This window comes from Tauraco erythrolophus, chromosome Z (assembly GCF_009769465.1).
Source record: "Tauraco erythrolophus isolate bTauEry1 chromosome Z, bTauEry1.pri, whole genome shotgun sequence".
NCBI classification, from domain to species: domain Eukaryota; kingdom Metazoa; phylum Chordata; class Aves; order Musophagiformes; family Musophagidae; genus Tauraco; species Tauraco erythrolophus.
This window is the reverse complement of record NC_141496.1, coordinates 50,252,214-50,315,678: the sequence shown is the minus strand read 5'-3', so window position 1 is coordinate 50,315,678 and position 63,465 is coordinate 50,252,214. Positions and strand designations below refer to the sequence as shown.

At 50.9% G+C, this 63,465-nt stretch overlaps 3 protein-coding genes across 4 annotated transcripts; 1 reads left to right on the top strand and 2 right to left on the bottom strand.

Annotated features, from left to right (window-relative positions):
- Positions 1–28,904: 28,904 nt before the first annotated feature.
- Positions 28,905–29,783, top strand: FOXE1 (forkhead box E1). The gene has a single exon (XM_086629811.1). It carries the CDS (start codon positions 28,905–28,907, stop codon positions 29,781–29,783), a length of 879 nt encoding a protein of 292 aa, XP_086485937.1.
- Positions 29,784–44,936: 15,153 nt separating this feature from the next.
- HEMGN (hemogen) lies at positions 44,937–50,549 on the bottom strand. Of its 2 annotated transcripts, none has more exons than XM_086629799.1 (4): positions 50,356–50,549; positions 46,976–47,069; positions 46,231–46,505; positions 44,937–45,164 (listed from the first exon to the last, which is right to left on the bottom strand). In XM_086629799.1, the coding sequence occupies exons 1-4, from the start codon at positions 50,450–50,452 to the stop codon at positions 45,055–45,057; spliced, it is 576 nt and encodes a 191-aa protein (XP_086485925.1). In that variant the 5' UTR covers positions 50,453–50,549; the 3' UTR covers positions 44,937–45,054. The 2 variants fall into 2 exon arrangements, with proteins under 2 accessions (XP_086485925.1, XP_086485924.1); XM_086629798.1 differs by having other exon boundaries at positions 46,231–46,508; positions 50,356–50,548.
- Positions 50,550–58,947: 8,398 nt separating this feature from the next.
- Positions 58,948–61,726, bottom strand: SPINK4 (serine peptidase inhibitor Kazal type 4). The gene is made up of 4 exons (XM_009984564.2): positions 61,660–61,726; positions 60,656–60,690; positions 60,232–60,344; positions 58,948–59,002 (listed from the first exon to the last, which is right to left on the bottom strand). Exons 1-4 carry the CDS (start codon positions 61,724–61,726, stop codon positions 58,948–58,950), a joined length of 270 nt encoding a protein of 89 aa, XP_009982866.2.
- Between the last annotated feature and the right edge of the window lie 1,739 nt (positions 61,727–63,465).

The following is a 63,465-nucleotide window of genomic DNA, read 5'->3' as shown; positions in this document are numbered from 1 at the left end:
GGACACAGGCACCAGCTAGGGGCCCTGTGGCCTTGGGGGCTGACCAGGGCCTGGGTGGTCCTTGCAAGCCAGTGGAGGGAAGGGCTTCACCACCACTACATGGAACTCATCAAGTGGCATCCAGAATTAAGTTCAATATTGGGACATCTAGTCTGAGGGAAGTTTTGGGAAAAAAGAGACAAAACTTCTCCACGAGCATGGTGCAGTCCTGAGACAGAGCCCAGAGAGGTGGTGGGATCTCCATCCTTGGAGATAACCTGATTTAGCTTCATGGTGAGCCATGCTTGGGGCAGGGGATTGCACTAGGGACCTCCAGAGGTGCCTTCCAATCTAAATTTTTCTGTGCTCCTTTAATTACATTTCACAGGACTCTTGTAGCAGGACAAAAGTTCAGTTTTTGACTGAACACAGCTTCTTATGCTGTGCTCAGGACCCCTGTGCTGAGATTAGGTGGTGACTTACCAACTGAAGACATATGCACACTTGTGCCTTTCCTCTTTCTGATACTTCAAGAAGCCCAAACTGGGGAGAAATGATGCTGAAGTAAGCAGAGTTCTGAGGCAAATCCATCACCCCATAGTAACCTCTGGATCCTAGAAAGTACACAAGACCTGCTCAAAAGCCAACTTACTATCACTGATGAAGAGGGGCCCAGGAGGCTCGATGAGAACTCTATACCTGATGTCCCTCATCCACTGAATCACCCTAAGTGATCCTGGCCATACTGCTTGGGTATACACCTCTCCGTGCCTGTGAACACATAGGTATGAGGGGGTAGGGGGAATCTGCGAATGAGTAGGAGTAAGTGAAACCAGCTTTGCTTAAAATTAAAGTGGCTTTCCTGCTCCATAAGAGCTGAGGCAGATCAACCTGTTGCAGAGGTGCTGAGAAGACCCACTCCCAAGAAATTACAAAACACTAAGTCCTTGGTAAAGGTGAACAAGGGATTCCTGTGGATGCCTCCACATATTTTCATAATACAAAGATCAACAGGACATCAGCGCTGTAAAACTTAATTTCTAGCACTTCTCCAACATGACAGGAGCGAAACAAAACTGAAATACACACTGCAAATAGGCCTCAAGACACTCAGAAATGGCAGTTCGGGTTTGTCAAATGTCCTTTCTTCCTACCAGGAACACACGGATAATTGCCTGCCTATTTGAATCATGCTCCTACATAGCTACACATTGTTGGGAAAAATGCTGTATCAGAGCCACATCTGAGAAGGAATGGATGGGAAGCATGCATGCCCACCTGCCAGATATTGTTGCAGGCTGAATAATCCCGTTGGGCTGCTGACTTATGTTTAGCTCTTCAATTAAGAGCAAGCCCTACACTTGGTACTCATGTGAGTAAGCCCCAGGGTCACATAAATAATCTTCAGGATTACTCAGAAATTAATTTTTAAGACATGATTAACACATGACTGGCAGCCGCAGGCTTTGCACACAGAATCACAGAAACATACGGGTGAAGAGGCACGCTCCAACCCCACTCTCCAAGCTCAACTGACTTCAAAGTGGGGTCAGGTTGGTCAGAGCCTTGTCCTGCCAAGTTTTGTCCAGCAGTGGAGATCCCACCACGTCTCTTGGCCCTGTCCCATACCTGCACCACTTTCATGGGAAGGAGTTTTTCTCCTTATGTGCAACCAGAATTTCCCATGCTGCAATGTGTCCCTTTTGTCCCTTACGACAAGGGACAAAACAAGACATTCCAAGAAAAGACACCCCTGTGCACTTCTGAGAGGAGGTTGGTAACTGCCTGTGAGGCAGTGGACATCTGCAATTAGGTCTTCCCTGAGACACTTCTTCTCCATGCTGACAAAGCCTGGTTCCCTCCATCTCTCCTAGTACATCAGGCGCTCCAGCCCCACCGATCATCTCCATGGCCTTGCGCTGGTTTCTCTCCAGTCTGCCAACAAGTGACATTTGCCTCCACCTCTGACATATACACAGGAACTGCAGCTGCCCCAAGAAGGCAAATATTCTTCTGATTATACTTCTTCTGATGATAGTAGCCTGATCTAGTTGAGAGGCATCCCTGCCCATAACAGGGAGGTTGGATTAGATGATTTCTAAGGTCCCTTCCAGCCTATGCCATTCTATGATTCAGTGCTCATATGGCTGTACCACTCTGTCATTACTGGCTAGAGTTGCTCCCCATGATGCCTTAGCATGTGTCTTCTCCCGTGTGAGACTGAAAGAGGGAACAGCACGAGCCCACACAGGAAAGAGGTGCTGTTTGCCATGCAAGGCATGAAGTAGCAGGACCATGGGCAGCATGAGACCTTGTGGTCAGCTGGTGATGGCTCTCTGGACTCTGGCTAGGTTAGAGGGTGCTTAGAGGCGGCATTTCTTCCCAGGACTTGGGCAGCAGCTTTGGCTGAGACCCGGGCTCTTTCCATGTCAGTACTGAACACGTGTAAATAAACCATGCTACCTTTCCGTTATGCATTTCCTGCTCCCTCTTTTATTAGTTTGACTTTTTCTCTTTTTCTTTACTTTCTTTTTCCTGAAAAAACAGCCTCGCATATCTTTCTTTAATGAGCATTGACTACTGGAGTTGTGATGCTATGGCTTCGAGTACTGCTCAGCGACACAGGAATCTGTCTGGCTTGGGCAAATGGTTATTTGCTTGCAGTATTACCATGTATCTGGGGCTTTCCAGTATTGGTACACGCTCCAGACAATGACTATTGAGCAATGCTGCAAAATCTGTGGGCCACATCTCTCCAAAGGGCTATTCCAGCCATGCCAGCAGCACAGTCCTCGTATCAGGTATGGATCCGCACTACCATTTGAGCAAAAGTACACAGGGGCTCTCTCTGTGAAGCTCTGAAATACGTTAACACCACTTAGTAGCTGAGGGTTGAAATACACTGAATTGCTAAGAGAAAAAAACATTTAGTTTCAGCCTTTGAAATCTCACTGAAACTGTTGCCTATTCATGAAGCTCTTTATGCTCATCGCGATGCATTCGCTGCTCAGAGGTTCACGAGCTGGGGTACGGATGGTTTTAACCCAGCGCACTGATCTCAGCTCTCGCACTCATATTATAGTTTAAATAAGCTCACCATGCTGCAGCTGCGTGCTCCACCCAGTACGCTGCAAAGTTATTTTCTCCTTCTGAACGCCACATCTCTCAGCCTGTTTGTTATGCTTAGGGGACCGTGAGCAGAGCTCTGCAGAACACCGTGGGGTTCTTGCTCCTTCCCGTGAAGCTCTGACAGGACCGGCCCAGGCTGCAGGGGAAGTGACTGGCACTTCACAACCACCTCTGTGACTTCCAGCTTAACTTGATGGCCTCTCAGAGAGGTGCAAGTGAAGTTTGGGGGCCATAAGACAGGGCAGCCCACAGTCCGGTCTTGGGGCAAAAGAAGTTTTTTGCATATGTCAGCTGTGCTTCATGGAAAAGGACAAGCTTGAAACAGAGTGTAAGAGTAAGGTGAAGTTATGCTTTAAAAAAAAAATACACCAGCACCAGCATTTAAGATACCTCTGTGAGGTGCTGAGGAGCACGCGGGTGTTGCGGGTTAACCTGGAGTTTACAGGAATCTCACAGAAACACGTGTCAGAAATCCGGGGCTAGCATGGCTGAACCCCCTGGAATGCTCCAGCTTTCATTCCTCAGCTCTACTTGTTTAGGCAAACCAGACAAAAAGTACCTGATTTAGTCTGAAGAGGGAAGCTGGAGTCCAAGGTAAACATGTATGGGCAGCGCTTCTGAGCAGCTCGACTTTCAAGTTTCCTGAGAGCAGTCATGCCCACGAAGTCGGTAATGAGAAGGAATTTGTTTGCTGAGGGATCTCCGGGGCTCTGTGCTTCTTTTCCAGGCGGGGGCATTCAGACAATTGATGAATGAAGCATTTTCTGTCTGGGACAGTAAATATTTAACTGAAAAGTTTAGGGAGTTCCGTCCTTCTGAGTTTTCAAGAACTCCTCAAAAGAGGCGTCTCCTGCAGTCACAAAACAAGAAACACAGAACGGAGGACAGACGGAGGCTAGGAAAAACAGGGAAATAGCCAAATCTGTGTCCCTGTCTATTACACTGTGTCCTGCATCGCCTTCTCTTCAGCGCATTGCAGACCCCCAAGAGGGGCATGCTGCAGAGCATTTCTATCTCCCTAATCAGTTTACTTGTGCACCTCAAAATCCCATTTGTCATGTTAGATCTAATCACTGAATATTCAGCGCTTTCCTTTCCTTGGACAATCAAACAATGCAGAATATGACCTGCCTAGAAATCCCAAAGAGATGAGAAAGGGTAGGTTTTTACATGAAAACGTCTTTCTCAGGTTTTTCCACTGTTGTGGCTGGTGGCATTTGGACGTGAGAGTGCCACCAGCAAGTATTTGGAACTTTTTGGCATGCAATCTTTAGTGGCTTAGCAGCCAAGCTACCAGGATGCAGCTTGGTTTGTTACAGCATCTTAGCATGGAGACTCACAAACTTTGGAGGCCTGACCCAGGTGACAGCAGGGATTCCAACGACTTCAGCAGGAACTGGAGTTGCTCTCAAGCATTAAAACCAGCTAAACCCTCCTGTTCTCTAACTAGGTTATATTTTGTTGTTTGTCCTGGAAATGTAGCTCCAGAAAAAACAGTCTTAACAGGTGTTCTGTGACTGACTTTACTGGCTCAGAAGTTGCTGTGTCTCTCACTGTATCCTGAGATGTCTCAAGGCTGCAGTGCGTTTCATAGTCAAGCACAGTGGAAAAAAAGAGGTCCCTGAGGTCTGCACGCTCCGCTGCTGCGACCGACTCAAGGGCCTTCTCCTATCCGGGATGATGCACACGACGTCGCCAGTGAAATGCCTGCCTAGTGTGGCTGTGACAAGGAGGCTTGACACCACACTTAACCACTCAACGGCTCATCCAAGGGGAGACTGGAAAGAGGATCTGCCAGGTACAAAGTGTTCTCAGGGAGGTGGGGCAGGCTGCTGCCCTGAGAGCAGAGCGTCTCTTCAGCACTGGCAAGAGGAGCATGGGAAGGACAGAAATAAAGGAGCAGAGAAGAGATTCAACAAGGAGATCAAATGGGCTTTCTTTTGGGATTAGCATTTCTCTGGAGCACATCTCTGCTGATCTTGATGGCGGGGTGTTGGCTGGTTCTCCGGGCTGCTTCCATAGGGTGATGCACTTTCTTGTTGAAGGTGGTCAGCAGTGGTCCTTTCGGGCTACCAAATCTTGAGCGGCCCGTGGTGAGAGAGACACTAAGGAGAAAGCTAGACAAGGAAGTGGTGGCAAAAATAAGACAATACCTTGATGTAACAGGGTGTATTTACAACTTAGAAAACAGTAGGGAGTGGAAGAAAAAGGTGCTGGGCTTGTTCAGCCTGGAGAAAAGAAGGTCAAGGGGGTTCCTGGCTGCTGTCCTCCACCGGCTAACGAGGTTACACAGGAGAGAGAGAGACAGACTCTTCTCACAGGTCCACAGGGAAAGGGCAAGAGGTGATGGGCACAGGCTGCAGCAGGGAAAATTCTGGTGGGACATATGGAAAAAATTCCTTCCTCACAAGTGGCGCAGGCTTGGGACGGGCACCAGAGACCTCACGAGATCTCTGTCCTTGGAGATTCTCCAGGCTGACAGGACAAGGTCCTGGGTAACCTGACCTAGCTTTGGTGAGTCCTGCTTTGAGCAGGGGGTTGGGCTGAAGACCATTAGATGTAAACCTTTCTGTGATTCTTCAAGAAGCTCCACAGTGATTCTTCTGAGACCTCTCTCAGTCCCATGAGCTTCAACAGCAATACATTGCACAGGTACCTATATGAGGATAGAGCCTGGGCCATGGGGAGATGTAGGACTGTAAGTGTGCTCATGCCTCATACTGAGAAGAAATGTGCCCAACACTGTGTTTTGAAGGAAAGCCCCTCCTTTGCTGTCCTTCCCAGCTACTGCCCCTCCGGAAACTGTTACACAGTCCTCAGAAAGCAAAGCTAAACCTTTCACCAGTTGTGCCTGATGGCCACATGTAAAAAAATTATGTCATGAATGCTAGTGGTGTTTGATTACTGTAGAGCAAAGCCTGTCACGTCATGGCTCAGCTTCAGCTGAGGCACGAAGGACACAAGGAAACCAGGGACAGATAGGGGCTCTGCAAAGTGGGAAAAGCAGCAACGAAGTTGCTGAGTGCAGATTAGCTGGAAGGGTTTACAGATTTGGGAAGGATTTGCTGAGCTTACAATTTGGTGATGTATAAGGGACAAAAAAAATCAGGAAGCCTGATTGGTTTGAAAAGCCTGATTGGAAAATCGGGAAGCCTGGGCAGGTTTTGGCTCTACTGCAGAGAGCACAGGTGGAAGTTGTTGCCCAAGCTAACCGGCTGAATGGAAAACCTTGTGGTAGGCATTGTTTTTCTACCCTTTGAAAAGACCTTGAGGCTACAGAGTGCTTCAGAGCAGAGGCAAGCCCCTCCTGGGCTCATGTGGTGTGAGAGAAGCTGGTAGAGGGGCCAGGCTTGCCCTGCCTCCTATAGAGGGAACTGTGTGAAGTCCTCTTTCCTAGAAGGACTCATGGGGACCAGATGTGGAAGAGATGAGGCTTTAGCAGCAGACAGGCCAGAGGTGCCATCGCCGCATACCTCTGAAAGGAAGGAAGCAAGCAGACAAGTGGAAGCGAGAAACCTCCAAGCATGGCTGGGGTGGCATAGGTAGGCTCTGGAGGTTTATGGAGATGGTCTGGAGGTAAACGAGGCTGTCACTGGCAGCATATTTCTCAATATGTCTCTCTTTTGCACCTGTGAGTCACCAGCTAGCCGGAGGAAAGGCTCACACGAGGTTTCCCCCACACAGAAGTGTGTGCGAGTGGTCCCCATGTGCTGGGGAACACAGCTCCATTGGGATGTCATCTGGTAGTACCTGGGTGCAGCTAGCTCTGCCCACTGGGAAGCAGTTCTCCATGAGTGTGTAAACTCATGTTTGAGCTTCAGGTTTTTCAGTGGAAGATCCTTTCTTTTTTTTTTTTTTTCTTAGTCTTTAAACATTTGGCTTTCAACCATAAATTGTTTCTAACAAATCCTGCACAAAATTTCTTGACTATTTTTCAACAAAAAATACCCAGACCTCCAAAGTTTCCTGCCTTTTAACAAAGGATTTGCCATTTTTGAGAGGAACTTCCCTCTCACCAAAGTGATGGGTTTCTGCCCTTCCCCCGGAACCCTTCCTGTCAGAATGTCTTTTCCTCCCCTTTTCCTAGGGACAGAATCCAGGCAAAGCTGCAGGATGTTAAGCTGAAACATGTTCTGATCTCAGCCCCATGAGACAGAAACTGGAAGTAGTCTGGGGATCATTTTGTGGTTTCCTGGGAGTGGCAGACAAAGGAGATACAATAGCAGTGAAGATGGAGAATGGGACATCTGTAGATCTCACCAGGGAGGCTCTGCACATGTTGTCTTGCAGTAGAGCCTGTCCTGGTAGATGACTCCCTGGAGCACCCAGCAGCCTGCATCTCTGCGCTCGCTCTTGACTCGCAGCAGCGACACCAACAAAGGTCAGATCATAGGACTGTTGATGTACGCTGGCTTCAGTCTCCACTCAGAGGCTCAGCGAAATTAATCTCAAAAGTCTTATGGCATCATGTCCTAGAAGAGCAAAGGAAGTGGACAACAGGGAGACGGGAGACAGCGAGTAATGAGTCCTCTCCTGAAGTTTAATAACTCTAAGTTCTCCTCACCTGTTTCCCTGGACTCCTCGGGGCAGGATGCTGTCGTACCCCAGGGTGCTGCTCTGACTGGTCATCACAGATTTGCTGCCAGTTTCTCTTCTTCAGCTCTCTCAGCGCACACAGAAATCCTTGCTGCTACAAAGTGTGTATAGAAGAGATTGTTTCACTTCTTTTGTGTTTTAAACTTAGGGTTTTTTTGCGCCCAAGGCAAAGGTTAGGGTAGCTGTCCACCTAGAAGCACTTCAGTACATTTAGCTGGCTTTTGTTTTTACATGTTATCACAAGCACGAGCTCCCTTCTGCTTCCCAAAATGTCTCCTCTCATAACAGAAATGCCCCAGGAACGACGATGACAAGCTAAATAAACCGCATGTGTCTGAGGCCTGCCCACCAGCTCCTTTCTCTTCTCTCCAGCACACGTCATCTGAGCTTTTGGCTTTCTTTCCTTTTAAAGCCCAGGGAGCCCTTGCCAACAGTCCTTCTGTAAATGGAAAATTTATGCACATACACCCATGCATGTGCAGTCATCCCTTCTGCTTTGCTCACATACTCTCGCTCTCTCACAAAGGCTGTCAGACATCTCAGTTTTTCCAGTCAAGGCCTCTCTTTCCAGTTCCAAACTTTATCAAACAGAAGACTCGTATATCTGTCTGTTAGATCCAGGTCTGACAAGGCGCAGGTGGAGCTTGGCATCAGTTGTACACTGTTCTCATAAGCTCTGTAAGTCCACTGATTTTAAGAACTGCCTCCCAAACTATATCCTATTGCTGTGCACCCACATTGTACCCTTAGGGTGGTAACCATGCACTGCGACCCCATCTCCTTTTAAACTAAACTGTGTTTTAGCGCGAAAGAAATGAGAAACTAGAATTAAGTCCCAGTACCCCATTTTCCACCTCATCACCCTGTCATATTACCTGACATCTTTGTCAGAGCAGGCTAACTCTGTTAAGAAAATTGTATTTGATATCTCTTATATGGTCATGTGTGACATTTCACTCATGTAGACTGAGCCAAGAAAGTGCTACCTGAGGTTATTCCCATAGCATACTCCTCAGAGGAGTATGGTTTCCCCATCCTTTGAAAAGAAACTGCAGAAACTGCAGATTTCATACTGCAGCCATGGTGGCCAGCAGACCACGTGTGAAGACCTGCAACATCAACCCCAACGATGTATGAGCCGTCCCAAAAATCCTGAAACATCTCAACTGTATAGGAGAGCCAATGTTGAAGGAAGCAGTGCTAAGCTTCCTCCCTTTTCTGCCTGGCTCCTACCTGAAATCTGCAGCAGCCATGCAGGAAACCAGGGAAATGTGACTCATGGTAATTTACACCCATGAGTGATCCTGGATTCTCACCAGTCCTGCCCAAGCTTCAGCTAAAGTCACAGCGTAAACAGGAGGATGGTAATTATAGCAGTCAAACGGCTTTGCCAGCATCTTCCACTTAATCTCATTTTAGGTGCCTAATTAGTATCGCTTCAAGATCTGTGATGTACTTGTCACATGGATTAAAAAGCAAGCAACTGACAAAAAATAACTCTGTGGAAAGTCCTATTTCCTACTATTCCTTACACAGATCCAGCAGGCATCTGCTCTCGGCACATCCCTCCAAAGTAAAGTAGATGAAGGTCTAGGAGAAGGTGCTGTTTCTGGTGAAGTTTACAGCTGATAGAGGCACAAGCAGAGTGGTACCTATACAAACGCACGATGTTGTGCCACGCCTCCCATACATAGAGGATGCATGACTGTCAGCAATTTTCAAGGGATGGGAACTCACTGAAATGCATAAGAAGGACTTAGTGAAACCACCTGAGCAGCCTGTGGGGGAGCAATGGCTGTGAGAGTTAATGGGTCTCAGGTAGCCATGGGAGTGGATGGTCCTCTCTTTGCAGCTCTAATGAAGAGAGGATCATGGTTTGGCTTTTTAGTACAGATAGACCAGCCCCCTTGTAACAACATTACAATGGTCATGGGGTTGTAATTAGAAATGGCATTCCTCCACGCTTTAAAGAAATCAGTGACTAAAGGGTTTTAAAGAACAATTTCTTCAAGACCCTGCCTGACAGGTGGTGTGCCCATCACCCCACTTCTCTTGATCTCCATCCTCCCTGTGAAGAGAAGACTTGTTCACGGCACGCAAACACCCAGGGGGGTCAAGTTTCTGACTGTGCATGGCAGTGGACGAGCCAGAGCATTCCTTCCACTTCATCTGGACCAGAGGAAAACCTCCTTCTTTCTTCTTTTTAGAGGGTTTTCACTCATTAAAAAAAAATAGTTCAAGGTTGTTTTAAACTGAAATCTCATGAAACAGGAAAGAAAAGGAGTTCATTTGGAAAATGTCAAAATGTGTTTTTTCCGTCTGCAGGAATTTTTACTTCCCTCTTTTCAATTAAATTTATTTTTCAGTTTGGATCAAATTCAAGAAATAATTTAGTTTCCCACCAAAGCACAACTTTACTGGCCGAAGTGTATGCCTGGAAACTCCAACTGCCGTGCTGACCCTGCTTGTCTGCCATCATGGTGCTCCTGTGCGCAATGAAGGGGTTTGTGTAGGAGCATCGCTATATGTGAAGCTATATGGACAAGCTTCGACTGCAGTGCAGTACTACCTTTACCAAACTCATCTGCTTCAGCTAGAGCAGATCTTTCAAAAAGAGGCAGTCTGAATCTTAAGGCTGCTTAATTAAATTACTGACTAAAGAGCAACCAAGCCAACCATGGTCTGATTCCTTCTTAACAGACTTCTGTCCCAAAAATGCAAGAAACCCCTAAGTAAATAGTGCAGAGCTGTCATCTGATTTGGAGATGTGCAGCTTTGAAAAGTTACGAGGAATTCTTTCACTTGTGTGCAAAGGCTGTGACAAGTCACTTAAGCCTCCAGTGGAAAAGCCAAATCTGGGTAGCATTTACCAGCAAACCAAAAGTCCCACCAGCACTGACATTGCTGTTTGACACGGTAGCTTCCCTCTGAATTTGCCAGAGTCCTTCACCAGATCCCCCACCTGATCTCACATGACAGGAACGTGAGGACACCAGGAGCACTCACCTGCCCAGTGGTCCTGGACATCTGCACATGAGCCTGGCCAGGTCTCAGGGCTGTCTCCATTCTCTGTGGTGGCTGGTGTTCAGGGCTTGGGCTCTCCTTGGGGGCATGAAATTTAAAATCCCTCTCTTCGGGGTCCTTTGTGTGTCTGTTGAGCTGAGAGCATCTATCCCACCAGCTGGGCCTCCCCTATGTGCATCCGTGCATCCCTTCCCCTGTGGTCTGGGACCTGGAGAGATGCTGTGCTCCAGAGAACACTGTTTAAGAGCAGTACCAGACTCATCACTAGGATTTTTTTCCATCCCCAGAAAACAAACTGGTTGTCCTTTAATGGCAGAATCACAGTCATGTTATGAATGGCAGCTTCTGTCTTACTGATCTGCTTTCCTAATGCTCTCAGTGTTGCCTTCTCAAGAGATAGCTGATTACCAGCACAGACAGAACGTGTTTCATATTTATTCCAGTCTAAATGCAACAAATGGGTTTTGCCTGGAGCCCGTATGGATCCCAGTGGGTGTGCGCAGGGGGGGCCTTCTACCTGCCCTTGGTTTTCTGCAGGCAGAGGTGGCAGTGGCTGACAGGCAGCTGGTGGTAGTTGCAGCAGTAGAGGGGAATCACATCTGTGAGCTGGAGGAGAGAGCAGCCCGCTAAGGACAGGAGGCATGTCAGAGGTAAACCTGGCATCATAGAGGAGGAGTGAATTGCTGGAAAGTGTGAAGAAAACCTGTCATATCTCTTTCCACCGATAGGACAGCATCATCTGCCACTGGGAAAACATCACATTTTGAGTCAAAAGAACACAAATATGCAGACAGAGCATTCACACTGCTGCTTGCTGGTCCTGTTAAGATTTTTTTGTCACCAAATCACAGGAAGATTTAAGTGGGAAGTAAGAACCAGAGGTCTCTGGTCCAACCTTCTGCTCACCTCAAGGCTTGATGGGGTTGCTCAGTGCCTAGCACTTGGAGAGTCTGTTGGTACCCTCAGCGGTGGTAGTGAAAGCCTGTTATGTGAACCTCTGTGCCCTGGCCCCCTTCCCCCTGACGGCGGCAGCACAGGATGCTTGGGCATTGCTTCACTTGGGACTCTGGTTTGGCTGGTGCCATCTTGTGCTCTGGCTGACCCGGTCCTCTGACGGAGGCTCTAAGGCTCCTCAGGGCTCAAAGGAGCTTCCAAAACTGCATTTGTGGTCTTCTTCTGGGTGGGAAGGAGAAGCCCTGAATGGTGTTCATGCTGAGCTTCAAGCATGTCACTCACTGGTGGGCCCTCACAAGGCTGCTTCCAGGGACACCCTGTTTCCCGTGAGTGTTGCTGGAATTATGTGCCTACAAAAACAAACCAGGCGGAAAGGATATGACAGTCAGTAGCTTTTTGAATGAAAACAGGGGAAAGGAACAGCCCTGTTTCCCTGCTGAGGCCTTGTTTCACTTTTATTGGGTGTGTTCAGCTCCCCGTATAGAGATGTTGACAATACTGATGACACTTGTGATTAATTATTAATACAACACTTAAGAGGCTGAGCCGTGAGCTGAAGCGGAGTACAAACACAGAAGAGAGAGGTGGAATGACCACAAGGGACAAGAAGCTGGAGAAAAGTAGACAGCAGCAAGACAGCATTGCTCAGCTGATAAGTTTAAATTATTGTCTGCAGGTTTTCACAGGTACTTCAGAGAGGAAAGCTTTAAAGAAAAATCAGGAGGAGAATGATAACCTGTGAATAAAGCACTGAAAAAGGAGGAGAATGATGTTTAGCCAGTGGAGATGTGGAAAATCTTTGTTTCTTCTTGCCAAGTATGTCTCCTGACAGAGAACCCGATTTCAGCTCAATGTAGTCAGACCCTGCCAGGTTGGCTGGGTTGCTTTTAAGGGCTAGGACTTCAATTTTATACCTTGTGAAAATCACAAAGTTGACTGAAGCCAAAATTCACAGATGGGAGGGAAAATGACAGCACTCTGTTCTTGAGGGAGGATTATTCTGTCACGCAGGACACAATAGAGACCTCTTCTTTTACTACTTTAAGAAGTCTTGCTTCATGCTGGCATTCCTGCTTCAGAAAGGCACTGTCATGGGAAACGGATTCTGCCCAGAGACCAGACATTGTTCAGGATATCCCTTCTACCTCCGTGTGCTATTCAGCATTAACGCAGCTGTAAGCAAAACCCTGAGACTATTGAAATTTCTTTCTTCGTCTCCCCTTTTCTCTTTGACAAATGTGTGACAAGGATTCAATTGTTTGAAAGCCCAGTGATGGAGAAAAACAGAGAGCGAAGCCTTCAGACGTGCCTCAGTGATTTAGAAACCTACCCCCAAAACTTGTGAAAGAGGTCACCAGAGGTCTTCCGTAGGGCTCAGCTTCTCAGCAGGTCTCTAGATACCAATGTAAAGGCACTTAAATGCCTCTAACAGCTGACCCTTTTGCAGATGTTACAACCTAGGATTACCCTGGCTCTCGGCTGAAGAATAGCCCTTAGCCAGCTAACAGATCTCAGGCTCTTCTCTTTGAATATCCGTGGTTCGTGCAGGGTAGCCGCCCATCCAGCCAGCAGGAAGTTGTTTCTTTATTAAAATGACTAAAGCTTTTGAAAGATGAAGATAAGGGTTCCTCTGAGCAATGATGGCAGGGCTGCACTCGGGGAATATTGATTTTTGTAACCCAGAATTTACTCAGCAGCCTGCTGGTAATGGAGCCGGCCCAACACCAGCGAGGATGCTCAAGTGTTGATCTGTGAACACATTCCCCTGCCAGAGTCCAGCCCAGCCCCAAAACTCGGCTTTTTTTCCAGCAGCTGCTAGGTCACCTTGTGCTTGAGGTAAGTGCTGGGCCTTTGGCCCCTCTTGGTGTGAGCAGACATGCGCGGACCAAGTCTCCGCTGTGCCACGGGCAGCACTGGGAGCACATCTGCAGTGGAAAATCACATCCTGCCACACGGACGCCGCGCCCCCCCACCCCCGGTCCCGAGGGCACCTTTGCTGTGCCTCCTGAACACCGAGCATGCTCCTTCCCAAGCCCAGCACTCGCTGAGCTGTGCTCCCCGCGCCGACCCCTCCTCTGCCTGAGGGAGACCCTGAGGGGTCACTCCTCCTCCCTCTGAAGAGCAATTCCTGCTCCTCTGGTATGTGCTGCCTCCTGAGTGGGAGGCCATGGGGAGGAGGTGTCTGAGCCCTTTCCGATGAGGCTGAGCTTCTTAAAGATCAATGGGCCATAAAGAGGGACCAAGGGTCAGCATCATCACTTGTGCTCCTGCTCAGAGGAGTGTTTGTGCATTTTATGCACCGGCTGTTTTGTGTAACAGCACTCCAGAAGCCCCTGGAGCAGGGACAGGCACAATGGACCCCTTCTGGCAGGGGCAACTGTGACTGCCTGGTGACCCTCTCAGAGTCCTGTGTTATTTGGGCTGGAGCCTGGGGCTCCTCCAGCCCCGGAGTGGCACGTAGCACAGCTCATGCTAGGATGGCCTGGCTCTCGCTCCTCTGCCGTGGACACTCGCACTGGTCAGGAAGATGATGCCAGCCGATCCTGGAGACCCACTCCTATACCTGTCCAGCCCCTTAAGGAACTTGGCACCTGCCACCAGTGCCACCGTAGTCAGTGAGAGCCCAGAGCGGTGCTTCCTGTCGTCCCCCACCCCTGCTCAACGCCAAGCACTGAACGTGTTGCTGGGCTCATCCTTGCACACAAGGGTGCATATTTCCCAGTGCTGCTGCCATCTGGTCACCCCCTTGTGCCCTGGGTCTGTTTGGATCCCAGGGTCCACTGGACCTGCCAGCCATCCTATCTACAGCTTACCCGTTGGACCAGGAGCCCTGGGAGCTCCAGTGTGTTCCCGTCCTCATCCCTGCAGGCTCAGGACGAGGAAGGCTGGGGGCTGCTGGTGTCAGGCACCCACAGTGAACTTGCTCTAAGCACTGGGAGCAGAAGGTCTATCCCAGCTTAGCTCCAGTTCTGCAAGCAGCGCTAAATTGCTCTCCATCTGCCCAAGAGCTGCCCTGCACAGAAGCATAAATACATCCAGGAGAAGTGACATGCCTATGAGTTTCAGGTGCCTCCATTGCTAGTCCAAGAGAGGTGTTTAGGCAGCAGACTTAGATCCCAAGTCCTTTCGTAAATCTGTGCACCAAACCTCCTACTGTGACTCAGAATAAAACCAGAAACAAATGTCTGTATTTCTGCTGCCTCTCTCCCTAAGTGAACCCTCCTGAAAGCCCTCTAGGCTTCCAAAACAAACAAACAAACAAAGAAACAAAAATCAAAGAAATGGAATATTACGAAAACCAAAAAAAATTTGAGAAGAACCTCAGGCTCCATTTAGGAAAGGCACAGTGTCTTGCTCCAGCACTGTGCCATCCATGCTCAATGCCTAGAAGGCTGGGAAAGGTTCTGGGAGAAAAGTCCACTGTACGGGAGCATTTTAAGGGCCTGGGTGGTAATGAGTCAGTGCTGAGGTTTGGATTCAGATGTTTCCTACCTAGTACCTGCCAAACATGGCAGACCTTGCTGGGGAAGGACATGGAATACCATTATCCTGGGTTCACAGAGAGGAAACAGGAGCTGATCAGAGGGAATATGTGCTCAGGATAATACCAGGAACAGACTGACGGTCTGGGATGAAAATTATTCGGTCTCAGGCTCCCTGAGGTATAAGATGCAGAAGATGAAAAACAGTTCATTCCGGTCCCATAGCCATTGTTGTTCTGTTGGCTCCCAGGAGAGGGGAGGTAGGGTGAAGAAGGGAAGGTGACACCATGCTTTTGAAGCAGAACTATTTCCTAATGGCATGAGCTTTAATAAGGCCAAGTGCAGAGTCCTTCACTTGGGGTATAAAAACCCCAAGCATCGCTATAGGCTCGGGGAAGAGTGGCTGGAGAGCTGCCTGGCGGAGAAGGACCTGGGGGTCTTGGTTGACTACCGGCTTGATATGAGCCAGCAGTGTGCCCAGGTGGCCAAAAAGGCCAATGGGATACTGGTGTGTATCAAGAATAGTGTAACCAGCAGGAGCAGGGAAGTGATCCTGCCCCTGTACTCGGCACTGGTGAGGCCGCACCTGGGATATTGTGTCCAGTTTTGGGCCCCTCGCTTTAAGAGAGATATTGAGCTCCTGGAGCGAGTCCAGAGAAGGGCGACTAAACTGGTCAAGGGGCTGGAAAATAAAACTTATGAGGAGTGGCTGAGGGAGTTGGGGCTGTTTAGCCTGGAGAAGAGGAGGCTGAGGGGAGACTTGATTACGGCCTACAAATACTTGAGAAAAGATGGTGGGGAGGTAGGGGAAGGGCTCTTTACATTAGTGTTGGGTGATAGAACAAGAGGAAATGGGTATAAGCTTAGTCAGGGGAGATTCAGGTTGGATGTTAGAAAGTATTTCTTCTCTGAAAGGGTTGTCAGCCACTGGAATAGGCTGCCCAGGGAGGTGGTTGAGTCCCCATCCCTGGATGTGTTTAAGAATAGGGTGGATGATCTACTTAGCGATATGGTTTAATGGGGATTAGGGACAGTTGGACTCGATGATCTCTAAGGTCTTTTCCAACCTAGAAATCTATGAATCTATGAATCTAATGGTGTAGGAATGAGGGCAGAGCAAAAAAGCAACACTACCTCTGGAAGATCTGGCTCAGGTCAGTTCATGGACCTGGGGACCATATTGGTCCCTTGCTTCAGCCTTTCTGCGGCCGTGCCCCTAGCCATACCAGGCTTTTTTCTGCACATCAGAGTGAGTCAGCCTCTGTTTCTCTTCAGCAGGGCTTGGCAGGCTTGAAGGCCAGGGCCTTCATGGGGCAGTTCAGTCCAGCCACCCCTGTCACCGGCAGGTCCCAGGGCCAGCCGTGATGCTGGGTACTCCAAATTCAGGCAACAGCTGCTGTCCTGTGTTACAGGAAAGGGAGAAGGACCGTGCTCTGTTCCTCCTATTAACCCACAATGGAAACGGCACTCCCTGGGTCTGCTGCGAGTTTTCTGCGGTGCCTTTGGTGCTTCCTTCCTTCCCTTCGCACCTCCTCTGAACAGCTCTGAAGGCTCACCTTCCCCCAGGCCTATAGGGAACAAAGAGCTGGAGATGGTCACAGTCGGATCATGGGCCAGACGTGAGGCTTTCCATCTGACAGGATCTCCAGACTATTAGCTGGGACTCTGCTTTGGTGTTTAGCTCCTGTCTGGGCAGCTGAGACAGATCTCATCTGGCTCCATCAAGCAGGAGGACAAGTATGCTCCAAGCCTCATGCTCCCAGCATATTTACTACTGGAGTAGCTCCGACGTCTCTGCTTCATGCAGTGGGACAAGGTATCTGCTGGGTTAGCCACATGCGAAGCTGGGTGCTGCCAGGAATGAACCTGCTGAACTGCCCGTAAGGGGAGAGGATCCCCGGTCACGGCATCGGGGTCTGGCTGCCCCTACAAGGAGGTTGAGCAATTATCTGGCAGGAATTTGATTGGGAGCTAAATCTCAGTTACCAAATACGGGTTGCATCGGGCCAGCGTGTGGGCGCAAACCCTTTTCACGCTCCGTTTGCCCTTGTTCTGGCGCTGACCCCACCATGAGCTCATCAGAAACCGGCTTTGTGCACAGCAGCCCTGCGAGATACACTTCCCTCCACACCCAGCCCCAGCCCCAGAGGCTCAAGCGGTGCTGAAGCACCCATCCGTCACTCTGCGGAGAGGCGAGGCAGCACCATCTGACTACCATGACGGCTGCGTGGCGCCTGGGGCTAGGCGAAGCTCTGGGATCAGAAAGCCGGATGTGGTCAATCCTCCAAGTGAGCACCGCAGGGAGAGGCTGGACTCTGATGGAAGGAGTTGGGATGAGCATTAGAAGTCGACTGAGTTTCATTTCTGGCTTGCTAGTTAGCCTTAAAACAGCAAGGTGAGGTAACATTGCTTTCCTGGCCATGGCGATGACACTCTTTGCCCAAGGGGTGTTGTAGGAAAGGGCACGTGGCAGCCCACATCTCTTGATGCCACACTGATAAGGGTGCTGGTGGCTCTGGAGCTAGGTCAGCATCTACACTGACAGCTGTGCCAAGCAGCTGGATGTAACATGGTGTGGGGGGGGAGAGGACCCTCAAGCCACAGGGTGGCGAAATGAAAACCCATTTACTCATAAACAACTGCCCAGCTCGCGCCATAGCAGTGGTGAGCCTTGGTACCACAGACATCGGCAGAACCTACCAGGAGAGAAATCCAACCCTGCTGGCAGTGCCCTCACTCGGGGTCCCTCACCCTTGGGGGATGCTCCTTTCAGCCCAGCCACACAGCATGTGAGGCCACTGCTCCAGTCCAGGTCCCCCAGGGTCTGGGTACCCAGAGAGCATCCCTTGTGACATAGCCTTGACCCAGGACCGAGGGGTCACAGTGCAGCCAGAGCTGCCACGACCCACCCGGTTTTTCAGGCGGTAGCAGATGGCAGGTTTCAGGTTGTGCCAGGAGGACATTCATCCGGCAGCACAGTCCTTTCAGGGCTAATTCCGTGGGGGAATGTGCCGGCATGCTTGGCTGCCCTGCGCTGTGTCAGCCTGGCTGGAGCTGCAGCCACGCTGGCCTCACCTGGCCTGAGCCCCGTGATGGACCCGAGGAGATCCCCAAGCGGGTCCCCACCAAGTCCTGGACAGTCCTACAGCTCCGGCAAGCCTTGTCCTACTTGTTGCTGCCGGAGACTTCTTTGCAGCTCAAATCTGCCCACAGCAAAGTCTAAGGAGTGGCGAGACACCGATTGTTTCTGCAGAAGCCCTGCCACAGGGACTCAGCATTTCACCACCCGCCAGCTGTGAGCACCGAGAGATCTACCAGGTCTCAGCTCATCCATAAAGGACAATTGATTTTCTCCGCTCTTGGCTTGCGGAACAGGACCCGCATGTACTGAAAGGCTGCAGCCCTTCTGCTAATGTTCCGGCCATTTCGGAAGTAACTTCCTTTAAAACTTCTTAAGTGTTTTATGCCTCGTAGCATATGACCTTATTCAAGCGATTGCCTCATCTAAGCACAAATTTTCTGCAAGTGGCACATCTCTATTAATAAATAGTTGTGGGATAGGCTGGGATGGAAAAGTGTCCTCTTCTCTGTGACTGTGATGCTTTTGCTTTTTACTGCTACCACAGCACCAACATCTTTGCCTCACAAGGTGAAATGTTTTAAGTGATAATGGAAGAATGACCTTCTCTAATCCACACTCTAGAGGGGAGGAGCTCTCTTGAGCTACTACTCTGCAACCAGTTGGATGTGTCTGCAAAGACTTCAGGTGAAGAGAGCAAGTTAAAGTAGTCAAAAGACTTGCCAAAGAATGCAGAGAAAAATTATTTCTATGTCTACTATAGCTTCAAGAAATCCAACCTCCCTTTCCCCACCCTAGATATTTAGGCTGGGCTTGTGCTTTCACCCCAACTACCATGTTGTGCTTGCTAGAGAAATCGGGTTGCAAATAACTTTAAACCTTTGTCAAAACTCCAGTGCTCTCTGTTTGGACTTGGCCGCTGTAACCCCTGGTAAAAAATGCAGAAAATATTTCAAAGTCAAACTTTAAAGGGACAGCCATTGTTTTATTTGTGTTTAATTAAAAATAATAATAATAATAATAATTGTTTTCCAGTCCCATGGTAATTAGCAATCCAACCTACAGCTCCCATGGGAAAGAGCCTCTGTTTCTGGAACAAGCGTGCTTGAATATTGACTTGTTCTAGACATTGCCAAGGTTTTGAGTACAGCAATTTGTTGGGAGGGGGTTTCCAACTTTGACTCTGTAGCAGTTAAACTGTCGTGCTCCAAACCACAGAGTTTTACTACGGCCTCCATTTCCCTTTGTTTTACCTGAACCTTCTCATCCCGCTCTGCAAATCCTATGCCAGAATGAGTCATTCCTGCAGGATTAGCTCTTATTTTTCAACTCCTCTGTCAGTGTTGCCCAGACTAGTTCTGAGGAGAAAAAATTGACACTCCCCATTCAATAAAGCTGTGTAACAAGTGACTGAAAGAAATCACCTCCAGTGCCCAGCTATTCACACTGAACCAGCATGGACCACCCTGCCTTACAGGGGCAATGGAGCACTCTGCACAGCACAGCAGCCGCAGGCTGCGCCCAGCCAAGGGCATGTGCCAGTGCCCCCCACCCGTGAGCCATCTCTCCTCGCTGCTGTGGTCCATGCAGGGACATGAGCTTGCTCCTCACCCCAGAGAGGAGCTCCGAGGATCACCGGTGAGGATCTCCAAGAAGGATCAGGGGCACCACGTGCTGCCCGTGGGGTGTAGGACACTAGCTTTTGCTGTCGGAGCACCGGGGGGTTGGGTTGAGCCCATCTCTGGTCCTCTTTTTTATGGGTAAAGGTACCTTCTGGAGGGTCCCTCTCTCTGCCAACTGCCAAAGTCGGTCCTGTGCCTCTTGCGTTCAGCATGTGGCTCAAGCCAGAGAGTCTTCTGCTCTGGGAGGTACGTGCTGGAAGCCTAACCCTGCCCTACAGAACTTTTCTTATGTTCACATCTAAAAAAACACTTGTTACAGGAAAAAATACTTTTTCTTTTTTGTATTTTCACATTTTGTTTTTCACCTCTCCCTTGTTCTTTGTTTTTTTTAGAGTAATAAAGACACTCTCACATAGCAAAATTGCATTGTCTTGTGGTGGAATAAAGAGGAGGGAAACTTGAAGGCCTCAAAAAGATGCCACTCCCCTTCCCTTTCCAAAAGATGATCCTGGGAGTGATTGTTCAAATAACTTCTGGAAGATGTTTTCTGATAATGGTCCAGCATGGTGGCAAATCCATGATTTGCATAGGAAGACCCAAACTGCATAAGCAAAACTATCAGAGCCAGCTGGGAGAAATAAGATCTGAGCACCTGGCATTTGGAGAAGTCATTTTGCTTCTGTCCATGGGTCATTTTCCTATATCACTGACAGGACTTGAGCTGACTTGACAGAACCTCCTGGAAATCATATTTCGCCCACGGTGACAGAAAGAAATGAAGAAACGACAAGGCTTCCGGTCCAGCAAAAGCTCAAAGCGAGGTTATGCCCCAAGTTAGACCAGCTTGCTCAGGGCCACAACCAGCCAAGTTTTAAAAAGCCCGAAGGACAGAAATCTCACCATCCCTTTGGGAAACTTGTCCCATGGCACAGATTTCACACGTGAAATACGGACTGGTCACAGGACAATTAAGACCAGCCTACCCAATGAAGAGAGATTTCTGAAACTTTTTGCTATTCCTGGAAATATACACAGTACAGTGTATATTTTTAATAGCAGCAAGAAACTTAGAAATACTTTTTTCTATCCAGATTGCCATGACCTACACACTTTTGGAAACATGTATGGCCTCAGGTGAATGCTGAGCAGATGCTTATTCAGTGTAAATCTCCACAGGTCTGTAAACTTCAGCAGGACTCCATCTATTCAGAGCCTTTGCAGTCTTGTTAAAGAAAACTTTTGAATTTAATAAATAACCTGTTTCCTCATCTGGGATAGATGTTTTGCTACAGGCTTAAGCAAAACTCCAGCAAATTTCTGCAGATACTTGTAAATAGGGCATTACTTGGTAATTACCATGGTGATTGCTAAAGGGTCAGAGAGTGGTGATGAGAACAAAAAGGCCGAGGGAAAAAACAGGAGGTCTTTGTAAAAGTATTCAGATTTTGTCTGCCAGTGCCAATAAGCTCAAACTATCCCCGCCTTACATTTTGTGTTTTTTTTTTTTTTTTTAATAAAGGCTATTTGCATCCCTCATGCATGGAATTACAGCAGCTAGTAGCACAGGATCTTACCAATCTCTCATCAGTGTCTATCTGACAGCTGAATTCACTGATGGCAGTGGAACTCACAATTCACCCCATAGCCTTTCAGCAGTGCTTTATGCATTGCACAGCCACGCGCACGCACACACACGTACCATTTTAAGCAAAATTTTCCTTGCCTTGGTCACAGCTTGACACACACTCCCTGTCCTGGGCTTCCAGTTGGCTGTGTCAAAGGCCAGGGAAGAGCCCAGTGAGGCTCCTCAGCTTTAACCTGGAGCTACTTTCAAGCTGGGGCTTTTGGCTCTGGCCACAGGACCATGCTGTGGCTGTGCCTGTGCTCCCTCCTTGCAACCCACAATGCAGACCCTGACCTGCTGTCCTGGCTTCCCAGCTCTGCCTCCAACCTGCCTTGTCGCTAAGGTCTTCCCCAGAAAACCTCAAAGCATCAGAAACCTGACCCACAAAAGTGCTGGGTGCCTGGACCTACCTACTGAAACACCTCATTTTTCTTCATCAAGCAGAGTTGTGCAAACTGTGCAGTTTTCAGGGAAGGAAGGGCAACATTTGGTTCATCTAATAAAGCTCAGTAATACAGTTTCATCAGTGATTTTTCTTGATTTAAAGAAAAAAACAAGAAGAACCCAACAGAGCAGCTCACAGTACTAGAAGTTTTTTGTGGTCTGTATAGACCAGTCCTAGAAAGCTGTGACATTACTTTTCATGTTTATTTGCTTGTACCAAAGTGATGCTGTGAGTGAAAGTCTTTGATTCCAGGCCAAGACCTGGAGGAAAAGATGCTTTAGTGGGCACAGCTTTTTTTGTCCCTCCCTTCAAGATCTTCTCCAGAAAATAAAACCTCCCAACCAGTGTTCCAGCAAAGGCTCTTCTTCCTCTTCCAGCTTCAGCCCCAACCCTTCCTCTCCATAGTCCCTGCTCTTCCATGGTGCTTTTCCTCCTCCTCCTCTTTCCCGGGTTTCCTACATTCCCAGTGTCCCTTCACTGCTCCCATCTACTTGCTCCCAACATCTTTGCTTTCCTTTGTTTCCCTCCTTGGCTGATCTACTCTCTATGACCACGGGGAAAGTCCTCTGCAAGGAATATAGTACTGAACACCTTTCGGGACAGGAAATTCGTGATTAAATTATAGGACAACTCCACTGCAATTTGCAATTTTAAATATCCATGTTTGGGTGGAGCAGCATGAAGAACATATTACCAATAAAGAACACCACTAAGAAATTTCTCCCGCCTGTGTTGGGAAATTAATCTCACAACACTACAGTTTGGCCAAAATGAACTGTCCCCTCTCCATCTCACGCCAAAGTGCTGGTTAGAAAAAGCCTATGTCCAGGGCAATGTGCTTCTGTCTGCAACAAAGGAAAACGAAAGCAAACATTTCTTTCCAAATAACTCATTGAAGTAAAGCAGGATATTTGTAAAGATATTTTGTTCACAGTAAGGCAATGAATTAACAAATAATTATTCTGAAATAAAATTCCCAGCTTCTACAGCAAGCAATAAACAATTCTCTCCAAACTGTGCATCCTGTAATTTTCTATCAAGCATCAGGTTTCACCACCAGCTGCAGAGAGGGATGAACTAGTGCTCTGGCAAGCAAAATTTGGCTTCATATGACAAGCCACCCTTCACTTCCACAAGCCTCAGGGTCTTTCCAGCCCCATGGGCACCTCTCAGGAGCTCCCGTCTGACAGCAGTGATGCCGGTTGCGCGCCAGCAGAGCAGACAGGTCTCAGCAGGGCACCCGGGAAGCATAAGAGGAGATGTTCATCCTGCAAGATCTGAGCCACCACTATGTCCTACACACTTGGCCTTCACCTGCCCTACCACAGTTAGTGGCATTTGCAACACTAATGACGGTGGCCCCACACGCAGAAGACATTCTTCCCACTGGCTGGTTTCCCTACACTCTGCCTTCTGCAGCAGCCTTACTGCTGCTAGTACACGGGGACACAAATAGAGGAAACTATAGCCAAAGCTGACACCATGCCATGGATGCAGCTGCCTGCAGTAACCACGGGAGGCTGTGAGAGGCAGGGAAGACTCGGAGGGGAAAGGTGAACCTCGCTATAGGGAGCGTGAATGCCAAAAACCTAGGCCACCCTTAGAGGGGAGTAAACCTCTTGAAACTGTTGAATGACTGGCCAAATAGGGCATTTGATAGGCAAAATAGAAAGAACTTATTTCCATGCCAACAGAGCCTGATGGCTATTCAAAGATACCCATCCGGAGGATTTTCATGAGGTGCTGAAACACACAGGAGCAAGAGCCATGCAAACCTCACAACACCTGCAAAAAAAAAAAAAAAAAAAGCCTAGCAAGTGAATTTTGGCTTACAGAAGAGAGCCTAACTCTGCTTTGCATGTTCCCAGAAAAGGTCAGCTCCTCCTCTTTACAGCACCTGACAGATCTGCTCAACTCCCAGTGACTTCTTGGCAGTGCAAAGGCAAGAACGGGCAGCTTACTGTCTTGCAAACCAGCTCTAAAAACAGCCTCGGCAGGAAGACAAGTGAAGGCGTTGTGGCCCATCCAGCCCAGGCTGGATCCACTCTGCTTCCCCCAGCAAGGTGTCTGCTCCTTGCTGCCTATGTCACACACAGTGTTTCCTACTGCTTCACTTTGTGGCTCCACATCTTGGCTAAACGAGTCTCTTCTTGCCAGTTTGCACAGCAAGGCTGCATGTTTAACCCGCTGTGCAGGCAGCGCAGGCACAGACCTATGCTTGCATGACAAACCATGCTCCTCCTCACGAAACCCAGCACGGACTGTGCCTTTTCGCAGCAAGACTCACTCCTGGCCCACGTTCAGCCTCGTCCACACCGTTCCTCAGCTCCTCTGCATCAGGGCCCCAGCTCTGTCAGTTACCTCCCGGCTGGGATCGATGCACAGGGTTGTCCTACCCCGCTGCACCACCAGCACGTTTCCTTTACTGGGCTTTGAGAGGTTCCTGGAGGTCCAGTACTTCCATTTCTGGCGGTCCTTCTAGGTTGAGGCTCTGCCTCTTCTCCTGTCAGTCACTCTCCTCTAAGTTCAGCACTACCGTTACTCAACAGCACCAACTCCACACATCATCCATGCCATGTGCCAATCCCACTGCACTCACACTGAATCCTCCACGGTGGGTCAAGGATGTCCCAAGGGAGCAGGCAGAGGCGATGCACACAGGGTGGCCTCCCTTGTTGCACTCCAGGCCAGATCAAGTGGAACAATGCTGATGGAGACTGAGGCTCCCCATGCCTCTCGCCCCAGTCAAATTTTCTCTCCCACAGCCCTGAGACGTCATCTGTTTTAAAACCACCATGGGTTGTGTTTTTTTTTTCTACACAAGGATGACCACAACAGCTAACTCAAGCCTTCCTCATGAACCTGGCTACATCCATGTGATGCTCTCAGCAAGCAATTCTTTCTGCCCTGCAGCCCCAAATTCCTGTAGAAAACTCAACCAGGGAATGAGAAGCAGCATTAATTTGAGAAAACAGGACAGATGATAAACAACCAGGCCACTGATGCAGACTGAAACCTCAATCTCACAAGACAAGGCATGTGAACATCTGATGCAAATACGCAATGGACATTGCTTTCCAGCTGCTCTTCTGCTGCATGACTGGACTCCAGGTGGCAGCTGCATCTCCGCCCTCCCTCAGAGGTTTCGCCTTGGTCCCCATGCCACACTTGCTATACAAAGTGTTTCCAAAATCCATGCAATCACCTCCTTGCTTTTGTCTCCCACTAACTCCAGTCAGGTCCAAGATGTCTTAAGCTCAGTGACTTTGGACACTTCTTTGTGGACGCATGATTTGGATGTGAACAAAGGATGTCCCCGTCTCCTGTCTTGTTCCAAGAAACTCAGGCTTGTGGTCCCCCCTCAGATCTTAATCATGAGCTGCAGGCAGGGATCCCTTCTCACAAAGTGTCATGAAGTGTCTGGCTGTGATGCTCTCCACACTTCCAGCAGCACAGTCCTCGCACCAAACATAAAGCCAATGAAACACTCAAACTTGCCATCCCATTGCAGAGGCAGCTGACCCTGGGGTGCAGGCTGTGCCATAGGGTATGTGATCTCACTTTCTTGGTGTTCAGCCAGTCTGATCTGGGATTTTGGCTTTACTGAACCCCTGACTTCAAGCCCAATAAATACAGCTTTGCTGTTCTTGGGACACAGAGGCAAAACAAAACATTTCCTCCCTTCAAAGAGGAGAGGAACTCTGATGGTGGAACCAAAACTATGACAGTGCTTCACCTCAAGAGGCTGTCTGCACAGTTAATGTCTGCTTCCCTCTGGTTTGGCTGACGTGGGAAAAGCCACTCAAGTCACAGGGCTAATGGAAAGCAGGGCTTTCCAGGAGTTTACTCTTGAGGGACCTCGATGGTGCGGTTTGTAATATGGGAGCAACTGAGTGGGGAATGAAGCCTTAAGGACTGGATTTTTTCCATGGGTGGAAATTGCTCTTGGAGATCCAAACAGAGGGATTTTGGCTGGGGTAATTCCCTGGCACCTACTGCTACTAACAGCCTCCAGCCTCGAGAGGCCTTGTGGATGGTACTCTCCACAGTGCCTGGTCTCAAGATCAGCGAGCGCTTTGCTCAGTTGAAGGCTGCAGATCTCAGCGTAGGCAGGATCTGAGCTGGGAAATTTAGAAAGAAAAAATGCTGACTCTAAACTTTGTCCCAGGGTCTAAAAGAAAGTCCAAGCTATAGCTTTTGTATGGCTAATACCCCTGTAGATACACATTTTCTATTCCATTGTGAACTTCAAATGTTTAAACAATGCATAGCATTTTCCATTTTACTTACCTTTGTCTCTCCTCCAGCGTAGCTGAATCAAAAAAGAAAACAAAATGTTCACAAACATGAAAAGCATCAACTCTTCCGCTCCAGCAGCAAGCACTACTTTGATTTATAGATGGAGGAGTTCTACGGTCTTAAGATCCACCTGGGTGAGTCTGAGTTTCATGCTTCCCATAGTTCCCTCTCCAGGGGAACTGGTACTCAAAAGAGACACCAACGCCTAAAATGGGACATACTCCTGTTTCCCGAGTAGAGAGCTGAAAATGTTTCTAAATAGGCTGATGATAATGTCAGATTGAGGATAGCCTCCAGGCCACCATGTTATACAACTCCTAGTTTACTCACAAATACTGGCATTACAGCTTAACCTGCATGATGAGGAAAGGAGAAGGGACAAGAGCCAGCACATGCTGTTTGGGTATCCATTTCACTCTGCTTACATGCTGGGCTCTGCCAAAGAAAGTGCTTTCTTGGAAAAGGATTTTCACCACTAGGAGGGACGGCAGAAGCAGCTGTTGAGCACACCATCCCACTTCAGCTCACACCTCTTTCATTCCCCGTCCTCTAGGAGCGCAAAGTGAAGCATGATCTGACTTTGCCCTCTGGAGGCACGGAATTGGCATGGCGCAGAGAGACACAGCCCCAGAGGCGACTGTACTACACAACTGCTTTTTGGAAAATCTGATAGGAAAATTCATCCCCAGCTACAGCTTCCCATGAGCCAGAGGGCAGAGCGTTGCAGGCAAGGCAGCTTTGCTACTCTCCTTTCGCGCTGAAGGAGTTGGTTTCTTGGTTCCTCCAGGACAATATGACTCTAGTGTTTTGTGTTCTCCAAGAACATGAGTGTCAGTACGGGAGGCTGATTTTTCTTTGAGCACAAACGCTGCAGCATGCAATTTGAAACACTGCCACACGTCTGCATCCAGCCACTGGGACTGCACACATGGGTCCTCAGAGAGTGCCACTAGCACAGTTTATTCTGCTGCCTCCCAGATCGCTTGGAAGCTGCACAAATAAGCAGGTGGCCAAAGACTACGGAGTGCCCTCATTTAGCTAGAAACCAGGGCTGGGGTTTGTTTGCTGTGTGCAAATGGACCCTTGCACACACTGATTTTTCTCCAAGCAGAGAAACGACTTCGTTGGAAACCTCCAAGGGAGCCATTTCACTAGGATGAGCATCTCCTGCCTCCTCTTGCTCCCTTAAACACCATCTGTGCAAAGGCTGAGAGGGCTTTGGGAAAGCTTCTCTCACGGACGGGGACTCAGCAGCACACTGGTGAAGTCAGTTTTGGGAGAACTGGCAGGAGGCACCAAGATGAGCTGTACAGCCACGCACAGCACCTGCACACCTATGCACATCCACCTCTGCACACCCATTCCTCTGCACACACATCTGCCCACATCCATTCCCACATACCTGTGGACACTCATGCCTTGGATCCAGCCACACACCTGTGCACACTGGTGTCACGTGTTTGTACGCACACTCACATGTCAATGCACACCCATGAACTCACATGCACATCTTCAACCCCATACTAGTGCCCTCACACACCCACGTACCTATGCGTGCCAACCTTCCTGGGCACGCACATCGCTGTGCACACCTGGACACACCAACTCTTTCCATTCCACCTCTGGGACATCCTGCCATCCCCTCTATCCTTTGAGGATCACCATGCCAGCAGTCAAGGAGGCTGTGCTGCCCCGAGCCCTGCGGATGGGTGCTGCAGGGATACGAGTCCTGAGCAAGCATTCCTCGCCAGCTGGGTGAACTCATGGAACTTGCTCTGACCCACAGTCCCGGGCTCTGACTCTCAGTCCCCAGTATTTGACCAAGCAAGAGGGAGCTGGCAGGCAAGTATGTCCCAGCAGCAGCTCATGGAGAGCCTGGCATCCTTCCTGGTTGGAAGGATCATGTACCTGGAGGTCCTGTGGCACAAGGATCAGGGACAAGCAGATCAGATCAGGGGTAAACCAGGGGCACGGGAGCCCAGCTCTGTGCCAAATCGCTGTTGGGGACTGGAGGTGAGGGCCCCAGCCTGAGTGCATTTTATGTAGCAGCTCTGCCTAAGCCCACACTTAACTCTCCCTCCCCACGTAGATCTGTCCCCAGGGGTTTGTTTTTTTTCCCCACGTTTAATTCGTTTCTACTGCTTCACTATCGCGAAGGAGCAGGGGGCTTCACCGGCAACACTGGCCGGAGGCAGCTACCCCGCGCCGCGGACCGGCAGCATCCCCTGACCTTGGCGGCCCCTCACCGCGCCCCGCCGGCCGCCAGCCGAACCGGCCCAAAGGCGCCGTATCGGACGGCTGGAATGCTGGAAATGCTCCTGCCGAGACCCCTGCAGCACCGGCACCCCAGAGACGCCCCCGCTCCGCTCGGGGACCGCCGGTCCACCGGAGCTGTGCGCTCCCGACGGCGGCGGAACCGCGGCGCCCCGACGGCGCTGGGGACGGGGACCACGGGAGGGGGGCGGGCGGCGGGGGGGTGCCGGGGCAGGGCGCTGTCCCTGCCGGCGGCGGCACGCCTGGCCCTGCCCGCGCCTCCCGGGCCGCGGGGCGTTGCAGGGGGAGTGCCGGCCGCCCGGGCGCGGAGCCGCCGGACACCGCCGCATAAAAGCCGCGGCGGCGCCGCGCTGCGCCTCCTCGGCTCGGCCCGTCTCGGGGCCGCCCCGACGGCCGCATGACCGCCGAGAGCCGGCTGCCGCCGGGCCCGCCGCCGCCGCCGCCGCCGCTGAAGGCCGACGCGGCGCCGCCGGGGGAAGAGGCGGCGGCGGCGGCGGCGGGGGCGCGGGGCGGACGGCGGCGGCGCAAGCGCCCGGCGGAGCGGGGCAAGCCGCCCTATAGCTACATAGCCCTCATCGCTATGGCCATCGGGCAGGCGCCCGAGCGGCGGCTGACGCTGGGCGGCATCTACCGCTTCATCACCGAGCGCTTCCCCTTCTACCGCGACAGCCCCCGCAAGTGGCAGAACAGCATCCGCCACAACCTCACCCTCAACGACTGCTTCGTCAAGGTGCCGCGGGAGCCCGGCCGCCCCGGCAAGGGCAATTACTGGACGCTGGACCCTCACGCCCGCGACATGTTCGAGAGTGGATCCTTCCTCCGCCGCAGGAAGCGCTTCAAGCGCAGCGACCTCTCCACCTACCCGGCCTTCCTCGCCGAACGCCCCGCCGCGCCCTGCCGCCTCTTCCCGCTGTCCGCCCCGCCGCCCGCCGCCGACCTGCCCCCGGCCCCCGCCGCCTCCTGTGCCTTCGCCGCCGCCGCCTTCCCGGCGCAGGGCTGTGCCGCCGCCGCCCTTCCCCACGCGTACGCCCCGCTGCCCGCCGCCCCCGGGCCCTACGCGCCGGGCGGCCCCGGGCAGCTGTACGCGCCGTCGGGGCGCATCGTGCTGCCCGCCTCGCCGCCCGCCCCCGCCGGGCTCTACGGCCGCCGCTCCCCCGCGCCCTACCCGCCGCTGCCCCACGCCTACGGGGCCGGAGGGCAGCTGGGCACCGCCGAGCCCGGACCGCGGCACGGCGCCTACTCCGGCGGCCCCGATAGGTTCGTCCCGGCCCTGTGAGCCGGCCCGGGAGAGGCCGGGCGGCCCGACGGCGCGGACCGAAGCCCGGGAGAGGGGCGGGTTGCGGGTCTCGCCCGGCGCCACTGGACTCGGGGCCGCCCTGGAAGATGCTAGAGGACCTTTGGCTGCACCTCCGCATCCCGCCACCTGCCCGGGCTTCCCGGCGAGGGGCGCCGTCACCAGCCGTGGGGACCTGGATGTGACCCAGCCTGGTCCACTCTTGCCAGAGAAAACCTAGGGACTCCCAAGTGCCTGGATAGGGCAAACAGCCCTTCCCTTTTCTACTGCCTTTCCTGCAACAGGTGCTCAAAGCTTCCTGGCAGGCCCCCTCCTGGTGCACCTGACTGGGATCCCTGGTCTATCTGGGAAGATCTCACTTCAAAAAATCTGTCCACTGTTGATGATTTTATTTACAGAACAGAACGTCTGCTGGGGTGAGGGAGGAGGGAAGCAGGAGGAAGCATTCCCCAGCCTCCTGCAGCCAAAGCAGGATGCGTGACACTAACATGGTGGGTGTCCCTGATGTTGCGCAGGGCTATCGCGTTAGAGCCAGGCTTCGTGCCAACAACATGGTCAGGCCTGGGGAAGGTTTGGGGATTGGGGCTGCAGACAAACATGGCAAGTCGGATCCCTCCTAGGGTTGTGCTGCGTGCCGCAGGGGTGGGAGAATGGTGGGATTGGGAGTGTAAAAACTAATTACCATGACCATGCTCAGCCCCTGGAACAGAGACCCAGTGAGGCTGTGGGGACTCTGCCCTTGGAGATCTTCCCAACTAGATTGGACAGAACCAGAGTGACCTGATCTGGCTTTGGAGTTGGATCTAATATTGAATTTGGACCTGCTTTGAGTGGAGACCCTGTCCAGAAGTCTACAGGAGTCCTTACATCCTAAATTACTCTGATCCCAAGGTCACCCCAGCTCTGTTTGTATTCTAGAGAAATCAGCATCTATGGGAGAAAGCTTTCCTTACTGAAACAAGTGAGAAATGCAGGACATGGTGCCTTTCATCTTCAATTTCTCCACTTTCAAGGTCTCCTAGGGTGGAAAAAGGCTAGAGGAAAACATGGAGAGGGAACAACTGATAGGAACATCTGTGAGGCAAAGGCTTGAATATAAATCCGTGGGGAAACTCAAGCTAATCCCTCTCAACAGATCCCACCACCTCTGGAAGAGGCTGCATGGGGCTGTGTGCAGAGAGGGAGCAGACGTAGCCCTGCTACTGTTCAGATATCCTTATCCAGCTCCTTTTTCCTGTGGAGGTGGAAGCCTGCGTGACCAGGGCCAGGAGGAGGCTGATGAGGGGTACTGCAACATGATGGGGCCTTGAATGGGAAGACGTAGGTGGAAAGTGCAGCCAGAGCCTCAGCAGAAGCTTTGGAAGAGCAGAGAGGGTGCACGTACGCTTGTGAAGTTTCTTTTCTGATCTTGTGCTCAAAGCAGGGTCAGCTATGAGTCAGATCAGGTTGCTTGGGGCTATCTAGTTGAGTCTTGACAACCTCCAAGGATGGACACAGCACTGTCTCTTTGGGCAACTTGACTGTGTTCATGCATGAGAAGTTTCTCCTTGTATCCATTCAGCACCTCTCTAGTCTCATATCATGTCTATTGTCTCTTGTCCTGCTGCTATGCACTGCTGCAAAGTGCTCCGATCCCATGAAGATACCGGTACCTTCTGCTCCATGGAGGATTTTTCAGACGAGGTCCTCAGCAGGACGGAATTTGTGTAGGGCAGGTATCCAAGTGGAACATGAGAGGGAGGAAATGGAGTGGAGCAGGAAGGTGACTGGGTGTCTCCACAGCAGTTTTGGGTGGAGGAGGCTCAAGCCTTCTGCAGTAGGTGGACAGGTGAAGTTATATGTCTGCCTTCCATGGGGCTTTGAGGTAGGAGATGAGTGTTGGGTTCAAGGCACCAATTCCTCTCAGAGCGGTCAGGATGGCATGTGGGGGGTGAGCCACCTCCTGGGCTCGGAGGCTGTGGCAGGCCTGGTACTGCTGGCCTGGTACTGCTGGCCCTTGCCTATCTGGACCTCCTTGTGGTACTACAGGAAACTGCTGCCTGCACAAGGAACTGGGAAGGTTGTGTTGCTGTCAGTGGAGGCACAGGCAGAGAGTGTAGACCTTATTGAAATCTTTGAGGTGGTGAGGTGAATCAGATTTTTCCCTTCCTTGCTTTCCCTCCTAAAGAGCTGCATTGTCTCTTTTGATGTCCTTCCTGGTCCTGGCGCATCCAGATGCTGCTTCCATCCTGGAGAGAGCAGAGTCCTGACTCTGCGGCTTGGCTGCCTCAGCCTGGGGCAAGTCTCCTTGGCAGCTGTGCTAGCTCCTCTCCCTCCTCTCCCAACTTCTCCCTTCACCAGCTGGAAGAGAAGCTGTAGACCTGGCTGTGCCAGCTCTCAGTTTTTTGACAACTGCCTACTGCCTCTCTGATTTCATCGCTTCCAAGGGCTGGACTGAGGTCCCTTGCTTGCAGATCATCCTGACTTCTCTCTGGTTTGGGGTAGCTGGGAAAGGAGTTGTCTCCTTCTCAATGCCTGCCTTCCTTCCTTCCTGTAGGACCAGTTATCAATGTCAACTGGATAGTTTTCCTGAGCCTAGAGGGCTTCTAGCCCTTGTTCCCCATTACTTCAACCTGGTTTTATTCTCTGCTCCAGCCCTGGTGCTAGCCTAAGGTTCAATCTTAGAAAAAAAAGGTCACCAGTGATGAGACAGGTCTTGTGTAAGCTCCTCCTGACCTCAGATAGCATCTATAGCAAGTTCAGGGAGCAAACTTCAATGTCTGGAAGACATGCATGATAGCTTTTGATGACTCAGAAGGCACAAATTGGGAAGCTTCAGTTGTGTATTGTTTGCAGATAAGGTCTAGATGCTGGTTCTTATTTGTCTTCAGATCTTTTATACCTACAAGCTAAGGAAAGCAAACATACCTAGATAGCATACTTTCTGCAGCAGATGCAGTGATGAGCCTGTTGCGTCAGGGACCTGAGACACATGGCCACAAACTGCTTAAACTTCGGCCATAAGCAGCTGGAAACACTGGGCAGGAGCTTTGTGCTGAGTGAAGAGCTACATGAACCCTTCAAGGGACTATACATCTATATAAGGTCTCTGTCCTTTGGGATTTTCGAAATAAAGATAGACAAAGCTATACCTGCCCAGTGCTAGTGCTGGCAATACTCCAGCCTTCTGCTCGCAGCAGGCCTGGAGACTCCAGGGATCCCTTTCCACCAGCACTGCTGTGGTTTTGTGGCTATTGCAACCTCTCCAAGCTGTTGCGCAGGCTCAGATGAGGCAAAGGGTGTACTGAACATTACAGGTCTGTCCAAGCTCGACCTTGTGGCAATGGGATGTGCTGGCCCTGCGCCTGGGCATGTGGCTGTGTGTCTCGTGCGACTACATGACCATTAATGGAGGAAGATACTGTTGTCGCATCCTTGAGAAGCTGTGGGGTTGGGCCTGTCTGTGAGGATATGGGGATATGCTGTGGGGATATGTTAGACAATTGGCTCTGAACGTATGCTTGTGCCATGGGGATATGTTAAACACTTGGATCTCAATGTATTTTTGGCTGGCACTTTGCTTGTAATTCTCAGGCACCATCCAGAATAAGGAAAATTTTGATTTCTGGAAGCTTTATTGTGAATACCTGAGGGCCTTCGTTTTAGCAAAGTTAGTCTAAGTTTCAAACTAGCCTTTTGATTTCTGGGAGATGAGTTCAGTAGGTTTGGGTTATAACCCTGTAGGAAACACTAAGTGTGAACACTGACAAAAATAGAGAAGGGCCTTGAAAGTGCTCATTCCTCAAAGGACAGAGCCTCTTGGTTCCCGTTCTGCCTGAGTTCTGGTATGGTCAGGCCCTGTGCTTGACTTTAAGAGGTGGATGGTTACAGCCTAGGAGAACATCCTATTACGTATTGGAGATTTTTTGTATTTACTCTTCTACTTCACTTGTAATGGAAATAAATCCTTGTCCTGTTGTTTGTAATGAAGTGTCTCTCTGAGTTTTTCAAGCCTTCCCTGCGCTCCTGAGACCAGGAGAGCAATGATGCAGAGCAAGATGCGCGCCACATGCTGCTCCTTGCACTTCACTGTGTTTGTCTCACTTTGGCTTTTTTCGAGCTGCTAGGGTTGCTGAAGACTTCGGAGAGAGGGAGAGGGCTGCAAGGCCAGGCCAGCAGTGGCTTACCAAACTTCTGCAAGCCCTGGAGTCACCAATCTGCTTTCAATGTCTCCTGTCAGGCCATAAGTGTGCCCCAGAAATCAGTGCATGAAGCTGCAGCCTAGCCAGGTGCCCCTGCTAAAAAGAGGGAGGTAGGGAAACCAAGGCTACTACCTGTGATAGGAACACAAGCTGAGAGATGGGAAAGGTAATTAATTGTGCTTGGTATTAATCACTCTTGGATTGCTCCAGAGTAGGGCTGGGCCAGCCGGAGAAGGTTTTATTTCTGGAGACAACATTATGTTGTCTGGCCTATGGCAGCAGCACCAGAAATGCTTGGTCTTGCCTATTGTTCCTCAGGCCAGTGGGTTTTTTTGGCTGCAGAGATGGAGCTGACATCGTATTTACCTTGTGCAACAGCAACATCTGTGGGAACAAATCATCAAGCAACAACCATAGCTAATGGAGGGTGTAACAGGCCTTCAGGGGCAAGTCCACACCTCAGGGCGATGATCTGGCTGGCTAAGACAATGGCAGATGTTGCCCCTTCTCCTGCTGAGACGGTGGTGACCCACTTCCTGAGGGAGTCTGAGGGAAAGTGAGCTTTGCATTTGGTGCCCTGTCAACAGCCCAAGCTGCCTGGAGGTAAGCAGGGGAACAGGTAGTTTAATCTGCTTGGTTATCAAAGAGCAGATAGGAAGGTTGTCTTCAACAGCTCTGGGACTCCCAGGTATGACTGATTTATCTGCCTTGGGAAGAAACCAAGAAGCATATCAAATTTATAAGAAAGAGCAGGCAGGGGAGGCAGGTGCCATTCGGCCAGGAGGGAGTGCCGTGGAGGGAGTCCAAAGCTTTGTGAGTTGTAGTTAGAGGTCAGTTCGCACAGCTGGAGGTGGGCTTTAGCTGCATCCACTACCCAGAACTACGATGCTAGCATCAGTGATCAGAGAGGATGTCCCACTCATGCAGCGCCTGGGCAGGAATTCACGTGAGCACGGGAAGGCCGATGCTCTTCAGGGGACTGACTGTACAGAGTATGGCGTGTTGTGATACAGTGGCCCATGTCAGCACAAAGAATAGCTTCACACGCTTGCCTTGGCGAAGGCCTGGATCCCTGAGGCACCATCTAGACAGCAGAGCTGATTTCTCGACTCACTTCTCCTGTTCGAAATCTACATCTTCTCCCTGTCTGAGGCCAAGAAGTCTAAGTGGGAGACAGTGGCATCAGCTATGCCTGGAAGCCGGGGTTATTTCTGGGACAGCTACTTTAGGATCTGGAGCAGTCACCCCCACACCTCCTTGCGCAGGCAGACTGAGAGGGAGGGAATGGGGGTCTTGGTGTGGAGCCCCAGCTCAGGGCTGCCAGACACTGAACTCTCACCACCTCGAACACAGGGTGCAGCTGGTGGTCCCTAGGCCATATAGGGACTGATAATGTAGTAAACATGAGGTACCCTCACCATACTGCTTGGGCCAAGAGGACAAGGGGGCTGTATCCTAGCCTCTTCTGCTGATTGGAAGCCCATAGGGTTGTTGTATGTTCAGGGCCAGATATCTGGCTGAAAGTGGCCATGGAGTAAGCAGGAATGGTAGTTGTGGGCTGGCTCAGAGGAGCTCAGTGAGCCCACTGCTGTCCCTTCTTTCTCTGATGCCAAAACACTCAGATTTGCTAGCCAATTAAGAATTTGCAAAGCTGTTGTCTGGATGTGAACTACCCAAAGAGATCTTGACTGACAAAGGAGCTAACAAGCAGCTTCTGACCTTTTCGTTCAAAGACACTCCTGAGGAAGCACCAGAGCTCTCCGTCTGATGGCAGAGATGCAGCTCACTTGGTGTATGAAGCCCTCTGAGTCAATCATGCCTGTGGCCATCTCTTACAAGGGGAACGTCTGCACCTCATGTTGTCCTTTTCCACTTGGAAGAGGAACTCATGAGTCCAGGCTGTCACCTTCTGATGTTAACAAACTGTGTCCTAGGCTTCACACCAATTCTGTAGCTTTATGCTTTAGCACATAGTCTGTCATAAGGTTGGTGCTCACTGGAGTGCTGGCCCTAGGCTTGGCCAGTTAAACAGTGGGTCCCTGGCCACAGCATCCCAACTCACGATACTGAGTCTGGGATAGGCTCGTCAAAAAGTAGCAACCATGGAGACGTCTGCTGACATGGGAGCAGCAGGAGACAGTGAGCCCACTGGGAGATACTGCTGTGCGGATCAAGATCTGAGCATGTGGGGGATCCTCAGAGCCATGGGGGATCACAGCTAAATAATGAGCACTCAAAAACTAGGTTGTGTAAGTGGCAGTACAATGCTGGACTCTGGAAAAGAATATTTGGCTCCACAAACATTCCCCTTGCTTGAATGCTGTAGTGGGATGGATCATGGTCCAGTTGTTTAGGCAGTGGCCAGTGGGATGCAGTGTGCCAGGGTGAATTTGTTATCTTCCTAACTCCTGTCTCTGTCCCTTCCTGTACAACACTCAAAATCTTGTTACGGACAGAAAAGGGAACACTGTAAGTGAGGCCAAGGGTTTACCATTACTACATGCAAAAGTTTTAACAACATAGGATTTTAAATTATTAGCCTCGTAGTCCAAATTAATACAGAAAAGCCTCAGTAATGCAGCTGAGCATACTATACACATACAAAAATTATTAGTATCCACCCCTGCTTCTTGATGTTATGTTCACCCTTCCTGTGTCCTGAGGTTGATGGCCTACCCCTGAGGAGTAGGTGAGAGGAGGTATTACAACAAGTTACCAGCATCCTGATGTCTTCGATAGATCATGATGTTCCTGGTGAAGGTTTCCTTCTCTTCATCAGGAGGCACATGATGTTGATGGTCATGATTTCTTCCTTCTTAGTCTTGGGGTTCACTTGTGTTTATTTCTGTACGTATGTTGCTTTGCTCTTCTTATTTTCTCTAAAATTGCCTTTACTTGAATGACATGGGTTTTCATTCCTGCAGCAACGAGTGGCTGACCACTGCGATAGGCTAGGATCCATGGTGTTGCCCAAGGATCACAGATAATTCGAACCACACAGAATAAATAATCATTATCAGTATAAATGGAAACAAATGCAGGTGCTAGTTATCTGCCCACTGATTGCTGTCACAGACACGCAAGGTGAAATCAGCTCAGGCCAAGACAAGACCAGCCAAGTCCCAACCCTCTACACTGTGAGGTCGACACAAAGCCATGGCCCTCAATAATAACATATTTGCAAACTGCACTTAAGGCCAGGTCCTATCTACCATCATAACCAAGGGACCCTGCACCCATGGGCTCTGGACTGTCTCTCGAGGCGTGCGAAGTTTGTTCTTCTTTCTGTTGTGTCTCAGGGCTCTACATGTGTTGTGGCCCGGTCTCCTGTGCTGTCAGTGGGCAGGTCTTGGGGGGTGTGAGATGGATGCAGTCCGGGGAAGGGGTTCCTCTGCTGGGATTGTGTCCACTGGCACCAACCCAGAGTCTTTGCTGTGGGATGGAGGCTGGGAGCAGGGCTGGAGGCTGGGGAAACTGGGACAGGCAGTAGAAATCTCAGCACCTCAACTCTCATCATGGATTTTCTGCGGACCAGCAATTAGGTAGATGTGACTTTGTCAAACAAAAGGAAACATGGACAGGAGAAATCTGAATGCAGCCCCATACGTGACAGCTCCCACCAGTGTGGGATCCTGACAGACCTAAATGCCAACTCTGTGGGAAGGAGAAGCAGAGGTGAGATACAAAATTTCCCTGAAAGATCTGCCTGCGTTTGTGGTTGCCAAGGTCTGATCACAGGATGGTGGGGACCAGCCTTTTCTTTCAGTAAGTGAACTACAGCTAATGTAAATTATTTGCTTGAACAGTCAACAGTGCAGGACAGTCTGAGTTGTGCACTTGAGCAAAAACACTTTTTAGCAAATGCACTTTAGATTGACTGGGATAATTATCCTAAACCCAAGAAAAATGCAACAGAAAGCGCTCCGAGCCCTTTGCCATGCACATAGCACCTCCAGGAGCCCTGGGGGCTATAGTGGATGGATTTTGGCTGGGCAAAAGCAAAGTGGACTGGGTGTTCTCCAGACGTCCTCCTATGACTTTGTATGAAGGCTGACCTCACACCGTCACTCCACTCTGCAGGCAAGAGCAGAAATGACTGAGATGGCCACAGATGCCTACTGAGTGGTCCCACTCTGCTGTGGTGAGAGAGGCTGTGCCTGGAGTATTATTGCTAATATTGGTGGCGTTATTCATGGAGGAAGCAGAGGATGATTCAGGGCTTAGACTTTTATGCAGGAAACTTTTTTTTTTTTTTTTAAAAAAAAAAAAAAGGTCCTGGTGCAAAGAGCAGTTTTTCTTCTTGGGTCACGTCTTTCATATTTTGTCTTCAGGGAGGTCTTCTCCTCCCCTTCCTTTCCAGGCAGAGAAAAGGCGAAAGAAAGCCCTACTTGAAGCAACCGGGGCAAACGGTTTCGAGCCTTCTCACTTCGTCAGCCGTAAGACACGCTCTGATAGCCAGGCTCAAATTTATCAACGCTGCCAGCAGCGCGACAATTAACACCGTGTTAACGAGATCCTCGCCGCTGCATCCCCAACACAGCAAAACCTTCGTAAAACCGAGGCGCCCTCCTCGCATGTAGCAGCCCGCCCGTCCCCGTCCCCGTCCCCGTCCCCGTCCCCGTCCCCGTCCCCGTCCCCGTCCCCGTCCCCGCCCGCGGCCCTCCCGGAGAGACGGCCGCTCCCGCCCCGCCCCTACAGCCCCCTCCCCCGCCGCCGGCCCCGGGCGGCCGCGGGGCCGCTAGAGGGCGCTGCCGGGCCGTGGCCGTGCCGCCGCCGCGCCGGGCCGCTGCCTGCAGGGAGGCGGCGGCGGTCGGTCGCGGCGGCGGCGGCGGCGGCGGTGGCCGGTCGCTGCGGTGCCCGGCACTTCTCGCAGAACGGCAGCGGCCGCCCTCGGTGCGGCGCCGGTTCTGTGCGGGGGGGTCAGTGGGTGCGCGCACGGCTCGGCTCTCGGGGCTGCGCGGAGGGGCCGGCCGGGCCGCGGGTCGTCGTCGCTCGAGGCGTTTTCCTGGAAATTGGTGGCTTGTTCTTGCGCGGGACGTAGTGCTCAGCTGTGAAAACGAGGGGCTTGAGCTGCGCCTTCGGTCTGCAGTTAAAACATTTTGTCGTGGTTTAGGCCGGCCGGCGACTAAACCCCAAAGCCGCACGATCACCCTCTCCCACCCCCCCGGGGATGGGGAGGAGAATTAAACGGGAAAAGGGAGAGACCCGTGCGTTAACAACAATTTTAACACTACTGCTACTAATTTATGAGTATATATATATGTGTATATACACACAGTGATAAATACATATACAAACAAGTGATGCACAGTGTAAGTGCTCACCACCCCTTGACCAAGGGCCGTCCCATCCCAGACTAATGATCCTGAAAGATAAGCCCCAACATTGCAAGCCCAGATGAGCCAGAGGCAAAAAAAAAGAGAGAGAGAGAGCACTCCAAGAGTTCAAGAGTGAGAGCCCTGGAAGAGCAAAGGCCCTACTTTCTGGCAAACCCTCATTTTTGTACTAGGCATGACATTATATGATACGGAATACTCCATTGGCAAGTTTAGCCTTCAATCCTAGACCTAAATTCAAATCATAAGGTGAGTTGTGGACCCTTTGTTTCAGCCATGCTCCCCCACAACCTGTTGTGCTCCTGCACACTGGCAAGAACACGACAAGTTGAAAAGTCCTTGATGTCTCAGTGCCAAATAAACATCAGTGCACTATCAACATTCTTCTCATAATGAATCTCGCACTAAAACCAAAACACATTTCAGCAAAAAAAAGCAGTACTTTCCAGGGGCATCTACTTCTGCGCTCAAGCCACATTTAGTGCTTTTGCAAATTACTTGGAAGAGGGTGTCTACAGAAGAGGTTTGGAAAAACAATCATTGTTAAGACTACAAAACTCAGACCATGCTGCTCACCACTCAAGCTGTGTCTTGGTCTCTTTGCTCAGCACTTCCTGAGTTTCTTCAGTGAAAACCTCAAGCAGTCTGAGGGATGCAAAGGCACAGTTGTGCTCAAAGCCTCACGTCCATCCAGATAGACTGAGCTTCAGCCAGTGGGCTGAGGCAAGTGGCTATTCCCCCTGCTTGATGTGGATGAGCCCACATCTGGAATACTAGATCCAGTTAGGGTAACGCGGTAGAAGAAAGACATTGTACTGGAGCCCAGCTGAGGCCATCGGGATAGGGAGCTAGAGCATAGGACAGGCTGAGGGAATAGGGTTAGTCCACCTGGAGATGGTGACTGTGGAGTCTAAGTTGCAGTCCTAAGGAGGGTTACAGAGAAGGTGGAGCTGGGATCTTCTCTGAAGTGCACCGTGATGGGGCAAGAGGCAGGGAGCAAAAGCTGTGACAAGGGAAAGTCTGGTTGGACATAAGGAAAAACCTTCCCTTGAGAGGACGGCAACCCTGAGATGGGGACCAGAGTGGTGGGATCTCCAATCTTGGAGATGCTCATCCCTTGGTTGGAAAAAGCCTTAAGTAGTCTGGTGAGAGTTAGCCATGCTTTGAGCAAGGGTTGGGTTCAAGATCTCCAGATGCCTCTTCCTAGTTAATTTTTTCTACAGTTATATAATTTCCTGGTGAAACAGGATAGCCAGTCTGGTAGAGCACTGCTGAGCCCAGCTGGTCACACAGCTGCAGTATGTGGCAGCTGTGGCGGTATTAGAGAGGTGTTTATTTAAATGGCGAACACAGAATGGGAAGGATCAGAGCTAACACGCTCTGAGCAGGAAATGGTGGCCAAAGAGGGAGTGTGTATTTGCTGTCACCAGGATTTGCTGCTTAAAGTCAATATTGGTAAAACAACCCGAAAGTTTTCTTATCTCTGCAACACCAGGCTCTTGTGGGGTGGAATGGGTTTTCATTGACCTCTGGTGGCCTCTGGCTCTAAGTTGCTGGCCCACTTCTTTCTGCTCAGGCTTAGCTATGGCTTCACTTCTGCTAAGGACCAGAAAACCCTCCTGCCTCAAAACATCACCCATGAGCTACAGCCTGCCACAAATCACCCCTGATTTGCTGCACATGTAGGGGACTCTGTTTCACAAGAGCAATTTGAGAAGCAGGAAGCCAGGATGTACAAACCAACCAACCTGTCTGCTCCCATAGAGCTGGAAGAGTGTTTCCTGGAAGAACACTGAAAGGTAATTGGCAGTGGACAGAGGAGAGCCTAGTTCTCCTGGCTATGATGTCAGCTTCCCTTTCCTCAGCTGTCCTGTCATGGCTGTCAGCCCTCAGGATGGCTCCTTCTGCTCTGCAGGACATGAAGACAGGACCTGTGGCCCTCACATGAGCTCACGGCAGCATGGTCAGCCCAGCCCAGTTGACATTACCAAACACCAAGCTGAATCTCATGAGTGAGGAGGTAACCACAGAGGTCGTACCCACATGTCTGCCTTGGTCTATGTGGCTCAGGTAGCAGGTCAGAGCACCCTGGAAAAGCCTCATGCAACCCTCTCACTGGTACAACACAGCAAGGAGGAGAGCATTGTGTTGGGCACTGACCCAGCTCCGAGCTGGCCCCATAGCTCAGAAGGCGTCTCCCTGCTCCCATCACCCACTCTTCATCACCAAGACCAGTCAGTTAAAGGTCTCTGATCTCCCCCAACCTTACCCTTCATGTCAGACCCAGACCATACTTGACATCCTAGACAGTGAAAATTTCCTTTATTGGACACTTTGTTAATGACCCTGGGTAAAGACATCTCTCCGGGGCTCAGCAAGGAGGGAAAGGAGGAGAAGGTGATGCATCACATCTACAAAACAGCAGCTTCCCTCCCCTAGATACAGCCGCCCTTGGCAGCCCATCCCCAGCTCCATTCAGACAGCAGGACCTACCTTGAGGATGCACATGGACCTCCACATGTCCAGCTTTGCACCTGAGCCCCACCTCTATAAGCAAGAACTCTGTTGCTTGTCCTCTTGTCAGAGAAGGAAACAGTGTGTGGCGAGTGTGTGGCATTGTGCTCCCGCCGCCTTAAGCAATAACCACCAGTGGTGGTCATGATGGCTGCATCCGGCTGAAGTCGGACTTTGAGGAGGTGGATGGCAACACAGTGGCCAAGGGCTGTCTGGTGCAGTGACCCAGACGTCTTGCTCAACAGCCAAGGGCCAGTTGAGCATGCGCCAACCGAAATACGGCTGCTGTGCAAATATGACTATAAGTCAATCATATTACTCTGTAAATAGTGGACAGCCCAGGGCTCGTTGAGCTCTCCTGCACGGCGGCGGGCTGCGCACCAGGATCTCCCCTTGAGTAGGGATGCCTCTCACGGTTACTCCTTGAGGTTGAAAGAGTCCATATTGTGTCAGACACTTGGTAAGTGAATTGGGAATAAGCGTGCTGAAACTTCGAAATCTTAGCTAAGTGATGAAAAGGACTGATTCCTTTAGGTATAAACCATTGACCAACTCTGTGACTAAGTCTGGATCCAGCTGCACCTAGACTCCTCTCCGAGGAGAAGTTCAGAAGGCAAGAGGGTCCTGTCTGAACCTCATGACACAATGGGATGATGTCCCTAAGTTTTGTCTGACCCTGTCCTCTCTGCAGTAAATAATCAAGGGTGTCTTGACATCGAATCTTGTTAAACCGCTGTCACATTCACCATTGAAGTTTGTTAACTGGCCATCTTATATCAATAAAATATATTGCTGCTTCTCTCTTGCGAGTGAAGTGCATCACTCTTTCCGCAACACAGTGAAAGTGCTGATAAAGAGGGCTTTATCTTTCCCTTGGTTATTTTGTGATAAGATTTGTTGCTTGCAATCACACCTTTCTCACCGGCTGCCAAAGAAGCCGGTTAGAGTGACAGCAGCTCTGATTCAGAGCACGCAGTACCCGGAGTGTCTCCAGGATCTCATGGTCACCAAACACATCTCCGCAAAGGTGGACAGAGGTGCTTTCTCTGGTTCCCACAATCCTTTGCCCATGGGGAACTCCCTGGCCCTCACAGTGCAGGATTGGCACCACTGCCTATGTGTGTTTCAGCAGCGAGCATTGCCCTGTGTTCATGGACCTCACCCTGCCAGGCCTTTGCCACCTCTTACAGCTCCACATCCACAGCAGAGAAGGGAGGACGTGGTTGTTTTGTGCCGTCCTTGACTGATGAGGGCTGTAAGGTAAGTATAAAGCCTCCCAGAAATTGCTTCACCCCTAAAAAAAAAATCTAAAGAGCTCTGGGAACCAAGTGAGCCTAAATGTCTGCAGATGTAGAGTTGGGCAGCGGGGGTGATTCCCACTTCCTGTGAGCACTGCAGAGGGTTGGAGAGCTGGAAAGAGCCACCAGCTCTTGCTGGCCTCCACCATGGCAGGCGTGGGCGTCCACCAGGCAGAAGGGTCTCCTGGCTTGCCTGGCAGCAGCAGATCCTAGAGCCCAGCCTTCTTGCAATGCGGTGTGGACACCACGCCTGCCCAGCACAGCTTTTGTGATGGTTCTTGACCATAACATGGCTTCCTGCCTCTGGCTCACCTTCAGGTTTGTGTCACTGGACCTTCCTTCACCCAGTGCCTTGATCTGGGGTCAGCAGCCTCCCTGGCTACTGCTCCCTCCATGCTTCAGGGCTTCCACGAGGCCCTCCGGTTATGCCTTAAATATCTGGGGTTATGAACAAGGTTTGGGTAGTTCATGGCAGAAAGTGAGAGATCTTGCCTTGCTCTCATTGGTACCAGTCACTGAAGGGGAGAGTGCATCCTTGCACCAGCTGAGATGTCTGTGGAGACCCAGACAGTGCCAGGACACCTGCACAGGGAGACCCATTCCTCCAGGAGCTTCCCTGTAGGGAAGGGACTGCGACTGCTTGGTGATGGGGCTGCTGGGGGCTTTCTGCTTTGACACACAGCATGTGCTTTAGAGCTTCTGGTGGTGTAAGTGCAGAGGTCCGCTCAGGATTTCGGAGCGAGGAGGCTGTGCTAAGTGCTTGTAGAGCACTCGCCCCGCATATGATGTTTCTGGGACCAAAGCAGGGGCGGGAGTCAGTGATGTCTATCCTGTCACTGGAGAGACAGTGCTGCTGGTATCACCGGTGAGATGCCACGTCTGCTGAGACGCAGAGGCTGCAGGGCTCTAGGACAACAGCTGTGACATCGCCGAGGCCACAGAAAATCCATAAATCCACCAAATCGAGGGTGACCTCAGGGCCTGGCCAGCCCTGTGTTCTGGGAGGTGGGCCCTTGGTAAGTCAGATAACGGCAGTAGAGACCTCCACCCCAAGGTATTACAGGAATGTAAAAGAGCCACCTCCCTGCCCTGCACAGGAGAGAAGACCACAAGACCTGAAATGTGGGGAGAGAGAGACGGTGCCCCATTCCTTCCTGGCTTCAGGAGAAATCCTGGGAGCGTGGCTGGGGAGCCAGGGACAGAGCAGCTGTGCAGAGTCGCTCCTGTCTTTGTCCCAGGTGGCATTTCCCCAACAAAAGTCTATGGTTCAGCCAAATCTCAGCCTGTCACACTCAGCTGTTTTCAAGCGTCTTTTGTTTACCTAACACGGCACCTCAGCAAGGTTGGAGCGAGGTTGCCCAGAAATTGAAAACAAAGTGCTTTCCAGGCTTTAGGAAAGCAAGCTGTTTACCAGGTAGGAGAAGAGACAGCGAGGAGGAAGACCTTCAGACTGAAGATAATAGCACAAGAGGCTGCTGGGTTTATCGAGTGCAGGAAAAAGCCCAAGCTGGGTGGCTCAGGCCGGCTAAAAATCACAGTGGGTTTCAGATTCATAACATTACTCGCAGTTCTGAAAATCAGAAATGCCTTCCAGGAATGCAGATGGATGCTTGTCTGTACGCTTACACTGCAGCGTGGTGGGGTACCATGTAGCCCCCCGTGGGACCACCACCCAGGTGAAACAGCCTGCAGGCAGAGAGGGCTGGTGAGCCATGGGCAGCTGGCAACTCCTAAAGTATTGCCTTGGCGCAAGCGACCACATTCCCCCCTCATCGAAACCTGAAAGAAGCTCAGAAAGTAGAGTGATCAGAAGAATGTGGTCTTTATTACTCAGAAAGAAAGAGGTGGTCAAAATCGCTGTGTGGTACTTGTCAGAGTTTGTCAGGCAGGAGTTAGAACATTGAAAAGAATAAACCAAACAGAATTAAAATGGAACATGTGTGCTGTATTCGTTAACCTGGTTGTCATTTTCCAGAAGAGTATTCAAAGCTTCTGCTATTTCTGCATCTGCTGGTTTCAGCACCTCTTCTTCACCTATAAGCCATATAAAAGACAGATTATTTCATACTGAGGATTCTCAGAGGTTACCCTGCCATGCTGTGCTCAAGCCCCGATGGCCAGGCTCCTGTGATTGCCAGTGATGTTAGGTAGGTCCTGGTGACCTGCCTGCTTTTCAAAGGACACAGTGGTCCCAGGGATTGTGGAGGGGAGTTGGAGAAGGCAAAGCCCCGGTGGGCTTAAAGGCAGGAGGCAAATAAATACAGCCCTGATGCTCAGCCAGTTCAAGATCTCAGGGCTGGGGGCTGGACTGGCATGATGTGCCCCGGCCAGTCCCAGTCCCGGATGGCTGTATCCCGTGGCACGCGGGCGCTGCACGCCTTGCAGCGAGAGGCCTCTTCTTCGCCCCCCCCAGCACAGACAGTGCTGGAAATGCAGTAATCGAGGGTCAGAGGGTGCTCACCTCCTCTGAAGCAGATCCTAGGTTTTCCTGGCTTTGAAGCAACCTGCATGCTTGGCCCACTGACTGCTAAAGTAAAGGTGCTCTCCTCTTCCCAAGACAGATCTGGGAGCAGCTCCTGCTGGCCCAAGCTGCGTTGGCTGTAAATGGATTTCCCGAGCCCAGGCGGCAGTCTGCCATTCAGACCAGCTCGGTGCCCTCGGTGCCTCAGTCCTGGCAGGTCCCAAAGGGCTCGTCTCCCGCAGACATCCACCCCTGCCCTAGTGCCCACCTTTCCCTCCCCTCTACCCAAAACCAGGTGGATTGTGGGCAAAGCATGTCCGGGCTCTGGCCTCAAGAGATGGCATTTTCTCCCCACAGCATCTCTGCCCTAACCTGGCTCATGGCAGAGCCACAGAGGAGTCCTTAGGACAAGGAGCTACTCCCATGACTTGGAGAGCAGTATCTGTCCCCATAGCCCCAACATACCACCCCCCTCTTTCATAGCTACACAAATCCTGTTTGGTGGGGAGAGACCCATGCCCCAGTGGTGCTGCAGGCTGGTTGTTGATAAGGTGGGCAGCCTTGGCTGACAGACCTCTAGAGGTGGCACCGCACTGTCCCCTGAGCTCCCAAGGGGCCAGCAGCTCGCCAGCAGCTCACCTGCAGGATCCTGGCTCCTGGTTGCCAGCTCCCCCTCCACCACTTCCAGTTGCATCCCACCGACCGGGTCCTGGATTGTTTGCACAGGCAGCTCTTCTAGAAGCACTGGCTCAAGCAATGCTGGCTTGGAAGGTGCTGGACCAGCCTTCTCCTGTGAATCAGGGTGAGGATCTGATTCTGGTTCTCGCTCCAGGACGGGCTTCAGCACCATCCGGCAGCCCCGTCCTCGCCTAGCTCCTCTGCTTCTTCTTTGCCGTTTGTTCCTCTCGTGCTCCCTGCTGCGGGATTTCACAGGGGTGAAGAGCTGGCTGTGGGGCAGAGGACCTTCTCCCCCACCCTGAGGCCACTTTGCCAGGCCCTTGGCTGTGATCCCGACCCGGCCCATCCCATCAGAATCTGCACTTCTGCAGCCCTCCTCACCAGCCCCAGGCAGCAGCCTTCTGTGGCTGCACTCAGGTGGTGGGAGCTCGAACACCCAATTTTTCTGCAGCCTCACGCCATGGTTGAGGGCTTCTTGCCACCCAACCCACCACCTACTAGGTAAGCCACCCCCTGTCCATCTCTGCCCTCCAACACCTGCTTAGACTGTCGGAAGCTCCCAGCTGCAGGTCACCTTGCCCCACAGAAGACTGATGAGGCCCAGCTGGGGTCTGTCCTTGTGCGAAGACGGAGGGGCTGGGCTGCCAAACCTGGGTTCAGGTTAAATGCACCAAGAAAACAACTCCACGGCACAAGCGAGATTTACCTCAGAAACCACTGCATTGATTCTTTCTCCTGGGCTTCTGCTTTTCTTTTCCGGAGAAGCTCCCGGTCTCTCAGGCGGTGAGTGATGATGACATCTACATGGAGAAATTGAGTGCTAACATGACATCCTGACAAAGGGACACTTCGATCCCTCTCTGCCTGGTGCAAGAGGCCATGCTCTTTTTGTCATGAAGTGGGTCTTGACATGAAAACACCTGGGTGCTGTGCTTCCAGCTCAGCCTCAGTGGGCAGGATCTGCTGGCACACTACCCAAAGCTCTCAGGATTCATAGATTCATAGATTTCTAGATTGGAAAAGACCTTAGAGATCATCGAGTCCTGCACTGAAAGTTACCCTAAATTTCTGTCTGTTTTTTTTCCTGCTGCTGCAGCCTTTGGGTGACCCTTGTCCAACCTACTCATCACTGCAGGGACTCGGGTCCTGATGGAAGCACGGGGCTGGCTTCCTGTGCCATGAGGACACCACGAAATCCCTTGGCCAGACGTCACTGCAGGCTGCAAGATAAATCCTTGCGTTTCTCCTTTATTACCCTTTTCCATAGATAACTGCAACTGGCGACTGCTGGGATTAAGATGCTCGTCTAAGTAACTAACTAAGAAGAAAGCCTTGCTCTGCAGAACAGCCCTACGGCATAGGAACAGGTCTGTGGGGGCGAGGGAGTGAGCCAGCGGGCACAGCTTTCCTATACACAGATGCTCATGTCTACTAGGCTGAGACCCTGTAGGGAATGGTGACCCAACGAGAGACCAGAACAGGGCTAGAATGCACTGCAGGGGGTGAGAAGACTGGTGCCAAAGAACACATGAGCAGTCCCAAGCTGGTCTGCCACTATGAAGATGACCGTGGCAGGGCTGAAGACAGACAGACTCATGAAAAAGCTCCAGTGCTGGCTTCACCATTTAGGCAAGATATGCAGGTTACCTACAACCACCAGCAGAAAGGGACACACCCTGGGTCCCAGTCACTCTGTGCAATGCCTTCTTGTACCAAGGTAAGCTGTATCCCTTTCACTGGCCGCAAAGGGCTCCAGATGGTTTCCTGAGGCAAAGACATCTCAGCTATCTACACCTTGTTGAATAAATTCCTAAACTTCACTGAAGCCAGCACTGGACTTCCCCCCTATTGTCTTTGTCCTAACAGACAACATCCCTGATGATGTGGCAATAGGTCTTGTGGTTTCTGATCCAGTCAGCCCTGAATTTTCTAACTTGGACTCCAGCCTGTGATAATAAGACCTGGCTTAGATCAAGTAGCATGACACTGCTCCCTTGAGACAAAGGACATTGTTTAGGAGTGACACCACTTCCCAGGGGCCTGGAGGGAGAGGTGACTCTTCCCACGCATACACTGAAGAGGTCACAAGAGTGTTGATTTTCATAGTTTCAACAAACCCCACAAAATGAAAAAGCAAAACTACAACCTGCTCCTTCCAGAGGTAATGAGATCCAGCTCTTTCCACAGAAAGCCTCAGCTCACAGTAAAGTATTAGGTCAAGCCAGTGAAGAATGGTCATTTTGTCATTCCCTTGTCCAGCTGGGAGAACTGACAAGCTGAGAAGGACTTCCAAGGCTGAGCTGGGACTACAGCTCTTGCATCCTAGATGTCTGTTAAATGCAAGAAAAACCGTAGTCCAGGACAGAAAAAAGCAAAACCGACAGCAGGAGCACCCTCTAACCAAAGCAGATCTTTACACAAGACACTTCAATAATAATAATCTTGCAGAAATTTAGCTTGGAAAGGATGTCTTTTGGTCTCTGTTCCAGTGTCTTCATGAAAGCAGGCCCAACTTTAAAATCACATCAGGCTGTCCAGGACGTTGTCCAGGGAAGCTGAGAATACCTCAAAGCCCACCTCTCTGGTCTCCGCACCACTCTCACTGTTGTTTTCTTTTTTTTTTTTTCCCCCCTTTCTATCCAGCCACATTTGCAACAAGTACTTGGTCACTCCTGTCCTTTCCTTATGCACCTCTGAAGAGAGTCTGGCTCTCCCTTCTCTGTGACCCCTGTTAGGCAGAGGATGACTGTAATGAGATCTCCCTCTCAGCCTTCTCTTCTCCTGGCTGAACCAGGCTGGTTTCTGCTGCCTGTCCACGTACATGATCTGCTCCAGCCTTTAGCAGTCTTGGTGGCCCTGTACTGGGCTCATCCCAGTATGCCTTTGTCTTTCGTGTGCTGAGCTCCTCAAATCTGGGCATGGTATTGCAAATGCTGTTTGATAATAACAACGGCCACCATCACAACCACAAAATAAAAAATAATTCTACTTTCTGTTGTTGTCTATTAGTTTTTCTGTTCTTTTATTGCTGTTTTTTGTACAGTAGTTCCAGGACCCCCCTTTGCTCTGAGCACGGAAGAGCCATGCAGGAGAAGATGTCTCCTCTCCTAAAAAAATTCCAGCCTAACTAGACCAAAGAGAAGGGGCACAGCAGAACACAATAGAGATGTGAAGGCCACGCGCAACAACGGTGCCAGAGTATCTCAGTCCTGGCAGGGGCATCTCAGCATGACCAGAGATGGTGGTGTCAGCCTCTGAGACGAAAAACACTGCACTTGGACTGCACAGCATACAGCCAAGTAGATGTCCCCTAAATGGGAGGCTTTTCCTCAATGTGGAGCAGTATCAGAGGCAGAAGGGCACAGAGAACAGGAGATAAGTCTGCCATCCACGTAGCAAAAGGCAGGAAGCTGCCCGGGAAGATGAGTTTACAAGTTGCAGTCGCAGGATCTGCACAGGGCTTCAGTCTGACTGCTGGAGTACGTAATCCCTTGCACATCCCTTTGCAGCCAGGGTAACTTTCCTTCCCTTTCAAAATATCTTGTGAGCCCTAAACACATTTTTAGCTAGTTGGAATCAGTCTGCTTCCCAGCCCACCCTAAGCAAATTGTTTTGCACAGGTCGCAATCACTCCTCATTCACTTCTAGCTGGTCCAAGAGAGAACTCCCACAGACGCTCCAAAGCTATCTGCCGCCTGCTCGCACTATGCAGGAAAGATCACACCTGCATCCTGATGAAAACTTATTTAGCAGAGGACACAAAGATACAGAGATTAAACGAAAGGGGAAAAAAATCCATCAAGCCAAAAGAACAATGAGACAGTATTGCCAGTCTGCAAACAGCAATACACTGATACTGCCTAGGGACTTTGTCTGAGTTGAAAAGCCTTTATAGGTGCTTCTGCCTTTGTGATCCCAAGCACAACATGGAAAAAGCCACATATATTTGCAGTTAAATGTGAATCCTCTATGCCCCAAGCATAAACCGGTAATTATTAACTGCTTTTTTAGAAAGTGCTAGTGACAAAGATCATTCTCCCCTCTCTCCTCTCTCTGAAAACTCAAGTTAGGAGTGGTCTCAGTTACCTGGCACAGAGTACTCCTCTTGGGTTGCAGAGGGTGGCAGGGAACTGTCCGAATAAGCGGAGTCCGAATAAGCAGGATTTTTGTCTAAATTCTCCATCGCTCTTTGCAGTTTTGAATAGGAAGCAGCTTAGTTCCCTGGGATGGCGTCTGGAGATACTGGTGCAGCAAAATGAGACCTTGAAAAAAACGCAGACTGCCCGCCCAAAACCTCTTATCTGGCCAGGCCACTAGTAGGGTAATAATATTCTCCTTATCAGAGTGCAAAGGTGTACAAGTCTCTGCCCAGGATCTACTGTGTGGATTACAAAACATGTCAGTGCTTTTATACAGCAGATAATTCCACTTCATATAGGAAATTTACACTTGCTACTGCTAAACTGTGACTCAAATGCTCTCCTTTATGGTAGAGAGAAGCTGCATGGCAAGGCAGGATGCAGCACTGCCTCGCTGCTGGTTTCCAGAGCGAGATGCAGAGAGGTGTTGTTAGTCCTTGAGGACCCCTTGCGAAGTCTCAAGTGGGACACATGCTGTTTCAAAGGTGTTTGCAGAAGACCCTAGCAGTGCTGGTGGGAAGGGACCTCCGTCTCTGCTCCAGTCCCTGTCACAGCAGGACTGTCCGCTGCACTGGATCAGGGTGACTGTGGCATTACATGCTTTGGAAAACCCTAAGGATGGAGACTGCCAGATTCATGTGACCTGTCCAAGGGCTGCACCATCTTCCTGGGAAATCCAGACAGAATAATGAATCCATATTGGGACTCCATCTAAGGGCCTGTGCATGTTGAGGACTTCCCCATGACGCATCAGTCCAGTACTTGGTAGATAGAGGCTATGAGCAAAGCACTTCCCTTATGAAGCAGGATGGCAATGGGCAGCCCCAGTAAAACCAGGGAGAAGACCCAGCTGGTTTCTCGCTCTCACAGGAGGGTATCCTTCAGTGGTTGCTCCTAGCTCCCTGTTGCCCATTGCAGTCCCAGACCTGCATGGCATGCGGGCTCACGCAGCCTCTGTAGGACCATCTTTAAGGCCAGCATAGCTACTAAGAGGAAGCTTGTCCTTGGTACGTTGGCTTCAATCCTAAGATCCTGCCCTGCGGTCTGCATGGCCAGGCTCCCAGTTCAGCCTGCCTTGATTTCTTGCATGTGACATGAGGTGGGAATCCTGGCCCCCTCTGCAAACTGCCTTCAGAGTTTCTCATGCCAGGATAGCACAGAAAAGTTCAACATTATACCTGTGCATAACAATTCTGCTGAACCAGAGACATGTCACCACTTTGGCCAGTTTCTAACACACTCAGTGCTAGAATATTTGGTGTTCAACTTCTACCAGCGCTTTTTTCCATTAGTTACTCAACTGCTTATGCCCTGGTGAGGTGCTAGTGCCCCTGACCACCATTCCCAATGAATTTAAAGTGTCTCCAAGGTTGGTAGAAGAACCTGACAATATGGCCACCCTCAGGTCCTCTGGGAATTGCCCACATGGCAAGGATGGTCCCACCTCCTTGTGCAGTCCCAAGACTGGCCCTGGGGCAGAGCAGCTCCTCAGGAGTGAGCAGATCTGGCCTGCCTCCAGTTTTTGCTTTTTCTTTTTAGTGTACAGCCTGTTCTCTCCCTAGGTCCCTGGAAGCCCCACAGTTTGTAATTCCATGCATGTGGGTTTCTTAAGACGTAACCTAAGAGTCTGTGGTCATCCCTGCTGCCTTCCTGCTTATCCCTTAAGTTACCACTTTGCTCTAGGGCTCCTCCCCTGTGTCCACTGCAGATTACATGGTACCTCCAGAGAGGTGGGGCGAGTTTAACAGCCTCAAAAGAAGCAACAGGGTGGTAGCAGCAGAGCAGATACAAGAATGCTCTGATATGGGCTAGGAGCATGGACGGCATATAGAGATGTGAGGCTTTTAGGTCATTCACCGGGCATTTTCTTGTAGCTCCATGAGAAGTGAAGGTAAGGTGTCCCATGCTGCTGAGATTGTCCATGTCCCAGCACTGTGCGATGCTGCATGGCCCTGGGCTCGCCCTGCCTCATGCAGACATGCTGAAAACTATGTCTTGTAGGATGCTTTACCATGCAAAGACAGTTCTTTTGGAGGAGCAAAACATATCACACCTCGAATCCTGTGTTCAGTTTTGGGCCTCTCACTACAAGAAAGACATCGAGATGCTGGAGCGTGTCCAAAGAAGGGCAACGAAGCTGGTGAAGGTTCTAGAGAACAAGTCTTATGAGGAGTGGCTGAGGGAACTGGGGTTGATTAGTCTGGAGAAAAGAAGGCTGAGGGGAGACTTTATCGCTCTCTACAACTATCTGAAAGGAGGTTGCAGCGAGGTGGGTGTTGGTCTTTTCTCCCAATTAACAAGCGATAGGATGAGAGGAAATGGCCTCACGTTACATCAGGGGAGGTTTAGATTGTACATTAGGAAAAATTTCTTCACTGAAAGGGTTATGAGCACTGGAACAGGCTGCCCAGGACAATGGTTGAGTCGCCATCCCTGGAGGTATTTAAAAGACGTGTAGATGTGGCGCTTAGGGATATGATTTAGTGACGGACTTAGCAGTGTTAGGTTTATCATTAGACTTGATGATCTTACGGGTTTCTTCCAATCTAAATGATTCTATTCTGTGATTCTATATGCTTGTCAATAGGGGGACATCACATCTGGAAGTGGTCTTACAAAGAGCGTGACATATTCTGGGTTGCCTGCAGGTGATATGAAACATGGAAGAAAGAGTGGAAATCGCTAGATGTTTCAGTTCTCCATGGGAAATGGGCGCGTGCCCAGGCTGTGGCTAACTCAGCTGCTCACACCCCACATCTACTCAGTCACTCCAAAGCCTGGTGAGGTCTGATAAATCACTCTTGACTCAGCAAAACATTGCCATGTGACACTGCAGAGCTGGTACTGTAAATGTTTCTCTATTCCACCCATCTTCTAGCTGGGTAGAAACCAATAAATTTGTAAAAAAATATTTGTAAAAAAAAAGTCACTGTGCCCTCAGAGTCTTTAGAGGCACTAAATGGAATAGACGGGCTCTAAAATCTTACAGAGCCTGCTCTGGCATCTCTCAGGACTGACAACCCTTTAAAGATTTGGCTCTTGTGTGTGAATTACTTTAAATCCCAAGGAAGTGATTTTATTATCCCATGGGAAGGCTTTAGTGATGGATAACACTGTGGAAATTACAGGCTCTGCCACCTTGTTTTGAGTTGTCTCTGCTCTGAGTTGGAGGGACTGAGAGGCAGAGACTTGCCCACAATACCAGGGACACTTTGCCTCCCTGTCCCCACCAGCGTCAGCCACACAGCCGATTCTTCTCCAGTGGAGCTCTGTGGCAGATGTAGCCAATGCTGCATGCCCTTTTCTATGGATGAATTTGGGCAAGCAGGTTAAACTTTCTGGCCAGTCTCAGCTGCCTGATCTGTTGCAGTTGGACACTTTACAGTGTGCCAGGTGCTGCATCCCTCCCCTTTCTCTCCACATTTTAGTTCAGCTAGCCCTGGGCCACCTTCACTGATGCATCCACTTTCCTAGATGAGGACCTAGAGGTGCTCCATCAGCTTGAGTGGCTCCAGTATTACAGACTCCCTTAGTGTCACTGGAGCTACTTGATAGGGGAACACTCCCAAACTTGGGTACATCTCACCATGCCAGTCCTCTCCCCAGCTTTCACTACCCAAAAGCCCTAGGAATGCTTTGTCCAAGGGATAGCTGGACTAGGGCTGGATCCTGCCACCGTGCCTGTCTCCTGGCACTGTTGGGACAGTGCAGACACAGCAACACCAGGCTTCGGATCTATGTGTAAGTCAAAGCTCTTTGCAAGCCTCAATGCTATCTCTGTTTACTCCCATCTGGCATTTCTACTGCAAGGCCAGATCCAGAGACATGCCTGTCCCTCCTTGCAGAGAGGGATGCAGCCTTGAACTCAAGGCTGGCTGGGAGATCAACATGGGCAGCTGGAGGAACAACACCACTGTCATTCTAGCAGAGTGTCACGGCATGTCTTCCAGTTTTGTCTTGCATGACAACGACAGAGAAATGGTTTTCAGGCTTGTCCTTCGCTACCTGACTTGGAGCAGGTTTGGGGGCAGCTTGCCTGGTTGTAACAGGCTCCTCTGGGAGCAGGACTACCAGCAGTTCTGTGTGACAAACTACAGTGCCTGTGAAAGCAGATAATCCCTTCCTCCCCCTGCCTTGACTAAAGCATGAAAAGATGGGAAACAGATGGATAAATTCAACAGGCAAAACTGTATGCAAAAGTGCACATCCATGTGCATGTCCCCTGCCCCAGACCAGTGCATTGCAGGTGTCTTGCTGTCCTCCAGCTGCCTCCTGAGTCTCACCCGGCCTTGCCAGACACAGGTCTGCCAGGCTTCAGAGCCAGGCTCTCTGCACCAGTCTGGATCCAGCCACTCGGCACCAGCCCCTGAGGTCTGTGGCGGTGCTAAACTGCTCCCTTCACCTCCCCTCAGTCAGCCACTAGTTCCTGAGCCGTGTGAAATAAACAGGCAAATCCACCGGTCCCCGGGGAGGATGGGTATCTCTCAATTCCCTGCGCGTAGAGTCAACACTGACCCTGTTCTGAGGCTGCCCACGCTTTGACCTTGAAGGTCTGGCCCGCAAGTGTGTGCTTTAGCTCTGCAGTTTCTGAATAAACACTCCACATCGTGCTGGAGGCATGCGGTTTCCCTCTTCAGAAGAGCCCCCGAATTGTCTGTGTTGGTTTTTCCTGGCTTCTGCAAATAAATAGACATGGCTCTCAGGGGATACCCAGTGATGGGCTGCTGCTGCTCTGCCTGCGCAGCTCAAGCCACTGCATGGGGCTGAGATGCCGGTGCTTCCCCCGTGGGAAGAACAAATCCCAGTTATCCACCACGCTGGGCTGGACCTAACCTAACCCTAACCATTCTATGATTCTACGATTCTATGACCTAACCTTGCCCTCAGCCCTGGAAGAGAGCTGGGATGGAGCCGCCCAGGTTACGGACATTGCTAGGAAACCTCCTAGACTGGTACAGCCCTTGGACTGTTATCTGTTACTGCTCCTCCATGTGGGTGGTGATGAAGCTGCAACACTTAGTCTAAGATCAGAAGAGACTTCAGGGCCCTGGGTTGGGTGGTAAGGGAATCTGGAGCACAAGTTGTTTTTTCCTCTCTTCTTCCAGTTGCAGACCACACCATTGAAAGAAACAGACGCATCCAGTCTATTAATACATGGCTCTATGGCTGGTGTCTCTGCCACAATTTTGGGATTTTCAATAAGGAGAAATACATGGCACCAGGCTTGCTGGCACCAGATGGAATTCACCATTCTCAAAGGGGGAAGAGGGTCTTTGCTTATGAGCTAGTGGGACCGACTGACAGGACTTTGAACTAGACTTGAAGGAGGAAGAGGGATAATATCAGGCTTGATCAAGACAAGCAGAGAGCACCAGAAAGGAATTCCAGCCACTCCAGCCAGTGAGTCAGCTCCATTGCAGGGCCAACTTCAATGCCTCTATGCAAACACACTTAGCATGGGGAATAAACAAGAGGAGTTAGAGATGTGTGCATGCCTGCAGGGCCATGATCTTTTTGGCATCATGGAGACAGCGAGTGTTGGAATGGAAGAATACAGACTCCTTAAGAAGGACAGGCAGGGGAGATGAGGAGAAGGTAGTGTCAACGACCGTCTGGAGTGGATAGAGCTGCATCTGGGGATGGATGAGGAGCTGATCAAGAGTTTATGAGTCAGGATTAAAGGGAGGGCAGGGACAGGTGTTATAGTGGAGGTCTGCCACAGGCCACCTGACCAGGAAGACCAAGTGGATGAGGCCCTCTGTAGACAGATAGGAGCAGCCTCATGTTCACGAGCCCTGGTCCTCATGGGGGACTTCAACTACCCCGATATCTGTTGGAGGGACAACACAGCAGGGCATAAGCAACCCAGGAGGTTCCTTGTCTCTAAATTGGAGAGACATGGATTTGATGCATGGACCACTCGGTGGATAAGGAATTGGCTGGATGGTTGCACTCAAAGAGTTGCGGTCAATGGCTGGATGTCCAAGTGGGTACTAGTGACAAATGGTTTTCCCCAGGGGTCAGTATTGGGTCTGGTGCTGTTTAACATCTTTGTCAGTGACATGGACAGTGGACTCGAGTGCACCCTCAGCAAGTTTTCTGACGACACCAAGCTGTGTGGTGTGGTAGACACGCTGGAGGGAAGAGATGCCATCCAGAGGGACCTTGACAGGCTGGAGAGGTAGGTCTGTGCAAACTCATGAAGTTCAATAAGCCAAGGGCAAGATCCTGCACATGGGTCAGGGCAGTCCCAAGCGTAAGTACAGGCTGAGCAGAGAATGGATTGAGAGCAGCCCTGAGGAAAAAGAATTGGGGGTGTTGGTTGATGAGAAGCTCAATGTGAGTCAGCAATGTGCACTTGCAGCCCAGGAAGCCAACCATATCCTGGGCTGCATCCAAAGAAACATGGCTAGCAGGTTGAGGGAAGTGATTCTGGCCCTCTGCTCTGTTCTCATGAGACCCCACCTGCAGTACTTCATTCAGCTCTGGAGTTCCCAACACAAGAAGGACGTGGAGCTGTTGGAGTGAGTCCAGAGGAGGGCCATGAAGGGGCTTGGAACTAGATGATCTTTAAAGTCTCTTCAACTCAAAGTATTCTATGATTCTATGAATACATCCTGCCTGCAGCTGAGTTGGCAGGAGCAGGAGCAGAAAACCCCGGGGGAGAAATGAGCAGTGCATTTGTGGTGTTCGCCATGGAAGTGTTTTGAGGATGATTACCCCACCAAAGCCTTTCCCTACAGTGCAGGGGACACAGCATCTGAAGGTCTGCACAGGAGGACTGGCAACACAGAGAGAAACACGCAACCAGACCACCTGTCCCTCACTACCTGAGGACTGGAAGGGGGGCAAATGGGCTTCCAAAACCCTGCAACAAATGAGCACATGGTGTAATAGCAGCAGCAGTGGACAGGTGGGCAAGCCATGTTCCTTCGTCTGCAGAGGTGGAAAGGGTCCAGGGAAGAAAAATAGGGACAATCAAAACTCTGGGCAACTCTTAGCAACTAGCCAGGCTAGGACTTTTCAGCCTGGGACAGAGCTATTAAGGAGAGTAAAGCTTTTAACAACAGCAGCTGCCTCTGGGCTGGAAAATGGTGGACACCGGGTCAGATGGATCTCTCATCTGACCAAGCATGGCTGTTTTATGTTCCTCAATACTATTTGCATCCACAGCCAGACAATGGCTGTGTCATGCATTGCGGTACTGCAGTGTCCCACCTGGTGTTTCTACAAAGGTGCAGAACTGGAAGAGGTGTGTGGGGATGTATTACATGACCAGCTGGCCAAGAACAGTAGCCGTGTCACTGGCACACCTCACAGTCTTGCAGGGTGGTCACTGATTTCAGGGTGCTGGCTTGACTGTATGATGCACTGGAGACCCTTCCCCTGATGCCTGCAAATGAGTTGTGTGAGTATAGCAGCAAGTCAGAACGGTGTGATCCCCCGTGGTTGAGGACAGCCCTGTCCTTGGAGGGTTTCAATTCACACTGAAGCACTTTTCAAAGCAACCCTGTGCTTTGCTAAAGCCGAACAGAAATCTCAACAAGTCACTCTGTAGAAATACAACTTCTGGTACAGGACTGAAATGAATTTAGGAGGCAAGTCCTGGATTAGCCAGCACCCTCTGATCTCTGCCACTGTGAGCAGAGGGACCCCCCTGCATACCCAGGTTGTACAAGCTCATCACAGGTATTTCATGAAAGGTGAGTTGTGTCCCATCTGGTAGAAATGGGAGACGAAAGAGCAAAGGGAGCCCCAAGGAGTCCTGAGGCACACTTACACCCTTAGCTTGGTTGGACTGTGCCCTGCCACAGTCCCAAAGATGGCCCTCACATCAGGAGGAACCTAGACCTCAAATTTGGCAACTGGCTGGGAATCTGCAGTTCCTGGAGAGCATTTCTGGGTAATTAGTTCAGTTTGGAGGCTCCTCTCAAGCGCTGAAGCAAAGATCTGCAGTCCTTTGCATTCAGGGTCTCCACTCAGGCTCTTTCCATGCTCCCACGTGTTAGCTGGGCTGATTCCTGTTGTGAAAAGCTCTTGGATAAAAAGCTGAATAACATCTAATATGAGAAGCGCAGATGATACTGTTTTCAATTTATATCAGGTCTAGAAGCAGTGGTGTTCACTAGGGAGCCAGGGAGTTGTCTTCTCCCACGCTGAAGAAACTTCACTTTCTCTTGGCTAAATTGCCTCCTACAGAAAAAACAACTGCACTTGTTCAGCACCTTCTTCACTGGGATCTGTGTTTCTTGGTACTCCCACATGGCTTTTCTCACAGGAACATAATAATACTCACAGTGCAGAGCCCTGGTATGTGATTTGGATTTGAAATGAATGTTTTGACTGTATGCTTTTAGCAGCCCTTTGTGGGAACTGGCTTGTGCTGTTTACCCTCAGCCTTGCATAAAAAATGCTACTGAAATAAGGTTGTGCATGTCATTTTATTATTCACCATCGCTAACTTAAATGCGCAGTCAGCGCAGAGCACACAGGATCAATTAATCACCTGTTTCTAGGCTCAGCAGAGTTAACGGAAAGCTCAGATATCTTGACACTCCCCATGTTTCAAAATCCGGATGTCTTGCCTGGTTTTCCTAGAATAACGTAGGAGAAAAAGAGTAAGAGCTCAAAAAATCCTCCCTGAGTCATACCTTGGCTCCCATCCAGCCTGTGGTACGGAGCTGGCTGTTATAATATTGGCTTGTTCATTTTCCTGTCTAAAATGCTGAGGTGACTGCAAGCCACCCTGGCTGACAGATGGACCCTCCCTGGGCATGCAGCACTGGTGGTGGGTCTCCAGCCCAACCTGCTCACAGCAGGGCTCTCCCCAGTGTGAGGTTATGGTGGCCATGGCTCTGTCTGAACCCTAACCACCCCCACACCCCAGGGATGAAGACCCCCCCTACCTCTGTGGTGCACCACCCTCCTGGGGAGGGGGTTTCCCCTGTGTCCAACCTGTACCCTCTGGGGCTGCTTCTTGTGGCTGTTGCACTGTGTTGCATCACCTGCTACCACCAACAGGAGTGTGGCTCTATCGCATTTGCAACCTAAGCTGCTGTTAGATCTTCCCCAAGCCTCTCCTTCCCCAGACCAGTCCTCTCCTCCTGCAGCTCAGCACACGGTTTGTGTTATTTGCTGTGCAAGTGCATTGCTGACCTGCGTTCAACCTGATCTTCACCCTCACTTCCTTTCTAGCATGAACCTCTGCTCGGTCTCTTCCCAGCCTGGAAAAAATCACTGCCTCAAAGCAACCTTTGTGCTTCTCATGAGGTCCCTGTTGCCCTAGTCCTCAAATTTATGGGGCTATCTCTGCCTTGAAGCTCTGCCAAAAGAGCCGTGAGGCACGTGCCTAGTCAACCTCTTTGCCCATTTAAGTTCAACCTCTCTAATTGCAGGCAGCACAGACAGTGAGAACTTCCTCGTCCTTTATGGAGCACCTGGTTTATTGCCAGCTTGCAGGCACTCATGTTGGAAGGTCTCCACAGACTCCTGACCTTACATTTTGGATCTGCTGATCATGCAGCCACAGAGTGGTGCCAAGGATGGGGCAGATACCTGAAGGCAAAGGCTGGGGGAAGGGCTGCACCTGTCTGCGGGCACTTCCAGGGCAGGAGGGTGAAGCTCACAGGCCTCACAGCCCAGCACCCGGCTCAGCTGACACAAAAAAGTCCTCTTCCACTTTGCTATCAGGAACACGTGTGATTCCTGTTTGCCGTGGCTTTCCCAGGCACGGGGGAGTCTGAATGACAGTGTCTGGCATGTGCCCAGTTTCAGACAGCCAGAATTAGAGCCTGGGAGGTCTCTGCCAAGGGTGTGAGCTTACATTTGCTGCACACAGAGCTGGCATTCGTTGGCATAGGTGTTCCCGTCGGTCCCACAGACGGGCAAGTGCAGGAGGGGGCAGGCCTGCAGCTCAACCATGTCTCCACACACCGGCTGGAAAGGAGAAACCACAGCACACATTTCAGTGCCAGCAGCACCCGTCTCTCCCTCCCACAGGAGCTGGGCAGGAGCAAGTGCCACTGGCGACCTGGTCCCCTCTGCTGCAGATGTGGCAGGGTGTGCACACAGAGGGGGAAAGCAAGGAGGAGGAGAGGACGCTGCATCCCTCAGTGGGACTCGCAGCCTTGGTGCGAGTTTGATGCTGGAGAATCCATGAGGCTGCGGATGATTTCTAGGAATGGCCTTTCTCCCAGGCACTGAATCCCATCTCAAGCCGTGAATGAGGGGAAGCAGAAACATCTTACCCTTCTCAGGCCATTCCCTTCATTCAGCTCTGCCCCTGAAACAGAGCAGGGACCCGTGAGTGTGGCACACCTGTGACCGGTGACAGGAGCGAGAGGCATTGACAGAGGGTCACATCCAAACCAAAGGGAAGGCAGGGTTGTGCAGGGCCCACTCAGGGCCCGGATCAGCTGTGTGGGTTCCGTGAGTGGGGATCAGTTTGCTGCATGCCACCCTCCCAGCAGCACAGTGCACAGCCTCCATCTGCAGTTGAGTTAGCTGGGACAAAGCTGGGAATGCCTGTTACAGCCTCCTAAACCCTCTCAAGAGAGCCCTCTCTACCAGTCTCTGGACCAGGAGCTCCACAGAACATCCAACACATTCAAGGAAACGTGAACCCATGGAGTGCTGCATGGGGACATGAGGTGTCTGTGGAGGGGCTGAGCCTGGGTGGCAATAGTCATCCCCAGGGAGAGCTGCATTCACTGAGTTCCTTTTCTGCAGTCAGGCAGAGCAGTAACAACAGCTCACAGCCTGTGTGGTGCACAAATGTCTTGGGAGCATGAGCTTGCAAGCAGGCTGCTGCAGGACCACCACTACTTACACCTAGGTTACACAGGTTTTGCAGAGCTTGCAGGCAGCTGCTTCCCACCTGAACGTGCTGAGCACATAATGTACTTGCAAAGGCTTGCAGGTCTTCATGGAGGCAGGAACAACAGTAGCCGCCACCCCAGTGTATGTGCTGTCCTCCCAGATCCTGGTTCCCACTTGCATCACAGGCTGTCCTCTATCCCATCCCTCTCCCAAGCACCATACAGTCAATGAACGAGCCTGTAGCCCTTGCCTCAAACTGCTAATAAGGTGTGGTGTGTTTGTGCCAGTACTTTTTCCCCACCACTCTGCCGCTGTGTTTTCTTGCCCTCCTCACCTCCTCTCCAAATCAGCGTTTCTGGGTCTTTCTGCCCTCCCGCCCATTTTTGGTTCCTGACCCACCACCAAAGAGCTACTGGCAGCAGAGCGGACTTACCACCAGCAGCGATGAGAGTCACCAGTGCTGCTGCCACCACCAGCAGCAGCAGCTCCCTGGCAGGCATGGCTGGATCAGGCGCACGTACTCCTGCACCTCGCTCCACTTGTGACTGCCTTTATAGGGGAGGGCACCCATTTATCTTAGCGGCGCTGGGAAAAGCAGCATTTTGATCAGCCTTTGATGTGTGCTGGGAACAGCTGGACAGTGCACCCAGAGGGATCACTCGTGCGCTCTCGTGCAGCTGACAACCACCCCAGTGCCACCTGCCAGCGCCGACTGCCAGCACCAGCAGCCACTTTGCAATCCCTTTGCAGTACCATCTGGGTTCGGTGGTGCTGTTCTCCTCTGCCCCATCCAGCCTGTGAACCTCTGGTCTATCTCACCCAGACCAGCCCTCCAGCTTCGCAGCGGCTGCTCTTCATATGTGGCAGGTATCTCCATTTGGGTTGAGAGGTTTCACACGGGAAAGCCAGGAAATTCAGGCTGATTTGAGTGGCTGCACCGTAGCCTGAGCGTTGTCCCATGAGACCTGACCAGGCAGGTACTTGGCTGCCTGATGCACTGGGCAGGACAGTAGGAGGGGGATCTCAAACACACAGAAGACCCGCCATCGTGCTCTGGCAAGCCCACTCCGTTGCTGGGTGGGATGGGACAGGTTGGAGGTGCAGCAAGGCTGGAAGGAACGAAATTCAGCTGAGTGGGAGCAGGGAGCTGCCGGTGCAGCCTGTGCTCTTCCACCCGTCATCATGGGCAGTTTAATACCTTGCTCCACTCACCAGCTTGGTCACATTAACAATTGCAGCTGAGATCCACAGAGCAACATGATCTTTATCATAAGATTCAGTGTGATGGAAGGGAGCTGTGTGCATGGATACCCAGATTAAATACACAGAGGTGACACGTACAACAGGGAGGGGACAGAGAGGCCAGAGAGGATCCTCAGTGGTAAGAGGCACCAACTCTTCAGTGAAGGACTTCTCAACAAGCATCACCGCCCTAGAAGACATCAGCTACTTCACCTACAAGACTGGACACTTGACAGCAGTCTTTCCATCTAAGCATCCTCACCACGTCTTTCTGAGAAGTTGAATTTTCCACATCTGTCTCACCTTCTCCTGGTGAATCAAAATCAGCTGGTGAAGGGTGAAGGATGGAAAAGAGAACTGCTGGATGGAAAGTTGGTGTTGTAGCCGAAGCCTGATGTTGACCAAAAACTCCTTTGGGACAGACTTGCTGAGATGAAATCTGGGCCAGAAGTAAAGGAAAATGGGTAGGAGCGGCAGCCAAGGGTTGGTGTCCTACAGAAGGCACCAGCGGGGCTGGGAGAACTCCAGACACCCACAGCATACACATATGCACTTGCTGAGGAGCTAACCATGCCCATGCCCAGGACATTTCTTCCCAGCAGTCTTACCTGAGGCTTAGGAAGGTACACGCTGGCCCCAGCCAGGTGAGACGAGAAGGAATGGCTTGGTGAGCGTCCTCCATGGCCAGAGGAGTGTTCCTTCCACCCAACTCCGCAGGGCTGTGTCTGGGCTTTGGGAAGGGGGAAGGTGAGCGATTCAGGGTTCGCCTTGCAGAACCATCCCTCCACTCTGCCGAGGCAGCTGTGCACATGTTTTTTATTCCCTCTTCACGGAGTTTACACAGTTCAATAACCTTTGGCTTTCATTATTATTCCACTTTGGAAATCCCTCAACTAAAGTAAATATTTAACTGCATTAGCAGTTGTTCCTGAGGCACATGGGGGCCTGTTGGACTTGTTTAGTCTAGTACAGGGGAGACCAAGGGGGGATCCGATAG

Coding starts and splice junctions, on each gene's coding strand:
- FOXE1 (XM_086629811.1), top strand. CDS start 28,905: ATGACCGCCGAGAGCCGGCTGCCGCCGGGCCCGCCGCCGCCGCCGCCG.
- HEMGN (XM_086629798.1), bottom strand. CDS start 50,452: ATGGAGAATTTAGACAAAAATCCTGCTTATTCGGACTCCGCTTATTCG. Junction 47,070..50,355: donor AGAGGAGTACTCTGTGCCAG/GTAACTGAGACC, acceptor TTCTCCATGTAG/ATGTCATCATCACTCACCGC. Junction 45,165..46,230: donor CAGGAGCCAGGATCCTGCAG/GTGAGCTGCTGG, acceptor TATGGCTTATAG/GTGAAGAAGAGGTGCTGAAA.
- SPINK4 (XM_009984564.2), bottom strand. CDS start 61,726: ATGCCTGCCAGGGAGCTGCTGCTGCTGGTGGTGGCAGCAGCACTGGTG. Junction 60,691..61,659: donor GACTCTCATCGCTGCTGGTG/GTAAGTCCGCTC, acceptor GCTCTGTTTCAG/GGGCAGAGCTGAATGAAGGG. Junction 59,003..60,231: donor CAGCTCTGTGTGCAGCAAAT/GTAAGCTCACAC, acceptor ACGTTATTCTAG/GAAAACCAGGCAAGACATCC.